The sequence below is a fragment of the Nicotiana tomentosiformis genome, chromosome 1, assembly GCF_000390325.3.
Source record: "Nicotiana tomentosiformis chromosome 1, ASM39032v3, whole genome shotgun sequence".
In the NCBI taxonomy this organism is placed as follows: Eukaryota; Viridiplantae; Streptophyta; class Magnoliopsida; order Solanales; family Solanaceae; genus Nicotiana; species Nicotiana tomentosiformis.
The window spans coordinates 146,900,169-146,972,257 of NC_090812.1; the positions used below are offsets into that span (position 1 = coordinate 146,900,169).

The following is a 72,089-nucleotide window of genomic DNA, read 5'->3' on the forward strand; positions in this document are numbered from 1 at the left end:
TACAAGCAGGTTTAGTAGAGTTTTGCGGATCGGTACGGAGACGTCTGTACTTATCTTCAGGAGGCTATGGAACTGTTAGGAAAAATATTTACTTCTTTGATTCCTTATCGTGCGTAATTGTTGACTTCAAAGTTCTAAACCATTAACTTTCTATTCTCTTACAGATGGTGAGGACACGCACAATTGGATCCGATGATCAGACACCCGTGCCCCCTGTTGGAGCCGCAAGAGGCTGGGGTCAGGGCAGAGGCCGAGCCAGAGGCCGAGGAAGACCACACGGTGCAGCCAGAGCTCCTGCACGAGCTGCTGCACCAGAGCCACCAGTAGCTCCAGTTGGAGAGCATGCACCTGAGACGCCTGTTACTATTCCTGCACTTCAGGAGACTCTTGCCCAGTTTTTGAGCATGTTTGGCACTCTAGCTCAGGCAGGGTTAATTCCACTTGCTCCTGCCACATCTCAGGCCGGGGGAGGAGCACAGACTCCCACCGCCCGTACTCCAAAGCTATGGGCCTAAGTTGACCATGCCCCAGAAGTTATACCTGTACAGCCAGTTGTCCCAGTTCGGCCTGAGATTAGGACAACAGTTTCAGAGGGGGAGCAGCTCAGGCTCAAGAGAAACAAGAAGTACCACCCTCCCACTTTCAATAGTTTAGCTTCAGAGGATGCTCAGGTTTTTTTGGAGGAATGTCACCGTATCCTTCGTACTATGGGTATTGTGGATTCCAGTAGGGTTTCTTTCACGGCATTCCAGTTTAGAGGAGCAGCCTACCAGTGGTGGCGGGCATATGAGTTGGATAGTCCCGCTGAGGCATCTTCACTCACTTGGACTCAATTTTCAGATATGTTCTTAAGGGAGTATATTCCTCAGAGTCTTAGAGATGCATGGCGCGCAGAGTTTGAGCAGCTACGCCAGGGTTCTATGACCTTATCAGAGTATGCGGTCCGATTTAGTGAGTTGGGTAGGCATGCACCAGCTTTAGTTGCTACTGTTCGAGAGTGGGTTCGCAGATTTATTAAGGGTCTCCACCCTAGTATCAGATTCAGTATGGCCGAGAGCTAGAGATGGACATCACATACCAACAGGTGGTGACAATTGCTAGGAGATTGGAAGGTATGCAGACTCAGGAAAGGGAAGAGAGGGAAGCTAAGAGACCCCGAGATTCTGGCACATATAAAAATTCTTGTGCCCTAGTTGTAGCCCGTCATGGTAGAGGTTATGTGAGCCATCCTATTCATTCAGCACTTCCAGCTTCCAGTGGTATTCCGGCTACTCCCAGACCTCAGGTTCCATATTATGCACCGCCAGTGTCTACTATACCTCCTGTACGGAGTGCTTTCAGCGGGCAGTCTAGTCGATCAGACCTGAACCAGTCCCAGAAGCCACGTCCTCCGAGGGCTTGTTTTAAGTGTGGTGACACTAGTCATATCATGAGAAATTGTCCCAGATTTAGGAGGGGTGCACCTACATAGATTTCTCAGGCCCTACCTATTCCACAGGGCCCTCAGGATTCTCAGGCCATGATTACTGCACCAGTTGCCACTCCACCTGCACAGCCAGCTAGAGGTGGAGGTCGGACAGGTAGAGGTCGCCCTAGAGGGGGAAGCCAGGCCAAATATTATGCCCTTCCTGCTAGGACAGAGGTTGTTGCATCCGATTCTGTTATCATATGTATTATTCTGGTATGTCATAGAGATGTATCAGCCTTATTTGATCCAGGCTCCACTTATTCTTATGTGTAATCTTATTTTGCCCCGTATTTGGGCGTAACCCGTGATTCCTTGAGTTCTTCTATTTATGTATCTATACCCGTGGGTGAATCTATTATTGTGGACTACGTGTATCGGTCGCGTTTAATTGTTATAAGTGATTTTGAGACCAGAGCTGATTTATTATTGCTTAGTATGGTGGATTTTGATATTATTTTGGGCATGGGATGGTTATCGCCCTATCACATTATTCTTGATTATTACGCCAAAATGGTGACGTTGGCTATGCCAGGTCTACCGCGGCTAGAGTGGAGAGGTACCTCAGATCATAATTCTAGTAGGGTTGTTTTATTTCTTAAAGCTCAACGAATGGTTGAGAAGGGGTGTGATGCGTATCTGGCCTATGTGAGAGATGTTAGTATTGATACTCCTACCGTGGAGTCAGTTCTTGTAGTAAGGGATTTTTCTGATGTATTTTCAGCGGATCTTCCGGGTATGCCACCCGACAGGGATATTGACTTTGGCATTGATTTGTTATCGGGCACTCAGCCCATTTCTATTCCACCATATCGTATGGCCCCAACGGAGTTGAAAGAATTAAAAGAACATTTACAGGAATTGCTTGATAAGGGCTTCATTCGGCCAGTGTATTGCCTTGGGGTGCTCCTGTCTTATTTGTAAAGAAGAAGGATGGTTCTATGTAGATGTGTATTGATTACCGCCAGCTAAACAAGGTTACAGTGAAGAACAAGTATCCATTGCCACGTATTGATGACCTATTTGATCAGCTTCAGGGTACTAGAGTGTTCTCTAAGATTGACTTACGTTCAGGCTATCATCATTTGAAGATTCGGAAGCAAGATATCCCGAAGACTGCTTTTAGGACTCGGTATGATATTATGAGTTCCTTGTGATGTCATTTGGGCTAACCAACGCCCCAACAACATTTATGCACTTAATGAACAGTGTATTTCAGCCCTATCTTGACTCCTTCATCATTGTATTTATTGACAACATTCTAGTGTATTCCCAGAGTCAGGAGGATCATGAGCATCACTTGAGAACTATGCTTCAGACTTTGAGAGAAAAAAAGTTATATGCAAAATTTTCAAAGTCTGAATTCTGGCTTAATTCAGTGGGATTTTTGGGTCATATAGTTTCGTGCGGGGGGATAAAGATAGATCCAAAGAGGATTGAGGCAGTGCAGAGTTGGTCCAGACCGTCCTCAGCTGCGGAGATTTGGAGTTTTCTTGGCTTGGCGGGGTATTATCGCCGATTTATAGAGGGTTTCTCTTCTATTGCTACACCTATGACCAAATTGACCCAAAAGGGTGCTCCGTTCAGGTGGACTGAGAAATGTGAGTAGAGCTTCCAAAAGCTCAAGACATCTTTGACTACAGCCCCAGTGTTTGTATTACCTATAGGTTCAGGGTCATACATTGTGTATTGCGAAGCATCGCGTATTGGTCTCGACGCAGTGTTGATGCAAGACGGTAGGGTGATTGCCTACGCGTCCAGACAATTAAAGGTACATGAGAAGAATTATTCGGTCCATGACCTTAAGTTAGCAGCTATTGTTCATGCCTTGAAGATTTGGCGGCATTATTTGTACGGTGTCCATTGTAAGGTCTACACCAATCACCAGAGTCTACAACATATATTTAAACAGAAGGATCTTAATTTGCAGCAACAGAGATGGTTGGATTTGCTTAAGGATTTTGATATCACCATTCTCTTTCATCCAGGAAGGCCAATATAGTGGCCAATGCCTTGAGTCGTAAGGCGGAGAGTTTGGGCAGCTTAGCATATTTATCGGTAGCAGAGAGGCCTTTAGCCTTGGATGTTCATGCCTTGGCCAATCAATTTGTTAGATTGGATATTTCTGAGCCGAGCCGAGTTTTGGCTTGTGTGATTTCCCAGTCTTCTCTGTATGATCGTATCAGGGAGCGTCAGTACGATGACCCACATCTACTTGTTCTTAAGGACACAATTCAGCACAGTGATGCCAAGGAAGTCACTATTGGTGATGACGATGTATTACGGATGCAGGGCAGGCTATGTGTGCCTAATGTAGATGGTTTGCGTGAGTTGATTCTCCAGGAGGCTCACAGTTCGCGGTACTCCATTCATCCGAGAGCTGCAAAGATGTATCAGGACTTGAGGTAGCACTATTGGTGGAGGCGGATGAAGAAATACATAGTGGAGTATGTAGCTCGGTGTCTAAATTGTCAACACGTGAAATATGAGCATCATCGACCAAGTGGATTGCTTCAGAAGTTAGAGATTCCAGAATGGAAATGGGAGCGGATCACTATAGATTTCGTTGTTGGACTTCCACGGACTCAACGGAAGTTTGATGCAGTTTGGGTGATTGTGGATAGACTGACCAAGTCAACTCATTTCATTCCTGTGATGACTACCTATTCTTCCGAGCAGTTGGCTCAAGTCTATATTCGCGAGATTATCAGACTTCACGGCGTACCGGTATCTATCATCTCTGACCGGAGTATGCAATTTACACCACAGTTCTGGAGGGCAGTACAACGTGAGTTAGGTACTCGGGTAGAGTTGAGTATAATATTTCACCCTCAGACGGACGGGCAGTCCGAACGCACTATTTAGATATTGGAGGATATGCTTCGTGCGTGTGTGATAGATTTTGGGGTTGCTTGGGATAAGTTCTTACCACTTGCAAAGTTTTCTTACAACAACAGTTATCAAGGCCTTGTATGGTAGGCGGTGTCGATTTCTAGTGGGCTGGTTCGAACCGGGCGAAGCTAGGCTATTGGGTACAGACTTGGTTCAGGATTCCTTGGAAAAGGTTAAATTGATTCAGGATCGACTTCGTACAACCCAATCTAGACAGAAGAGTTATACGGATAGAAAGGTTCGTGATGTTGCATTCATGGTTGGTGAGAGGGTCCTGCTCCGGGTTTCGCCTATGAAGAGTGTGATGAGATTCGCGAAGAAGGGCAAGTTGAGCCCTAGGTATATTGGGCCTTTTGAGATTCTTGAGAGAGTTGGAGAGGTGGCTTACAGACCTGGACTACCACCTAGTCTCTCTGCAGTTCATCCGATATTCCATGTTTTTATGTTTCGGAAATATCACGGCGATCCGTCTCATGTGTTAGACTTCAGTTCGGTTCAGTTGGACAAGGATCTATCTTATGCCGAGGAACAAGTGGCTATTTTAGATAGGCAGGTTTGAAAGTTGAGGTCAAAGAACATTGCTTCCGTGAAGGTTCAGTGGAGGGGTCAACCGGTCGAGGAGGCGACTTGGGAGACCGCACATAATATGCGCAACTGTTATCCTCATCTTTTCACCACTCCAAGTATAATTCTAAACCCGTTCAAGGACGAACGTTTGTTTAAGAGGTGGAAAATATAATGACCCAACCGGTCATTTTGACTTTTAAAATCCTGTTCCCCTAAATAAAACTCTCCGTATGTGCTTTTATAAATTATGACTTGCGAGGATAGTTGGTTCGGGATTTGGAAGTGTTCGGGTTGAAATCGGAACACTTGGTTCCTTAAGTTGGCATTAAAATGCTAAGTTTGACTTCGGTCAATATTTTGAGAAAACGATCCCGAAATAGAATTTTGATGATTTCAATTGCTTCGTATGGTGATTTTGGACTTAGGAGCATGTTCAGAATTTTATTTGGAAGTCCGTAGTTAAATTAGGCTTGAAATGGCTAAAATAGAAATTTAAGTTTGGAAGTTTGACCGGGGAGTTGACTTTTTGATACCGGAGTCGGAATCCAGTTTTGAAAATTTTTATAGCTCCGTTATGTCATTTATGACTTGCATGCAAAATTTGAGGTCAATCGGACTTGATTTGATAGGTTCTGGCGTCGTTTGTAGAAATTAAAAGTTTCAAAGTTTATTAGGCTTGAATCTATGTGTGATTCGTGTTTTAATTGTTGTTGGATATGATTTGAAGATTCGACTAAGTCCGTATAATATTTTAGGACTTGTTGGTATATTTGGTTGAGGTCCCAAAGGGCTTGGGTGAGTTTCAGATGCCTAACAGATCATTTTTGGACTTGGCTTGATAGCTGGAGTTCTGGTTTCCTTCTACGCGATCGCGTGAGAAGGTATGCAATCACGTAGGTTTAATTGAGGGCTGCTGAGTTTTGTGCTTCGCGATCGCATGAAGCAAGATGCGATCGCGTAGCTTTGATATTTTGTGACTCGCGAACGCGTGAAGCAGGTCGCGTTTGCGTAGAGTAACAGAGCAGAAGTGGAGGTCACGCGTTTGCTCTATGCGATCGCGTGTAGAGGGCTGCGATCACGTAGAGCTGGGAACTCTGTGCTTTGCGATCGCGTGAGGATATACGCGATCACGTAGAGTTATTTATGGGCAATAAAAACTTGTGCTTCGCGATCGCGTGCCTTTGGCCGTGATCGCATAGAAGGAAAAGCCTGGGCAGAAAGTTTAAGAATCGTCCCATTTTCTATTTTTAACGATATGGAGCTCGAATTGAGGCGAGTTTTGGGAGATTTTCAGAGAAAATATCGGGGTAAGTGTTCTTAACTCAATTTTGGTTAGATTACCAAATCCATCACTGTTTTTATCAGTTAATTGGTGATTTAAGTTGGAAAATTTTGAAAACCCTCTTGGATAGATTTGAGTATTTGAGGGTCGAATTGTTATTAGAATTTAGTCCTTTTGGTATGGTTAGACTCGTGGTTGAACGAGCGTTCATATTTCGTAACTTTCACCGGATTCCGAGACGTGGGCCCCACAAGCAATTTTTGAGTTAATTTCGGATTTTATTAAAAAATTTAGTATTTTCTTATGGAATTGATTCTATAATTTTTGTTGACTGTGTCGAATTAATTATGACTAGATACAAGTCGATCGGAGTCGAAAAATCAAGGAAAAAGCATACTACTTGGTTAAATTGGAGCAAGTCGAGGTAAGTGACTTGTCTAACCTTGTGTGGGGAAATTTTTTCCTAAGATTGGTATTGAAGTGATAAATTAAAATATGTTCAAAGTCGTGTACACAAGGTGACGAGTGTATACACGGGCTAAATATGAAAGATTATATTTTTAAATTGCGTAGATCACTGTTGCATAGTAATTAAATTATTAAATCTTGTTATATTCTCCATCGTTGATTTGATTTATATACTTTAAATTTTTTTGATCTTCTCCTGCTAATTGTTTTTACCTGTTAGCTGAAACTTGATTTCTTTTATTCGGTGTATTAATTAAATGTGAAATTTCTTTAATTTCAAATATTATTAAAAATGACGTATTTTACATTTAAAAATTTGATATTTAAAATAAGGTAGTAAATTTGTGAATTATTATATTTGCTGAATATTTTGTAAGATTTTCGTACTAATTGTGATGGAGTTGTGAGCTCTTTATTGTGAAAACATATTATCATGAATTATTTTGGCATGAGCCGTGAGCTCTTTATTATGGAAAAATATTGTTGTTGATTTATTTTGGCAAATTGAAATATTTGGGCACTTGAGGTACAAATTGTGATATATTGTGATATTGATACGCATGCGGTGGTATAAGGTTTGCATGTTGAAACGCATGCGGTGAGATAAGGGTGGCTTGATACGCGTGGCTAGTAGGGGAAACTACTAGAAGTCATGCGGTGTAATAAGGATGGCTAAAACGCGAGATGCTATTTCGAAAAAAATATTTTCTTTAAAATAAATTGTGAAGGCTCCCGCGGTGGTATAAGAAAATGAGATATTATGATTTTATTTATGATTTGGGACTACGAGGCGGTACCTCGGGAGTGCCCTTGTTGATATTGATTTATGGCCGCAGTTACCTTTGATTATTGTTGTGATTTTTCTTAAAGTTGAAAATAAATTCTGCTTTGTTTTCGCGAGGTATTAATTGCCATTATTTGGTGTAATTAAATGGCGACATACTATTTGACTCATTTCCATTGTCATTTTATCTTATTATATTGTTAAATATTTTACCATGCCATTATTTATTTTTCTAGTAGGGCCTGACGTGACCTCATCACTACTCTACCGAGGTTAGGCTTGGCACTTACTGGGTACCGCTGTGGTGTACTCATACTATGCTTCTGTGTATCTTTTTGTGCAGATCGAGGTACATCTTACAAGCTCAGACATAAGTGAGTTACTGGTATACGGAGACTTCGAGGTATATCTTCTAGCGTCCGCAGACTCCGGAGTCCCCTTCTATCATCATCATGTTGTTTCCTTATTTTCTTTAGACCTTGATATATTGAGACATTGAGGATAAATTATTAGAAGGTTGTGACTTATTTCTACCGAATTTGGAGAGTTGTAAATTATTTGATTTGTAGTTTATTTATTTCAGATATCTATTATTATTCCGCATTGATAGGCTTACCTAGTCTTAGAGACTAGGTGCCATCACGACCTCATACGAAGGAAATTTGGGGTCGTGACAATTTTGGATTCTAGAAAATACAATCCGAATCCGATCCGAATTAATATCGGATCGGATCGGATCGGATTTTAAAGTTTGGATCAGATCGAATTTTCGAATTTCGGATCGGATTATTATGCCTCAAAGTTGCAAACTCATATGTATATTTTCTTTGTAAAAGAAGCAATACAGTAAGAAAAATTTATGTTTCTGCAATTATGAGAGTAGTATGGTGCCAATATAGCTAAATCCATCAATTGTAAAGGTAATAACTTGGAGAAAAGCGTAAAGGAAGTACTAATTATTCGAAATTAAACTTTAGTATTTATACATGCCCTAATAATTTTGGATTTCGGATCGGATCAGATCGGATCATATTAAAATTATACCAATCCGAATCCGATCTGAAATCCGAAATTTTAATAAATACAATTCGAAATCCCATTCAATCCGAAATTCGAAATTGAACGGATTCGGATTTCGGATAACCGATCCAAATGAACATGAGCCAAAACATTAATAGGAAGGTCATATTTAGCTGAATAGGTGGATGAGGGCTAATTTTAGACCAAATGTGATAGTTCCTTTTCCGTTTACCTTGTTCAAACTTCTCAGACTCGTGTAAAAACCCACTGCACCAATCAACCAGGGTTCTGTCAGTAGACAGTAGTGTACAGACTCTGATTTTCCAGAGATCCTTGAACTGAGGGTTGGAACGCAGAAGTGTTGAGGTTAGGGCTCCGTTGAGCTATAGAAAAATTTCTTTCAGAGAGCGTTGATCGCTACCGGAGCTTGGTTTGCCTTCGCCTCTGAAAGCAAGTCGCGGCGTTGCCTTCTCAGTCCCGTCGCCGGCGACCGAAAGAGAACAGGTGAAGTAGTAAATTTTAGTTGAGTGCTTTCGGTTTTCTAAAATTACCTTGTTAATAACAATTTTCTGTGCTGTTTTATTGCTGGAAAAATTGGAATTTGGAAATTATCAAATCTGGTAGTGTATCGATTCGAAGTTAGTCAATGTAAAATATAGCTACTAATTTGATTGTTACTAACCATTTAGAGAGTTGGTAAGTTCTTTATATCTCTCTCGAGTATAAATTCAATGAATTTGAATTGTGATTATTGAACTTTACTGTGTTATTTCTATTTGTGAGTTGTTGAAATTAAGTTGGTTTACTCTGTAAGTTTTAAATTGAATGAGATTTATTTGTGAGTTGTGAATTCATTTTTGAGTTTTGAATTTTAAGAAATTTATTTATGGGCTGTAAATTTAAGGAAATTCATTTCTGAGTTGTGAACACATTTGTGGATTGAATAGAAAGAAAATCTATTTGAAAGCATAACTAATAATGCGACCATCGATGATTTTCAAAGCATGAAAACTCAAAGAAGTTTTATGTTTTAGAATGACTAATGACTGATCAAATAAAAAAATCAGGAGTTACATTTCAGATTTATAATAATTTCGATTCAATTTGCAAATACATATTTTTATTTGATACTAACTCAAAAATCACTGCTCAAGTCTCGTTACAAATCTAAACTCATCAGTGTAATTTGTAGTTTGATTTCTCGTGAGAGTAAGAAAAACTTATGAATTTGACTATTTTATTAAAATGCTGTAGCTTGATTACTTTGGTTACGAGCAGTGAGTATTACTTTGTTGTAATAACTACTTTATGGTCATATTATTAGAGGTCGTACCAGTTGAAATGGTGCAACTTCAGTTCTGTAAGAACTAAGAAGAATGGGGTGAAGGGAGTTAGAAAGGATTGTCAATTGTGGTGGCCTAAGTTGCTCGGACTCGGGTGCGGGTGTCCGATACAGGTGCGGATCTAGAGGCCAGATCCTTCATGATCTAAATTTTAAATTCGGGAGTACGGATCGAGGTACAGATAGGATTCGGCTAAAATTAATTCAAATAGTTAAAAATAGAGTTATAAAAATATGTCTAACTTATGAGACATTATGTGGAAAACTTACAAGGTATTTCGAGAAGGAGAAAATATTGAACAAGAGGAGAATCCGAAAGGAGATAAAAGGAAAAGGACTGACATAGAAATTCTATATACAAGGTATTCCATTTTCTGCAATATCACCCTAGCTTTTGTTTTGTTTTAAAAACATTGTATCTGTCCCGAATTTCTCCGTTGATTTTAGTCAAAGTACTAAAAATCGGTTGATCAGATCCGATACGGATCCCACCCCCACCTCTACACCCACGTCGTGTCGACACGGGTGCGGCACCGAAAGTGAAGAGTCTGAGCAACTTAGATGGTGGCTAAGCAATTTAGATATGTATGCTCGGCATTCCAAGAAAATGACATAATAGATGATGCCAACACAAAATTAAAAAATGATAATTGAAATGGAGAAGATCATTGGACTGAAATGAACTTAAATGGAGCGACATGGATAGTAAGAATTCATATAATTGGTCCCTACTTGCTTGAGTTTGAGGCGTAGTAGTAATATTTGTTGTAGTTGAAATGGAGAAGACATCTAACAATGTGAAAGGCAAGTTCTTTCAGAGAGCGTTGAGCGCTGCCGGAGCTTGGTTTGCCGTCGCCGTTGAAAGCAAGTCGCGGCATTGCCTTCCCAGTCCTGTCATCGGCGACCGAAAGAGAACAGGTGAAGTAGTAAATTTTATTTGAATGCTTTCGGTTTTCTAAAATTACCTTGTTAATAACAATTTTCTGTGCTATTTTATTGCTGGAAAAATTGGAATTTGGAAATTATCAAGTCTGGTAGTGTATCGATTCGAAGTTAGTCAATGTAAAATATAGCTAGTAATTTGATTGTTACAAAATATCTTGAGAGTTGGTCAGTTCTTTATATCTCTCTCGATAGTAAATTCAATGAATTTGAATTGTGATTTCTGAACTTTACTGTATTATTTCTATTTGTGAGTTGTTGAAATTAAGGTGGCTTAATTTGTAAGTTTTTAGTTGAGTGAGATTTATTTGTGAGCTGTGAATTATTTTTGAGTTGTAATTTAAGAAATCTATTTATGAGTTGTAAATTGAAGGAAATTCATTTCTGAGTTGTGAATACATTGAAAGCATAATTAATAATGCGACCATTGATGATTTTCAAAACATGAGAAGTCAAAGAATTTTTATGTTTTAGAATGATTAATGAGTGCATCATCAAATAAAAAATCAGGAGTTGCATTTCAGATTAATCATAATTCCGATTCAATTTGCAAATAAGATATTTTTATTTGATACTAATTCAAATATCACAGCCCAAGTCTCGTTACAAATCTAAGCTCATCAATTTAATTTATAGTTTGATTTCTCGTGAGAGTAAGAAAAACTTATGAATGTGACTATTTCATTAAAATGTTGTAGCTTGATTACGTTTGTTTCGAGCAGCGAGTATTACTTTGTTGTAATAACTACTTTATGGTCATATTATTAGAGGTCGTACCAGTTGAAATGGTGCAACTTTAGTTCCGTAAGAACTAAGAAGAATGGGGTGAAGTGAGTCAGAAAGGATTGTCAATTGTGGCGGCTAATCAATTTAGATATGTATGCTCGGCATTCCAAGAAAATGACATAATAGATGAAGCCAACACAGAAATAAAAAATGATAATTGAAATGGAGAAGATCATTGGACTGAGATGAGCTTAAATGGAGCGACATGGATAGTAAGAATTTATATAATTGACCCCTACTTGCCTGAGTTTGAGGTGTAGTAGTAGTAGTAGTAGTATTTGTTGTAGTTGAAATGGAGAAGATGTCTAACAATGTGAAAGGCAAGTTCTTTTCATTAAAAAAATGTGTAGGCAAGTCTATAGAAAGAAGGGGAGCCTTGGAGCAACAGTAAAACTGTCTCCATGTGACCTATAGATCACGACTTCGAGCCGTGGACGCAGCCACTAATGCTTGCATTAGGATATGCTGTCTACATCACACCCTCGGGGGTGCGGCCCTTCCATGGACCCTGTGTGAACGCGTGATGCTTTGTGCATTGGGCTGCCCTTTTTTTAGGCAAGTCTATAGAAAGGTTGTGAGACCATCAATATTTTGCAGGTGCGAATGCTGGGGCCTCTAAGTCCAACATACTTCAAGATGATTATCATAGATATGTGGATAGATATGTGGATGTCAAGATGGATGTACGATTATTCAAAGATAGATTGTAAATGAGCAAATTCAATAGAGGGTGTAGCCAGCAGACATTGAAGAAAAATCGGGAGAGATTGCTTGAGGTGTAGATGGACTATCTTTTTAAACCTCCAATTGCACTATTTCGGACACTATGATGATAGGAGGTGCTAAAAGGAATCATTTTGGAATTAGTTAAGAATAGAAGAACACAGAGGAAACAAACGATCTATATAGGTATACCAACTAGATAGAATAACGGATTAGTTGTTATTGTTACACTTACATTAGGTCCCGTGTTTGCTAGTAATATTTTTCTAATAACTGATAGATCCCACAGGGCTAGTGGCACATAGTTCAAAACTGGATGGATGATGGGCTAGCCCCTCTACCGTCCTCCACTTAAATGCATCCTGCTCATGTTGAATGCACCATGTATTTGAATTCTTCTAGGAATTTGTTGAATTATAATTAAGGCTTCAATTCGGTCGGAGAAAAGAAACTAGAAATATTTTCTTTCATGTAAGTAATTTGTTTTATCTATGTCATTTGGCAGTTGGAATGCTTCAAATCAAGTCCTCAAATCGCAGGTTAGAATGCTTTTGTACTTTGTAGTCTGGAGTCACACAAGTCAAAGCTCACTCCGTCAAGTCACAGTTGGACCCAAACAATGTTTGCTACTCTTGCTGCCAATCGGTTCTTCAAAAAGCTCCAGCCTTTTCTGTGCTTCTCTATCAGTAGCCGTTCTTGGTTTAGCAGAAGTATTAGTAACCATGTACATTCCTTCACGCAATCCAAACAGAGGAGATCTGTCGGACAAGGTAATCGACCTGTGAGCAAGTCTACCAGATCTATTCAGAAACAAGAAGTAGATCTCCCTAAAGTTTTCATGAGGGATACAATTACAAGAATATCACATATACTGAGATTTTCAACTTGGGATTCTGCTCAAGAGCAGTTGATGGAGCTTTCCATAAAATGGGATTCCTACACAGTTAATCAAGTTCTCAAGACTCATCCCCCTATGGAGAAAGCCTGGTTGTTTTTCAATTGGACCTCTAAGTTGAAAGGGTTTAAGCATGACCACTTTACCTACACGACTATGTTGGATATTTTTGGGGAAGCTGGGAGGATTTCATCCATGAACTATATTTTTAAGCAGATGCAAGACAAAGGAATCAAGATAGATGCAGTGACCTATACATCCCTTCTTCACTGGCTTTCCAACCATGGGGACATTGATGGGTCGATTAAATTGTGGCAGGAGATGAAAGATAAAGGATGTGTTCCTAATGTTATTTCCTACACTGCATACATGAAAGTTTTATTTGATCACAATCTTGTTAAGGAAGGAGCCAAGATATACAAGGAGATGCTTCAATCTGGTTGTTCTCCCAACTGTCACACATATACTGTCCTCATGGAGCATCTTGCTGGTTCTGGTGAGAGCGATTTGCTTGTTCTTTTTGTTATCTTTGGGGACTTTGAAGTAGCTCAAGTAGTGTACTTAAGGAAGAGCCAGCTCAAACCTTTTCTTACCTCCCAGACTGCTTAGACTCCCTCCATTTGAATTTATGCCTCTAATTTTCCTTTTTAGTATGTTTAAAAAAGAATATCACCTTTAAATTTTAGTAAGTATTTAATTCCAACATTCCCTTTTTACCCTTAATGACTTCCTTATAGGAATGACATGGTATGTTTAGGACCACAAGATTCAAAGGATATCTTTGATATGTTATATATACCTTGAGTTTAAGATCACAAGATCCAAAAGTCTTCTATGTATTCTCAAAATTCGTGCCCTGGCAAACTAAGACACAAAATGAAGATGAGGAAACATAGTTAACAAAGTTATGCAAGATCACTTTTTGGGAAGACGACATTTATGTTTGGTTTTATCAAGCTTGTGCAGAATTAAGTTTATCCAACCTTTCTATTAGTTGTGGAGTAGTTGGTTTCTCTAAAGCCTATATACATGGACTGCCCATGGGTATATCAGTCTGACCCGGGTACGTCAATGCATAGGAAGGATCCACATAACATAGTCTAAAACTACTCTGATATCCTCCTTGAGCTAGAGGGGATGGAGAACTAGTCCCAGTTTGGAACCATGGTGTGAACTGATATGTTGGGCAATGTGTTGCAAGATGTTGCTGTTTGAGTAGTGTTGGTATGCAATCAGTGACAAACTTTCTTTTCTCAGCTTCTCTAGGAAGAATTTTTTTGGTCTGTGTATTTCTTGAATTTCTTGTTTCTACTTGGTCGGAGGATGGGAGCTTCTGTTAGGAGAGTGGTGCTTAGGGTATCATTGTTTGAGAGTGCTAGACGTCTAAGAGAAGCGCTGATACCAGAATGTAGGTTGGCCGTGTAATCTTAGTTGCAGCTGAAGAGGCTAAAAGCCCTGTCAATACATAGTAGACTTGGAGATGTTATAGAAATCCAATAAACATTTACACATCAAAGGTATACATTCCAATTAGTTCAAAAATGTCTGATAATGGACAACCAGCTGATTGCATCATCAAAGCACTATCTGTTGAGAAAGTCACAAGGCAACAGAATATGTTTCACAGACTGCTGAGTTTGCTTTTTTGTTGTTCGAATGTGCAATTAAGCGAGCCCTCTAGACTTTTTCATATAAAAGTAGGGCTAAGATTTTCTTGTCAAGCATTTTTGGCTTTCTAAAATATGCCTATTGCTTCTAAAAGACCTTCGTCTGTGCCTAGGAAATAATGCAAACACTCCATGGTAAAAGAGTTGATTGGCTTCAAACTAGTAGGATATAACATATTGTCATATGACGAGGATGTTGGTCGACCAATATTTCTAATTCAAACTAGTAGGATATAACATATGACAATATGGCGGGGATGTTGGTCTGACTAATATTTCTAGTCTAAGTGTTTGATGATTTTAACTGATGGTGACAAATTTGTTTTCGCGTTTTCTTTTATACTTTTCCTCTTATATAAAGGAAGCTAATTATAATTCCAACTTACCAAAAAAAGAAAAGAAAAGAAAAAAGAGAAGCTGATAGTAATTCTAACAAGTTGCAAATTTTGATTTCAAATTCTGAACACATTCATCCGGTCATTGTGCAACTCAGCATTACCGACTATGCCAATCGTTGTGGTGGATGTAATTGTTTCACTTCAACAACAACAACAACAACATACCCAGTATTATCCCATACCGTGGGGCTGATTGTTTCACTTCAACAACAACTGATTGTTTCACTTCCTAGCATAAAATTTAGTTGTCTGCGCATAAGATTCCTTTATATCACACCATTTTATTTGGATAGGTAGTCTGGAAAACCATATCCTTTTATGAGACTATGCAGGAATTTAATTTTAAAGACCATATAATGCCAATATCTAAAACTGTAGTTTCCACAATTTTGACTCATTAGAAAATTTGCTAAAAAGACAGAAAGATAATAATTTCGACTCCAAGTTGTCTTAGCTCTCTATAAAATATGTGATTATGATCTTGAATTAGATTATTGTCACTTCGAATTCATGCGTTGATAGCTATATTATGACTGCTTAGCTATTAAGAATCTTATTTTTACATGTACCGCAACTGGTTTTCAGGAAAATTTGATAGAGTTCTCGAGATTTTCAGTAAAATGCAAGATGCAGGGGTTCAACCAGATAAAGCTGCATGCAACATTTTAGTGGAAAAATGCTGCAATGCTGGGGAAACGCAAGCAATGATGAAAATTCTTCACTACATGAAGGAGAAGTTTCTTGTTCTGCGTTATTCTATCTATAAAGAGGCTCTTCACACGTTGAAGATAGCTGGGGTGAGTGATCGGCTACTCAGGGATGTCAACCGTCATCTGTCCTCAGAAAAGTTCAACCATGATCAGATTGACAGATCAGATGGAACCACTGAAAGTACTTGTCTCACTTTGGATGATAAGATGATTTTGTACTTATTGAATAAGCAAAGTCTTCTTGCTGTTGATTACTTACTAGATAGCTTGATGAGTAAGCGTCTCAAATTGGATTCTGGAATAGTGTCAACTATAGTTGAGGTAAACTGTAACTGTGGTAGAGTAAATGGTGCTTTTTTGGCCTTCGAGTTCAGTGTGAAATTGGGCATAACCATTGAAAGAATTATGTATCTCGCCTTGGTTGGCGAACTTATTAGAACAAGTTCACTTTCAAGGGTTGTTGACATTGTTGAAGCAGTGGTCGGGGCAGGACTATCATTAGGGTCAGAACTAACTGCTCTTCTGATACATCGGCTTGGCTGCACTAGAGAGCCGACTTCTGCGGAAAAGTTATTTAGCATCTTACCTGATCAGCAGAAGAGTACTGCTGTATATACTGCTTTAATAAACAGCTACTTCACTTGTGGGAATGCGGAGAAAGGACTTGAAGTATTTGAGACCATGAGAAAGCAAGGGATAAATGTGGCATTAAGTACTTACTGTGTCCTACTGAATGGTCTTGAAAGAAATGGCTTATTTGATAAAGTACAATCTTATAGGAAAGAAAAGATGAGATTTAAATCTGAAATCTGCAGTCGAGAAATGTCTCTGGAAGAAAGAGTGTGTGATCTTCTTTTTGCTGGAAACTTAGTCGGTTGAGACAGCCTCTCTACGTTCACAAGATAGGGGTAAGGTCTGCATACGCACTACTCTCTCCAGACAACACTTGTGGGATTACACTGGGATTATTGTTGTTGTTAGTCGATTGTGACACAGGTCTCTAGACACTTTCCTTGAATGATTGGAGTATCTGGTTGACAAATTAGCCATTGTTTATAGCTTGAGTTGTTTTGGCTTTGCAGAAGTTAGCAAACACAAAGAAGTGTAAGCTTTTGCTTTCTATTGCATGGCCTAATTTGTCTACAGAAATGAGGTGTGCTCAAGAGAATATGCAGGAGAATTATCGCAGCTTATAGAAGACCACATGCTGAAATAAAACTTGGGAGTGGATAATCTCTTGTGAATCACACTTATACAGGGAGTTCTTTCCCTTTCATTTGGAAAACCATGTTTAGGAGTTAGGACCTTCTTATATCACCCAAGCTATTTGGCTAACTAAAGGAAAATATTTCTGGCCGTTTGTAATGAGGACATAACTAATCTGCAGGTACAACATTTTAAGCACTTTTCAGTTCTATTCTTTTGTTAGCTGACATTCTTGATAGAAGTTTCATAAAAAAGTTACTCATTTTTTTTTCATATTCTAAAATGTCTAGCAGGTCGTCGAAACAGTCGATGGAGAATTCCTGTTTTCCTGGATGGTGGAATCTGCCATGGGTCTACTTTCTTCAAAGCATTTGCTCATTACAGAAGCCAAAAGTAGAACCATTACATTTTGAGGTAGCAAAGGAAGAAAAATCCACCGCGAAAGTCATTTGGTACCTAGATTTTTTTTTAATCGGACATCCCTGTCTCATTGATCGGCCCTTACAACTGAATGCAAATGAAAGTTTCTTCTGTGGCCATTTTGCTCCACACAGATTGAGGCATGATTTGTGTCAGACCTAAGTAGGAATTCTTTGCAGCCTAGAATTCTTTCAGTGGAGATGCTCAGAGGTAACCCTTGTGCTTTATTTACAATTACACATTGGAACGCCAGTAGCGTTTCCATTAGCTGTTGAATGGAACACTGGTGTGGAGTAAGTAATTGTTACTTCATATGTTTCACGACGAGTTGAACTGTCTTTTCAGTGATTCTCATTCTAAGGAGATGGTGCTACCACATCTCCTTGGAATTCTCCTTGTATAGCACCTCGGTTAAAAGCTGATCTTGAATTTTTGTGCAATGAGAATCCACTCGTGCCAAGTTCGTTTAAGATTGCCAGTAAGCCATACTAATTATGGTCTTCAGTTTCTTGCTGAAGAACCGTCTATATTAAAGTTAAACGTTGCTTTTGTATCAGTTCTGGTTTGAGAATGAATGACATATAGGCACTTGAACTGGAAACAGAAGCAGATGGTCTTGTTCAATGAGCAACTCACGTCATATTTGAGTACTGGATTAAAAAGCGTGGGATAAAACAAAGGAGGGAAGGAAAATGAAGGTCATTTTAGATATTTCTTTAATCAATTCTTGAGGTTGGAAGAGGAGCTTTGGAGCAACGGTAAAGTTGTCTCCGTGTGACCTATAGGTCACGAATTCGAGTTGTGGAAGCAGCCACTAATGCCTATATCAGGGTAGGCTGTTTATATCATACTCCTTGGGGTGCGGTTCTTCCTAGGATCCTAATGCGGAATGCTTTGTGTACCGAGCTGTTCTTTTTTTGGGGTCGGAAGAGAGCTTTTTATGCTGAGCTATCCCACCACTATATTATCTTTTGGTGAATTCAATCCATATACACTGACACTGTAATTAATTTTGACTCTCTGAGTATATTTTTGACCAATGATATTAAGTTACTTGCCTTATTTACCCCAAATGATCGAAGGAATAGTTTTGGGACATGGAGGCCCAAATTTGTAATAACATTTTTCTGGACTCTAGAGATCTTCTCAGAATCATCTTGTCAAGCTCAAGACCATTTGGTATGGCAAAACTACTACTAAGAAAATTGTCCAACGATTTAAGAATATTTCGATCAAAACTCCATTGTTTTGACCTCTTCTGAATCAAACAGTACAGAGTAATTATTTATTTCGTGTTAGTTGGAAAACGTAATTAGGTGACTCAACTTCAAGATGGAATTTGTCGGAATAAAGCGTATTCCATCGTAAGAAACAACTTAAGGACTTGATTTCATCTTTTAACTTTTTTTTTTTTTGGCTATTATACCGGGGGATCAGAAGGAGAAGCGGTGCTGTGAAAATTAAAGTCACACCCAGTGGTGACAAAATAGATAAAAGAAAATAATTATCTACTTATATTATCCATTAAAAAATGGGTTGAATAATGAACTTTTAGAAACAGGTCAAATATGGATAAGAATCATACTATCAACTTAGAAAATGGATAACCAATGGATAACTAATGGGTTTAATTTTTACATTTGTAAAACCTCAAATTGGGAGTTCGTCAAGTTTGGGAGACTAGGAATTCTCCCAAAGCAATCATATTCAAGAAGCCATGGATAATATGGATATTCATATTTTGCCGATTAACCAATTTTTTATCTGTATTAAATACGGGTTGGGTCGGATAATTAGTTCATTTTTGCATTATTCGTTTTCGATTCGTCCCACATCCGATCCGACCCGTCCGTTTGCAACCCCTAGTCATACCTATCGTGTGGATATGGGCAGATGTAGAGTAGCGGCGCCGGGTTCATCTGAACCCATAACTTTAAGTGCTGAGCATAAATTAATGTGTAAAAATTTATTAAATGTGCAGCAAATAATAGATTGAACTCATAAATTTAAAAATATAATGAGTTCAATGCTAATATGCTTAAAAGTTTGAACCAATAAAATTTATATTTTGGATTCGCATTTGTGGCTGGAACACTCTGAGTAATACCATTGGTGGTAAAGGACTCGACTTAACTAAGGTTTCATTTCTAAACTTAATTTTAAGAGAGCGTAAACGGTTTATCGATGTTTTTCATTAATAAAAATTCACTTCTTGTTGCTTCCGCTGCACAATTTGACTAAGATTTTGAGACAGACCTTTATCTATAGGCATACAGCATAGTGGACGAATTCTAAATCTTTACTCCACTTAAATAGTTTGAGCAAACAATAAAAATAGGCAATGTAAAGCTAAACTTAGCATCCGTATTATGGAAAACCCCCCAATAATGCTTGAACAAAAGCAGATAGGTATAAAGTAAAGATTTATTACCAAGTTTCGGGTTGCTCTTAAAAAAAGTATATTGTGCTTAAACTTCACATTCTTTTATCAGGTTACTAAGAAGCTCCGCTAATCTATCTATACTATTAATTATACTCCCTCAGTTCTATGTTATTTTTACGCAACAGTAATGTGCTAAACATGAAACTGAGAATTTTAAATGGCATATGAGCTACATGTATTTATTAGTGGTAATGATAAATTAACGGGTTAATTTCACTGATGGTCATTGAACTATTTTTCAATTTCACTAAAGTCATATAACTATTTTTTATCACTTAAAAGTAACTAAACTTTATTATTGTCACTTAAAAGTCATTTTGCCTCAAACTCTACCATAAATATGACATGACATTAAATTTTATGATAAAAATCTAAAAATAAATGCCACATAAGCTAATATGAGTCATACTCATTTTAGATCCATTTATCCTTTAATGTGATTTGATCCATAATCCAAATGCGTTTCGATAAAAAAAATATTAATTCCACATTAGTTTAAAATGATTATCCTATGCTATAAAGTTTTGCCTTTTCTGTCACAGCACATTCATATTATTCTATACTAAAATAATCTATACTAGAAAATTCTTATTTTGTTTGTATGCCCCATCCGAGTCATTCATAATTATTCTATACTAAAATAATCTTTGCTAGAAAATTCTTATTTTGTTTGTATGCCTCATCTGAGTCATTTTAAAATACTATTGTATACAATAGTATTTTAGCTTCAGTAGAGTTATAAAATGACTCAGATGGGGCATACAAACAAGATAAAAATTTTCTAGCATAGATTATTTTAGTATAGAATAATTATGAATGTGCTGTGACAGAAAAGATAAAATTTTGTAGTATAGGATAATCATTTTAAATTAATGTGGATTTAATATTTTTTTTTATCGAAACTCATTTGGATTATGGATCAAATCACATTAAAGGATAAATGGATCTAAAATGGGTATGACCTATATTAGCTTATGTGGCATTTATTTTTGGATTTTTATCATAAAATTTAATGCCATGTCATATTTATGGTAGGGTTTTGAGGCAAAATGACTTTTAAGTGACAATGATAACGTTTAGTTATTTTTAAGTGACAAAAAATAGTTATATGACTTTAGTGAAATTGAAAGATAGTTCAATGACCATCAGTGAAATTAACCCATAAATTAACATAATGATTGAAAAGTGAGTTTGATAGAGAAATATCAAAAAGTCTAAGTTTTAAAAGGTTAATGAATTTAAATTCCTCAAAATTATATAAACAATATTATTAGTGGAGTTGTAGTGTCAAATATGTTATGAGTTCCAAAGAAAATTTCATATATATATGGCTAGTCACTTATTCTCCTAGTTTCCAAATGATCTTAACTCTTAAGAGGTCGTTTGGTCGGAAAATAAGTTATCTCGGAATTTTTATTCTACTTTTATAGGAATTAAAAAAATACTACAATCCCGGAATAACTCATTTCTAAATTAGTTATACTATAATTTTATCCCAACCAAACGTGGAATAAACTAATTTAAATTTTAATCAGAGATTAATTATACCTTATTTCTGGTACAAAACGAGTCCCAAGTTCTTTACTAAACATCCAACAAATCAATCATCTCATGGTCAGTGTGATTAATAGGAATGACTCTGTAAAAGGTGACGTGTATACTGCAACTAATAGAAAACACGTGTATTACACTTTTCATATATTCCAAAGCTTCCATTCTCGGATTTTCATTACTTTCGCTCTAAGTTTTTGACCGGTGAGTTCCTCAATCTTCTTCTACGCTTTTCTATGTTCGTTCACTCTTTCAAATAATTAGGTTATTTATGGCCTGAGGTATCCTTTTTTAATGGCATCACGTATTTGTCATCTCAAAGTAATATTCTCCCCTTCTTCCGTTGGTTCAATTTCATGTTTAGTGTTTAACTACAAGTTTTGTATACAAAAATGTAGCAGATTTTAAATTGAATTTAAGATCAAGTTTAGTTCCTCAATATGTCTCAATGAGCTTGGGACAAGTCTAATTTCTGAAACTTAAATTGATTTATGTGAATTTTCTCTTACTCCATATATAGTCCTTATGTAAATTCCTCTGCATGATGGCCTGTTGTGCTGGCTTTCCTTTTCTAGCTTCTGCAATGGTTTGTTTATTTGGTATAGAGCCTGAAAATGAGGTTGTGTTAGCATTATGCTTAGCAATGCACCCAAGCTGTTTGTTAATATGCTTAAAACAATTGAAATTTTCTACTGTGTTTTTTCTCAACAAAAAAAAGAACGAAGTATTAAGTTGTGTTTCTTTTACAAATATATAAAGTTAAATAATTTCAATGTATTAATGTGAAATAAAATAAAGTTCCTTTTATTCAATTCAATAGAAAGAGGGGCAACTCACAAGGGATGGCCAGTGTGCACGATTATAGTTCTTTTAATTCTAAGACCTTGATATTTCAGAGATTCATACAACATAGTAAAGATATCTAGCCAACCCATTTAGTTTTTTTTTCTTTTTTGGGGGAGGGGGGAGGGGGGACGAGAGGAAAAAATATATAAGAAAAGAAGTTCTATATAATAAAAAGAGATTGCAAACTGAACTTTGGTGAACAGGAGGAGGATACATCAATAGTTAAACTACCCTGCAACTTGCTTAAAGGTAAAACAAAAGCAAATAGGACAACAACAATGTACCCAGTAATATCCCACACTGTGGGGTTTGGGGAGGGTCGTGTGTACGCAGACCTTACCCCTACCTTGTGAGGATAGAGAGGTTGTTTCCAATAGACCCTCGACTCAGGAAAGCATAAGCACCACATTAATGAAAATATAGACAAGAAGGGGCAGTACCAAAAAGCCATATAAAAACAGAATAAAAAAACAAGAAGACAGTAAGGTGATCAACAATAAAAGAAAATAACGGTTAGTCATAAAAACCTACTACCAACAGAAAGCGAGACTGCGTGCTAATACTACTGTTAAAAACACTCTAGACTACCTACTCTACTACTCTAATCCTCGACCTCCATATCTTTCTATCAAGGGTCATGTCCTCGGTCAGCTGAATCTGCGCCATGTCTTGCCTAATCACCTCTCCCCACCTCTTCTTTGGCCTACCTCTACCTCTTCGTAGACCCTCAAATGTCAACCTCTCACACCTTCTCACTGATGCGTCTGTGCTCCTCCTCCTCCTCCTCCTCCTCCTCCTCACATGATCAAACCACCTAAGTCGCGCTTCCTGCATCTTGTCCTCAATAGGGGCCACACCCACCTTGTCGCGAATAACCTTATTTCTGATCCTATCTAACCTGGTGTGCCCGCAAATCCATCTCAACATCCTCATCTCTGCTACTTTCATCTTCTGTACATGAGCGATCTTGACTGGCCAACACTCATCCCCATACAATATCGTTGGTCTGACCACCACTCTGTAGAACTTACCCTTAAGTTTCGGTGGCACCTTCTTGTCACACAAAATACCAGAAGTGAGTTTCCATTTCTTCCATCCCGCCCCAATACGATGTGTGACGTCTTCTTCAATCTCCCCATCCCCCTGAATAATAGGCCCAAGGTACTTAAAACTCTCTCTCCTAGGTATGACCTGCGAGTCCAGCCTCACCTCCCCTTCCCCTCCTTGAGTATCGCCACTGAACTTACACTTCAAGTATTCTGTCTTAGTCCTGCTTAACTTGAAACTTTTAAATTCCACGGTCTTCCTCCATACCTCTAATTGCGCGTTCACACTGTCTCGCGTCTCGTCAATAAGTACAATATCATCTGCAAATAGCATGCACCACGACACCTTCCCTTGGATGTGGCGCGTTAGTACGTCCATCACCAAAGCAAGCAAAAAAGGGCTGAGTGCCGACCACTGATGCAACCCCATCATAACCGGAAAATAGTTTGAGTCCCTACCTACCATCCTCACTCGGGTCTTTACTCCATCATACATGTCCTTAATCAACCTAACGTAGGCAATAGGTACACCTCTAGCCTCCAAACATATCCACAAAACCTCCATCGGAACTTTATCGTACGCCTTTTCTAAGTCGATGAACACCATATGCAAGTCCTTTTTTCTCTCCCTATACTGCTCCATCAATCTCCTAACAAGGTGGATGGCTTCTGTAGTCGAACGCCCCGACATAAACCCAAACTGGTTCTCGTAAATAGACACACTCCTGCTCACCCTTAGCTCTACCACTCTCTCCCAGACTTTCATAGTATGGCTAAGCAGTTTGATACACCGATAGTTATTGCAATTTTGGATATCACCCTTGTTCTTGTATACAGGAACCATCGTGCTCCACCTCCACTCTCCGGGCATCTTCTTCATTATAAAAATGACATTAAATAACCTAGTGAGCCACTCCAAGCCTGCCTTGCCCGCACTCTTCCAAAACTCCACTGGGATTTCATCCGGCCCGGTCTCTTTGCCCCTGCTCATCTTATGCATAGCCCCCTCAACTTTATCAACTCTAATCCGCCTACAATACCCAAAGTCACAACGACTCCCCGAGAGTTCCAAATCACCCAATACAATGCTCATGTCCCCCTACTCATTCAAAAGACTATGGAAGTAGGTCCGCCATCTACAACGGATAAGCCCCTCATCAAACAAAACTCTACCTTCTTCGTCCTTGATGCACTTCACTTCGTCCAAGTCCCACGTTTTCCTTTCTCATGCCTTGGCTAACCTGAACAACCTCTTATCCCCACCTCGGCCCTCGAGTTCCTCATACAAACGACTAAAAGTTGCAGTCTTGGCCGCCGTAACTGCTAGCTTTGCCTCTTTCTTAGCCAACTTATAATGCTCCTTATTCGCCCTCTTCTCCTCCTCGTCTACACTTTCCACTAGCTTCAGATACACTGCTTTCTTGGTTTCCACTTTTCCTTGCACCTCTCCATTTCACCACCAGTCTCCCTTATAACCACCAGAGTAACCCTTTGAGACCCCTAATACCTCTTTCACGGCTTCCCTAATGCACTGCGCAGTCACCGGCTTGACCCCCAACTCCTACACTTTAGCTTCCGTCTAGGCTCCCCAATTGATCCTATGTTGGCTATACATCGTCCTCTTCCTCCTCTTCCTCATGATCTCATGGTCCATGACCAGGAGCCTATGAAGGGTTGAGAGGTTCTCACTCGAGATGACCTTGCAATCCGTGCAAAGACCTCTATCAGACTTCTTGCAGAGTAAATAATCAATCTGAGTCTCGCCCACCGAACTCCGGAAGGTGACCAAGTGCTCCCTCTTCTTCGGGAAACTCGAGTTTGCTATCACCAAATCAAATGCTCTAGCAAAGTCTAGTAGATACGTTCCTCCTCCGTTTCTATCTCCAAAACCAAAGCCACCATGCACATCATCATATCCTCTAGACGTCGTTCCAATGTAGCCGTTGAAATCGCCTCCTATGAAAAGCTTCTCGGTATGCGGGATACCACGCACCATCTCATCCAAATCCTCCCAGAAATGCCTCTTGACTTCCTCATCCAAGCCTGCTTGGGGTGCGTACGCACTGATTATGTTCAAAGTAAAACCTCCAACAACTGGCTTAATAACCATCAGCCTGTCATTCACCCTCCTAATCTCCACCACTAGTTCACAGAGGTCCTTATCAGCTAAGATACCTACCCCGTTCCTTCCCCCACCCTCCCAGAATAGCAAAGTTTGAAACTGCCCACATCCCGCGCCTTATCTCCTACCCACCTAGTCTCCTGTACACAAGCTATATTAATCTTTCTTTTCTCGAGAATCTTCGCTAACTCTACAGATTTTTCAGTAAAAGTTCCTATGTTCCAAGACCCCACTCTCAGCCTATTAGATCCCTTATCCCTTTTACCCTCCTTACCCCCTCCCTCGCGCTGACACCCCCGAGGACAAGACCTTACTCTACCATCGTTCACCAAATTCACTATAATCTAGGAGTCACTACGCAAGCAGTTTCCCCAAAACAAGCGACAAAAATAAAATGAACTACCGAAATATAATATACCACTAAATGTCGCAAAACAGGTGAAGAAGTAAAATAAAGGAACTAACGAGGACTATAATCTACAACTAAAAGTCAGAAAAACAGGTGAATAAATAAAACAAAGGAACTAAAGGAACTATAATCTACAACTAAAGGATAGAAAAAGCAAATAGGACAAACCTAAAAAATATATCATGTAGACTTCTAATGTGAGAATCCCTCTGTCACGACCCAAAATCCATCTAGTCGTGATGGCACCTAACCTAACCCATCAAATAAACCAATTAACAACTATCCAATTTAAATGAGATTTATTAGGAAAAAAATGATAATAAAACTGCTTTATACAAGAATTCCCAAGGGCTGGTAGTACAAAACTACAAATCATGAGCTTCTAAGATTTAGAGTTTACAAAACTAGTATGAATAAATACATCATCTGTCCGAATATACATACACAGATTTTTATAAGTGTAGGGCTACCATGAACAAGAGGCAGCTGTAACTGGAACGCTGGTACATCTTCAAATCCAGCTCTCGCCGTGCACAACAACATCAACATCCAACATCTGCACGCAAGGTGTAGAAGTGTAGTATGAAGACAACCGACCCCGTATACTCAATAAGTAACAATCATAACCTTAGGTTGAAAGTAGTGATGAGCTGGAATAAAGGTCGGAGTCCAACACCAATAGATAACAACATTTCATAACAACACAATAAAAGTGATAAAAGAGTAACTCAGAGATATAGTGCTCAGCTCGTTCACAGTTCCGGAAAATAGGCATGCTTTTCAAGTATGTCAGTGAAAACCCAAATCTTTTACCGAAATCACCAAAATATGAGTACGTTTGTAAAACTGTGATTTTTCCCAAAACTTTCAACAGGTAAATGTTTCATTTTCAAATAGCATGAGGAAAATACATCCTTATGCCTACATGTCAATGAGTATGTGAACTCATGGATGACGCAATATCATACAACATGAGTAAAATGCATCTCTATGTCTGTATGTCAAGTGTGCATGTCGAATGTAATGCAACTCAGTGATAAAACAATATGCATACTCTCAAAGTATCAATTCACCCAGTCCTCCCAGTAACTCAGTCCTCACAGTCCCTTAGTCTCCACAGTCACTCAGTCCTCCCAATCACTCGGCACTCGCACTCAGTAGGTACCTGCGCTCACTAGGGTGTGTACAGACTCCGGAGTGGCTCCTTCAGCCAAGCGCTATAAGAAGCCAATCATGGCATAAATCAATAAAATATGTTGCGGCGTGCATCCTAATCCCATCAATACCCTCACAATCAGGCCCTCGGGCCCACTCAGTCATCAATCTCTCCAGTCTCTCGGGCTCACAATGTCATAAAAATCAGCCCAACGTGATGATGTGATGTATCAATAAATGGTAACATAGACTGAGATATGATATGCAAATGAATGCATATGACTGATTATGTAATTGCAATGTAAGCAAATAACTCAACAGCAGAAATGACCTCAGTGGATCCTAACAGGATAAGCATATAGCCTAGACATGGTTTCTAATATAGATCACAACCCAATTGCTCTAATTTCATGGATACAAATAAGATTAGATAACTACACAGTACCACAGAAATAACCGAGTCACAATCCACACAGTGCATGCCCACATGCCTATCACCTAGCATGTGCGTCACCTCAACACCAAACACATATCACATATATTCAGGGCTTCATTCCCTCAGCATCAAGTGTTACTTACCTCGAACAAGCCAAATCCAATACCGAGCAAGCCAAGCGATGCTCCAAAAATGCCATCCCGCGCGTACCTACCTTTAAATGGCTCGAAACTAGCAAAAAGCAACTCAAATACATCAAATAATGCCAAAGGAAACAAACCCAATCGATAAAGGTCGAATCTTTAATCAAAATTCCAAAATAACCCAAAACTTTAACCTGGGCCCGCGCCTCGGAACTCGACGAAATTATAAAATCTGAAAACCCATTCAATTACGAGTCCAACCATACTAATTTCACAAAAATACGACTTCGAATCAAAGTTCAAAACTCAAAAACTCACTCCATGGAACTTTAGGCTAAAATCCCCAATTTTCTCTTTAAAACTCATAATCCAATAACCAAAAATGAAGATAAAATCACGAAATATAATCAAAATCGAGTGTAGAACACTTACCTCAATCCTTGTGATGAAATTTACTTCAAAAATTGTCTCAATCCGAGTCCCACATCTCAAAATATGATAAAAGACCCCAAAACCTCGATATATAGTTCTGCCCAGGCGTGTTCGCTTCTGCGAACAATTTAGCCGCTTCTACGACCTGAAGCCTGCTTCTGCGGAATCAACTGGAGAAATGGTTCTTCGCACCTACGGAAAGTCATCCGCTCCTGCGACATCGCAAGTGCGATATCAAACACGCATCTGCGCAGACGTCCGCTCCTGCGCCCCATCAATCGCTTCTGCGATAACGCAGATGCGGCCCAAAACTTTGCATATGCGATGCTTCCAAATATAGCCCTTTCCACTCCTGCAACCACTCTACCGCTTTTGCAGCTCCGCACCTGCGCCCATAGCTCCGCAGGTGTGGTCACACCAAAATCCCTGCCAAACCAGCCTTAACCAAATAGTTCCAAAATGATTTGAACCTCTTCCGAAACTCACCGAGCCCTTTGGGACCCCGTCTGAATATACCAATAAGTACCGTAACATAATACGGACTTACTTGAGGCTTCAAATTACACATAAAAACATCGAAACGATGTATCACACCTCGAATCGAACTTAATGAACCTTGAACTTTTCAACTTCCAAAACTCATTTCGAAACATATCAAATCAACCCGGAATGAACTCAAAATTTTCATACAAGTCCCAAATGACATAACGAAGCTATTTCAATTCTCGGAACCACAATCCGAATCCGATATCCTCAAAGTCAACTTCCGGTCAAACTTATGAACTTTCCAAACTTTCAAATTTTCAACTTTCGCCAATTAGTGCCGAATCCTTCTAGAAATATCCAATTGCAAATTCGGGCATATGTCCGAGTCCAAAATCATCATCCGGACCTAACGGAGCCCTCAAAACTTTGTTCCGGGGTCAAATTCACAAAAGTCAAACTTGGTCAACTCTTCCAACTTAAAGCTTAAACCATGAAATTCATTCTTCCAAATCGATTCTGAATAACCTGAAAACCAAAACGGACGATTCGCATAAGTCATAATACATCATACGGAGCTACTTATGCCCTCAAACTACCGAGCTAAGTGCAAATGCTCGAAACGATCAGTCGGATCGTTACACCCTCTTGACCGATGAAGGGTTTAACAACCTTTCACATATATACTCAAAAGTTCATAATTTAACTATTAGGGTATTTACCCAACCTAAATTGCAAGATTCCTAAAATTCACCCCCGGGCCCATGTGCCCGGATTCCGTTAATTTTCGAAGATAATAGTTACCCATAACCTCACGAACTCAAATATATAATTTTCACCCAATTCCATAATCATTTTCATTGTTAAATCCCATTTTTTATTTATCAAAAACCTAGGTTTTCAACTAAACCCATCATTTCTACACTTTATGAGCTAAGAATCTATCCAAAATACATGTATTAAACTCATCTTATATAGAAATTACTTACCTCAAAGTGCTAGGTGATAACCCCTAATCAAAGAGCTCCAAAATCTCCCAAGAGATGAAAGAAATGAGCCAAACTAGCCTAAGTCTCGATATAAATGCACTTCACTGCCTCCCAACATTTTTTGCACCTGCGGAAGCTTCGCCGCTTCTGCGGGAAAATCCCCGCTACTACGGAACACGTGCGAACCAACACTGATCGCACCTGCGGAAAAACTCCGCACCTGCGAGCCCGCTCTTGCGGCTCATCTCGCGCACGTGCGCCCTACGCCATGCTGCCTCCCTCCGCACCAGTGACTCCTGTATCGTAGAAGCGAGTCCGCTTCTGCGGACTCTAGCCAGCCCACTCCTCAGTCGCTTCTACACATGATGGCTCGCATCTGCGGCCAAAATCTCACAGGGGCGGATGCACCAGAACTGGTGCACCAACAGCCCTTCATGCAAATTTCGAGTCCAATTCTAATCTGTTTTCGCATCCGAGGCCCCCGGAACCCCATCCAATAGCACTCACACATCCAACCACATAATACGGACCCGCTCGTACGATCAAAACACCAAAATAACATCTATAAATACGAATCGGACACCAAAACACATGAATCAAATTATGATACTCAAAAACTTCTAGAAACACTTCTGCGCGTCCGATTCCTATCAAATCAACTCGGAATGGCGCCAAAGTTTTCGTGCAAGTCACAAATCACCATACCGAGCTATTCCCAGGCTCGGAATCCCAAACAAACTTCGATAACACCAAATCCTACTTCAAACCAAATTTAAAGAACTTGAAAACCTTCAATGCGCCAACTTTTAATATTAAGCGCCGAAGTGCTCACGGGTCATCCGAAACCCGATCCGGACATACGCCCAAGTCTAAAATCATCATATAAACCTATTGGGACCGTCAAATCCCTGTTCCGAGGTCGTTTACTCAAAACGTTGACTCAAAACGTTGACTCAAGTCAAACATAACCATTTTAAGCCAATATTAAGGAACTAAGTATTCCGATTTCAGCCTGAATCCTTCCAAACCCGAACTAATCATCCCCGCAAATCATAAAACAGTAAAAGATCATACATGGAGTCTTATTTAGGGGAACGAGGATCTAGAAAGCAAAACGACCGGTCGGATCATTACATTCTCCACCTCTTAAACAAATTTTCGTCCTCGAACGGGTCTAGAATCGTATCTGGAGTGCCGAATAAGTGTGGATATCTGCTCCGCATGTCCTTATCGGTCTCCCAAGTAGCCCCCTCGACTGGTTGACCCCTTTATAGAACTTTTATAGCAGAAATTGTTTTGGACCTCAACTGGCGAACCTGCTTGTCAACATTGGCAATTGGCTCATCCTCATAACTGTCATGGGCTGCTTTCCATCATCGACCCATGACCCCTTGGACGCGCCCCGTGGCGTCCCGGCAAGCCTCCCAACGCGTAGCGCCACGGTCGGCCCCGTGGTCTCGGCAGTGCCAAGTGACAAGCGAGCATGCGCCTCTGTCGCCCCACCAATAATCAGTGCCAGCGCCCAGCGGCTGGCAAATGCCATCAGTGCCGCACGCACCGACAATGCCGCGCGCACAAACCATCATGTTGCCAACTGCGCCGCACGCACAGACAGTTCCCCGCACGAAGACCCAATGCCAAGCACCAGCGCCCCGGCGCTGGCAGATCTAAATAGTGCCGCGCGCGCCCACAGCAATGCGCGCGCAGACCCTGATGCTCAAGACAAAGTTGCTGCCATCGGACTTGCTTCCATAGAAGACTAAGTCCTTTTCATTGTAATTATAGAGTAGTTTTACTTCATTCATTTTCAGTGTGCTTCTACAGCTTTCTTAGGTCAACTCATGTAACTTTGGTTTATTTTTTTTAAGCATTATTAAGGGGGACCAAAGCATTCAAACATTCAAGCATTCAAACAATTCTCTGTACTGGTGTCTCTCCCCCCCGACACCGCATTGCATCTTGTAATAGCTTTCATCATCATCAATACAATCATCAGCTTTCATCATCAATTGCTCATTTTCCGCTGCTCAATTGCTCATGACATTGGTTTTCCCATACGGCATTGACAATCTAGTCTAGCGTACGGCGAGGACCTCAGTTGGCGCATAGCAACCGCACTGACATCGGTTGCTTAGCCTTACGTCGCCCTTCCAAGGAACTTCAGGAAGGCGCCGCGTAACAGTTGGTATCAGAGCCTAGGCTCCACATCGGACGAGGGAATTCATTGCCATCATCATCTAGCTGAACCGTGCTGTAATCTAACACATGCGACCTGTCGGCATGATACTTTCGGAGCATAGACACATGGAAAACCGGATGAACTCCCGATAAACTGTTAGGCAAAGCAAGATCATAAGAAACCTCCCCAACTCGTCTCAACACCTCAAATGGACCTATAAACCTTGGGCTCAACTTGCCCTTCTTCCCGAACCTCATGATTCCCTTTATCGGTGAGACTTTCAAGAGAACCTTCTCGCCCACCATAAATGATAAATCACGCGCCTTTTGATCCGCGTAACTCTTCTATCTGGACTGTGCTGTGCGAAGTTGCTCCTGAATCAACTCCACCTTCTCCAAGGCATCCTTCACCAAATCAGTACCATATAGCCTAGCCTCGCCAGGCTCGAACCATCCGATGGGCGAACGACATCGCTGACCATACAAAGCCTCAAATGGAGCCATCTCAATGCTGGACTGATAACTGTTGTTATAAACAAACTCGGCCAAAGGCAAGAATCGATCCTACTGCCCTCCAAAGTCAATCACACATGCTCTGAGCATATCCTCCAAGATCTGAACCGTCTGCTTTGACTGCCCGTTAAAAGGCTGTGCTGAGCTCTACCCGAGTCCCCAACTCACTATGTACTGCCCTCCAGAAATGGGAAGTAAACTGAGGGCCTCTATCTGATATGATAGAAACAGGCACACCATGCAACCGAACAATCTCCTGAATGTAAATCTGGGCCAATCTCTCTGAAGAATACATAGTCACAACCGGAATGAAGTGTGCTGACTTGGTCAACCTGTCGACAATGACCCAAACTACATCAAACTTCCTCAAGGTCCGTGGCAACCCAACTACGAAGTCCATAGTGATGCACTCCCATTTCCACTCAGGTATAACCATCTGCTAGAGTAGGCCACCCGGCCTCTAATTCTCATACTTAACCTGCTGGAAATTTAGGCACCTTGCTACATACTCAACTATGTCCTCCTTCATCCGCCGCCACCAATAATGCTGCCTCATGTCGCGATGCATCTTCGTAGCACCTGGATGAATAGAATACCGAGAACTATGCCTCGTCTAGAATCTTTTCCCTCAATCCATCAACATTAGGAACACATAGACGACCTTAGAGTCGCAAAACACCATCCTCACCGATAGTAACCTCTTTGGCACCACCCAGTAGTACCGTCTCTCTTAGAATCAACAAGTGCGAATCATCGTACTGACGAGCCTTAATCTGCTCCAATAATGAAGACTTTGCGACGACGCATGCAAGAACTCGGTTGGGCTCTGAGATATCCAACCTCACAAGTCTGTTAGCCAAAAATTGAATGTCTAAAGCTATTGGCCTCTCCTCTGCCGAAATGAATGCCAAACTACCCATACTCTCCGCTTTTCTGCTCAAGACATCTGCAACCATATTCGCCTTGACCGGATGATAAAGGATGGTAATATCATAATCTTTTAGTAACTCAAGCCACCTGCACTGCCTCAAATTGAGATCCCTCTGCTTGAACAAATGTTGAAAGATGCGATGATCGGTGTAAACCTCACAGGATACCCCATAAAGATAATGCCTCCAGATTTTGAGAGCATGAACTATCACGGCCAACTCCAAATCGTGTACGGGGTAATTCTTCTCGTAGGTATTCATCTGGTGTGAAACATATGCAATAACTCGCTCCTCCTGCATCAATACACAACCCAAGCCAACGTGTTAAGCGTCGCAATACACAGTATACACCCCTGAACTGGAAGGCAACACTAATACCGGTGTTGTAGTCAATGCGGTCTTGAGCTTCTGAAAGCTCGCCTCGCAATCATCGGACCATCGGAGCGGAGCACCTTTCTGGGTCAATCTAGTCAAAGGTGCTGCAATAGATGAGAAGCCCTCCACAAACCGGCGATAATAACCTTCTAACCCTAAGAAGCTTCTGATCTTGGTCGCTGTGGTAGGATGAGGCCAACTCTGAACTGCCTCGATATTCCTGGGATCTACCTTAATACCCTCGCCTGATACAACATGCCCAAGAATGCCACAGAATCCAACCAGAACTCACACTTGGAGAACTTAGCATATAGCTTCTGTTCCCGCAAGGTCTGAAGCACCACTCTCAATGCTGCTCGTGCTCCTCCATGCTACGCGAGTAGATTAATATGTCATTAATGAAGACAATGACAAACGAGTCAATATATGGCCTGAAAACTCGGTTTATCAAATCCATAAACGTCGCTGGGGCATTAGTCAAGCCGAAAGACATCACTAGAAACTCATAATGGCCATGTGTAGTCCGGAAAGCCGTCTTCGGAACATCTGAATCACGAATCTTCAGCTGATGATACCCGATCTCAAGTAGATCTTAGAGAACACCCTGGCACCCTACAACTGGTCAAACAAATCATTAATACGTGGCAACAGATAACTTTGTTCAACTGGAAGTAATCGATGCACATCCGCATAGTCCCATCTTTCTTCTTCACGAACAACACCGGTGTACCCCAAGGAGACATACTCGGTCTGACGAACCCCTTTTTGTAGAAACTCCTCAAGCTGTTCTTTCAACTCCTTCAACTCTTTTGGAGCCATGCGGTACGGTGGAATAGAGATAGGCTGGTTACCTGGAGCCAAATCAATACAGAAATCAATATCACGATCTGGTGGCATGCTTGGAAGATCAGAAGGAAACATATCAAAGAACTTCCGGACCACAGGAACTAAATCAATTGCCAGAGTCTCTGTAGTAGGATCCCGAACATAAGCTAGATAAGCCAAACAACCCTTCTCGACCATGTGTCGAGCCTTCAGAAAAGAGATAACCCGACTAGATGCACTGACAGACGAACCCTTCCACTCCAATCTAGGCAACTTTAGCATTGCCAAGGTAACAGTCTTGGCATGGAAATCAAGGACGGAATAATATGGAGACAACCAGTTCAGGCCCACGATGACCTCAAAGTTGGTCATATCAAGAAATAGAAGATTTTCTCTAGTCTCATAACCACAGAAAGTCACGATATAGGACCGATAGATCCGATCCACAACAACAGAATTGCCCACTAGCGTGGACACATATACAGGAGCACCCAAGGACTCGTGAGGAACACCCAAAAAATGAGCAAAAAGAGATGAAATATATGAATATGTAGACCCTGGATGAAATAGTACCGAAGCATCCCTACCGCAGACATAAATAATACATGTGATCACGGCATCTGAGGCTACTACATCTGGTTTGGCTGGAAAGGCATAGAAACCTAGCTGGAGTGCCACCTGACTTGCCTCCACCTCTAGGACGGCCCCTACCCACCTGCCCTCCGCCTCTGGGTGACCGGACGGCTGGTGCGGCAGTTGGTGCTATAATCATAGGCTTATGTCCCTACTGTACTGCCTTGCCCCGAAGTCTGGGGCTGAATCTCTTCATGTGGCCAGGATCCCCGCACTTGAAACAACCCCTCAAAACGGTGGACTTCTGACATGAAGTCCGACACTAATGGCCTAAATACCCACTAGAAGAACCCTGAATAGTTGGCTGGCTGTAGGAGCTCTCTGGAATAGTGCTGAAATAGGACCACACTGGAGCACCCCGAGGAGACGGCGATGCTGGATATGTGGGCTTGCTAGACTGACCCCTCACAAACTGACCTCTGCCCCCAGCCAGAGCACTACTGAACCCTCCAAGAATATCGAAACCGCTTTCCCTTGGCACCTGCTCTCGGCTCCGCTGACGAACACCCTCGATTCTCCGAGCTATCTCCACAACCAGCTCATAAGAGGTCCCCATCTTAACCTCTCGGGCCATAGTGACCTGGATACCAGAGTGCAAACCCGCAACAAACCTCCGCACTCGCTCTGCATCGGTAGGAAGTATCATAAGTGCATGGCGAGACAACTTATAGAATTTCGCCTCATAGTCGGTCACCGACATCTGACTCTGCTGGAGCTGATCGAACTCAAATTGCAACTCTTCCCTCTAAGAGATGGAATATATCTATCCAAAAAAGAGGTGTGTGAACTGGTCCCAAGTCAAGGGAGGAGAAACGGCTAGCTTGCCGAGAAGATAGGACTGCCACCATCTACGGGCCCTCCCCTCCAACTGAACGGTGGTAAAGTACACCCCGTGGGACTCCAGTATTCTCATGTTTCAGCTGGTAAAGTACACCCCGTTGGGACTCTAGTATCCTCATGTTGTGCAGTCTGGCCCTACAACGATCAACAAAGTCTTGGGGGTCCTCATGTCGCTCACCTCCAAAGACAGGAAGATGTAGCCTAGTCTATCTATCCAATAGCTTCTGCGGCTCGCCAGCCGCAGCTGGTCTGGGCTCAGGTAAAGCTGCTGCAATTGGCTGAGCTCCGCCCACGGGTAGTGTGCCCGGGGTATGATATACGACAACTGCATGCCCGGGAGCCTGAGAGGTAGGGGTCTGTGCTCCCCCTCCCGCCTGAGATGTGGCTGGGTCTGCTGGAAATAAACCAGCCAGAGTCATAGAATCCATGAACCGCAACATACAACCCATGACCTCCAGGAATCCTGGTGCGGACATGAAATCCACTGGGCTCGCTCCGCTGCAGGCACCTCGCCCTGCTCCTCAATAGAAGGATTCTCCACTGGATCTACTGGTGGCATAACTGGAGCAACTCTAGGACATCCGCGTTCTCTACCACGAGCTGGAGCCCTCCCTCGGCCTCTGCCTCGGCCTCTAGAAGCAGGGAAAGAAGCTCCTCCATGGTTGGGTACATCTGTCACGCGCGTTCTCACCATCTCTGAGAGAATAAGAGAAAGTTACTTAGCACAACATCAACTGCACGATATGAGATGAAGAAATAGTAGTTTCCTAACACTCTATAGCCTCTCGAAGATAAGTACGGACATCTCCGCACCGATCCACAAGACTCTATTAGGCCTGCTCATAAATTGTGAGACATACATGAACCTAGTTCTCTGATACCATATTGTCATGACCGAATTTCTCCTATAGGCCTTGATGGCGCCCAACGTCGCCGCTAGGCAAGCAAACGGTGAATTAGTCATGCATCTATTAAAAAATTTCAAAGTAGTCGATTTTTATCGTATTAAGTAAATGAGAAGTGGAAAATTTAATAAAGTAAAGCGAAAATTGATGAAAAAGCAATTGCAGTGAAATAAATGCTCGAAAGCCAAAAAGTGTCTACTAGCATGTTTCCAAGACCTGGTGTCACAAGTGTATTAGCAACTAGTTGAATATACAAAATACTAAGCTACTGTATGAAATAGGGTAGACAGAATGTAAATACAAAAGAGAGACTGCGGGTGCTGCAGAACAGCCTCAGAGAGCGGCTCACCACTAAGCCTCGGGGTAATGGGGGTGCGCGCTGTGATGACTGCCAAATGCACCTGCCTCAGATCCTGCACGATTAGTGCAGAAGTGTAGCGTGAGTACATAAATAACATGTACCTAGTAAGTATCCAATCTAACCTCGAAGAAGTAGTGACGAGAGGTCGACATCGACACTTACTATGGGCCAATAATAAAATACATAAATTTTAAATAAGCATGGAATAGGTGAATAATAAAAATAATACAATAGCAAGCAGTGAATAAATGACTCTTTAACTGATAGTAAGTTCCAAAATCCCCATCTAACACATACTAGATCCAAATCAATTTCGGTCATTAAATAAATCATAACCCCTCTAGCCATAATATAATATCAGGTGTAATCGGGCTCCGAGTATTTTCACGCACGATTTATGCTGAGGTCGTACGGCCCGATCCAAATACTGTGTGCACTGCCGAGGGTCGAACGACATGAACCATAAATGCATCTATTATACTGCCGAGACGAACGACCCGCTCCCATGAGAGTAGAGAAGTTTACCTCGCTCGTGGAAAATACTTGCGACGCGAGTGGACATAGATTTCTCAGCGTTATTATGTATTTCTCAATTCTTCCCTAAAATAAGAAATCTAAGTTGGAAATTTGCAACTTTAAAATCCCTAGTCGTAGATCTATTTAAGGCAATTAATATGCATAACAAACATAACAATACAATTTAAGCATGATGTGGATCTAAGACTACCCGGACATCTCATGGAATATAGCTACGTACGGGCTCTTATCACCTAGTGCGTACGTAGCTCCCCACATAAGTAATACGCATCAAAATACACCTAAGAGGATGAGTTCCCTCTTACAAGGTTAGGCAAGAGACTTACCTCATTTTCAAGCTCACTTCCGGTTTACAAATCCGCTCTAAATCCTCAACTTGGTGCCAAACAATCCGAAACTAGCCAAATATTATATAAATTAATAAATATATACTCAAAAGTTCATAATTTAACTATTAGGAAAATTACCCAACCCAAATTGGAAGATTCCTAAAATTCACCCCGGGCCCACGTGCCCGGATTCCAGAAATTTTCGAAGATAATAGTTACCCATAACCTCACGAACTCAAATATATAATTTTCACTCAATTCCATAATCATTTTCATGGTTAAATCTTTTATTTTATTTATCAAAGCCTAGGTTTTTTAACTAAATCCGCAATTTGTACACTTTATGCGCTAAGAATCAACCCAAAATGCATAAATTAAACTCATCTTATATAGAAACTAGTTACATCAAAGTGCTAGGTGAAAACCCCTCTTCAAAAAGCTCCAAATTCGCCTAAGAGATGAAAGAAATGAGCCAAAATAGCCTAAATCTCGATATAAATGCACTTCACTGCCTCCCATCGGTTTTCGCACCTGGGGAAGTTTCGCCGCTTCTGCGGGAAAATCCCCGCTCTGCGGAACACGGGCGAACCAACACTGGTCGCACCTGCGGAAAAACTTCGCACCTGCGGCTCGCCTCGCGCACCTGCGACGTACGCTATGCTACCTCCCTCCGCACCTGCGACTCCTGCCTTGCAGAAGCAAATCCGCTTTTGTGGACTGTAGCCAACCCACTCCCCAACCGCTTTTGCGCACAATGGCTCGCACCTGCGGCAAAAATCTTGCAGGTGCGGACGTACCAGAACTGGTGCACCAGCAGCCCTTCATGCAAATTTCCGAGTCCGAGTCCGAGTCCGATTCCAATCCGTTTTAGCATCCGGGGCCCCCGAGACCCCATCCAATAACACTCACACATCCAACAAAATAATACGGACCCGCTCGCATGATCGAAACACCAAAATAACATCTAAAAATACGAATCAGATGCCAAAACACGTGAATCGAATTATGAAACTCAAAAACTTCTAGAAACACTTCTGCGCGTTCGATTCCTATCAAATCAACTCGGAATGGCGTCAAAATTTGCGTGCAAGTCACAAATCACCATACGAAACTATTCCCAGGCTCAAATTCCAAACGGACCTCGATAACACCAAATCCTACTTCAAACAAAATTTAAAGAACTTGAAATCCTTTAATGCGCCAACTTTCAATATTAAGCGTCGAAGCGCTCTCGGGTCATCCGAAATCCGATCCGGATATACGCCCAAGTCCAAAATCATCATACAAACCTATTGGGACTGTCAAATCTCCGTTTCAAGGTCGTTTACCCAAAACGTTGACTCAAGTCAAACTTAACCATTTTAAGCCAATATTAAAGAACTAAGTGTTCCGATTTCAACCCGAATCCTTCCAAACCCGAACTAACCATCCCCACAAGTCATAAAACAGTAAAAGCACATACGAGGAGTCTTATTTATGGGAACGGGGATCTAGAAAGCAAAACGACCGGTCGGGTCGTTGCATTTTGAGTTTTATTTTTTATGGCTGATGAATTTTTCAGATCTTTTATTAGTATCTTAGAGTACGAGCATATGGACTGCATTTGCTAAATTTTTAAGACACTTATTCTACTAGGTTATACTAAATTGTCATATAACTATTTGATGGAACTTCCATCATGGAAATACAAAAATGTAGGTTCTAAACTTCTTTTTCTTTTTCAAAGAGCAATAAATCGCTTGATCCTATTGTTATTGATGTAGTCTAAGTTTTGGTGTCTGTGTGATAATTAGTATCAACATGTATCCTTATAAAAAAAAGTATCAGCATGTATTACAAGGACATGAATCTATTGAAATGTAATAAAAGGATATTTTGAGAGTTCACGAGAAGTTATTCACCGACTAATTGTTAGTATTTGGAACCTGCGGTGAACCATATGATCGAGATTTAACAATTAACAGGTTTTTCATTGTTTCTATGATTTTTTGCAGCTCTTTTTCCGAAATATTCTTACCTATGTGCTTACAGTACATTCTCTACACATGTTGTAATGTTACGGATTGTTGAAGTGGTAGATTAGGAAGGTGAAGAGATTGAAGTGAAATAATGTTGAAGCAATTATAACTAGATATCTTACAAAAGGAAAAGGCTGTTAGGAATTACTTCTGGTGTCGAAACCATACGTGACCAAATTAGAAAGAAACTAAGAAATTTCAATCACTGCTCACTCACTATACCTGATAAGACAAAGACTCGGAAGGGTCGAAAGAAAACAAAAATCAATGTTGTGGAAGAAAAACCGGACGCTTAGAAGAAGAGTTCATGGTGTATTAGTTCTACTAGGTGTTTGAATTCTTCGTTATTTACATATTCATATTTGAACTTTCATAACAAATGTAATGCATCTTGATTTGTGAGGTTCAACTAGGGCACTTTCTGTAACGACCCAACTGGTCGTTTTGATTATTAGAACCCCATTTCCCTAAATAAAACTTTTTGTATGTGTTTTTAATAATTTATGACTTGCGGGGATAGTTGGTTCAGGATTTGGAAGTGTTCGGGTTAAAATCGGAACACTTGGTTCCTTAACTTAGCCTTAAAAGGTCAAGTTTGACTTCAGTCAATATTTTTAAAAAAACGACATCGGAATCGGGATTTGACGGTTCCAATAGGTTCGTATGATGATTTTGGACTTGGGCGTATGTCCGAATCGGGTTTTGGATAACTCGGGAGCGTTTTGACGCTTAATAGTAAAAATCAACTATTTGAAGGTTTAAAATTCTTTAAATTTGGTTTGGAGTAGGATTTTGAGTAATTGAAGCCCGTTTGGAATTTCGAATTTGGGAATAGTTCCGTATAGTAATTTAAGACTTGCACGTAAATTTTCGTGTCATTCCGAGTAGTTTACGTATATTTCGGTGCATTGGAAGTGAATTGAAGAACTTGAAATTCTTAAGTTTGAATCAATTTGGTTTAGAGTATGATTCTTAGATTTGATGTTGTTTTACGCGTTCTGAGAGTTCGAGCGAGTCCGTTTTATGATTTCAAACCTGTTGGTATGTTCGGGCGAGGCCCGAGGTCCCGAGTGTTAACCGGACGAGGCTCGGACCAATTTTGGGAAATTGAGCAAGGACTGAAGCTCTCAGCTACTGTCATAATCGCACCTGCGCTTGGACAGCCGCAGGTGCGAGCCATCAATCGCAGGTGCGAAAGAGAGGAGTCTGCCCAGCCATCGCATATGCAGAGTAATTTGGCGCACCTGCGAACGCGCAGGTGCGAAGGTCTTGTGCGCAGAAGCGGAGGGATGCGCAGGTCCGAAGGAATGGGCGCACCTGCGCTTGCGCAGAAGCAAGCTCTTCTTCCGCAGGTGCGGAACCACGAAAAGAGGGAAGATGCGCACCTGCGAGGAATTTCCGCATGTGCGGTACTCCTTCCGCAGGTGCGAAAAACCTGTCTGGGAAGAACCTTAAAACGGACGAAATCACAGTCCATTTCTTTCTATTTTTTATCCATTGTTGGGCGATTTCAGAGCTTTTGAGAAGGGGGTTTCAACTAGCAATTGAAAGGTAAATTAATTCTACACCCTTTGAGTTAAATACATAGATTATAGGTAGATTATAACTAGTAAATCTTAGAATCAAAGATTTAGATGAAAAACTTAGATTTTTATAAAAGTGAGATTTTAACCACGAAAATAGTCATGGAATTGGGTAGAAATTATATATTTAAGTTCTTGAGATTATGGGTAACGTTTTCATCCGAAAATTTCCAGAATCCGAGCACGTGGGCCCGGGGTAAATTTTAGGAATTTTTCATTTTGGATAAGGTAATTTATTTAATAGATAAATTTCGAGTCATTTAGCATATATTAATTATTTTGTATAATATTTGGATAGTTTTGAATTTTCGGCGTCAAATCGAGAATTCAACGCGACGTGGTAATCGGAAAGTGGACTTTGAGACGAGGTAAGTCTCTTGTCTAATCTTGTGAGAGAAATATTACTCCATAGGGATTAAATTAAATAATTGTTGCTAATTGCGGGGGCTACGTACGCACGAGGTGATGAGAGTCCGTGCGTAGCTACTATTAATGCTAAAGTCCGGGTAGTTTAGGACTCAAAGCATGAATTACTTGTGTAAATTGTATTCTTTATTAATTAAATTATTTGATGTGTATATTGTGAATTGTTATGAAAGGTAGTAAAAGATGAAATTTTCATATGCTCAATTTTTGTTTAGATTAAATAAATTGTTAAAAGAAATTGTTCATCCTCTCGAATTTATCTTATAATAAACATACTCTCATTCCCGGAGGTACATAAGAAAAATGTCCTCCTTTTTTGTGGAGCGGGTCGAACGCCTCGGCAGGATAGATGCATCTATGAATCGTGCCGCACGTCCCTCGGCAGTGTACACGACACTCTGGATCGGGCCGTACATCCTCGGCAGAAGTCGTGCTTAATAATAATAATAAGTATACGATACTTTAATTGTTATTTCAGCTTGCGAAGCTAATTGATAAATTGGAGAATCTTTGAAATTTAATGAATTATTATTCCTGCTTGTTAAGGAATTAATTGTTATTCCTGTAAATAAGATTAATTGATAAATTGGAAATTATTTGAATTGAAGAAATTTAATAAATATATTAAGAATTGTTGCATTTGAAGGAATTTGATTATTTCTGCTTGTTAAATAAATTATTGCAGATTCTGTGAATCATGCTGAGTTAGATATTCTAGTTTTATTTTAATTATTATTATTGACCCATAGTGAGTGTCAAAGTCGGCTATCTTGTCTCTACCACTTTGAAATTAGGCTTGATACTTACTGGGTACACGTTTTCGTACTCATACTGCACTTGCTGCATATTTTATTGTGCAGGTACATATATGTATAGCGGCCTTGTGGGTGCAGAGGTATGGTTAATAATTGTGGGGACATAGGTGAGCTGCATTCTATATTACGATCCGCATCTAACAGAGTCTCCTTCAGAGTTATTATATTTTTCTGTCTAATTTGTATTCTGGACAAATGCTGTATTTTTATTTCTAATTCCCTAGTAAATGCTTATGCACATGTGACACCGGGTTTTGGAAATTGTTGCGAATTGTTTAGAAATTTAGTTGCTAAAAATATTTATCATTTACTCTACAAGTTTTATCTTTACTATTTCATTGAAGAAAGTTTTATTTCAAAAATACTAAAATGGGTAATTAAGTTAATTAATTTTGATTGGCTTACCTGACAGTGGTGTCCGACGCCATCACGGCCTTTTTGGATTTTGGGTCGTGACAACATGGTATCAGAGTACTAGGTTCATATAGGTCTCACGAGTCATGAGCAAGTCTAGTAGAGTCTTGTGGATCGGTACGGAGATGTCTGTGCTTATCTTCGAGAGGCTACATGGCTGTTAGGAATACTTTACTTTTTTTGATTCCTTATCGTGCGATTCGATTCCTTTGAGGCTTATGCCTACATTTCCTTCTTATTCAATCTTATGCGACGTGAAGCGCTTGTTATAAATTGGGGATCAAGGAAATTTTTAATGGTACTACAGATTTAGTACAGGAGGCTTCTCCCTATGTAATTAATTGGGCTATTGTCGTCGCCTTGCGAAAGGCCGCTCTGTCATTTCAAATTAAGTATCAGTACTACCTAAGGTTTTGAGATTTGGCATTGATTGTTATGGTGATTCTTGCGTTGTTATCACACAGTGTTTATGAAATGGTAAAATGCCCGTCTATGTGTCAGGGCAGTAAACGACTTGAAAGAAGGTTTTCTCAGTACATGATTCAGAGGTTCCATGTTTTAATTCCAGCGGAGAAAAGACAATTGGACTATGAAGTTCAGGTTTGGTGTTGATGGAGTAACGAAGCTAGATATTTTCGAGTGTGGTAGAATTCTCAATTTTGATGTGGTGTCACCGCCTTGTAAAATGCATTAAGGTTCTTCGGTGTTATGGTTTTCTTCAACTCGCCTTCACGGTGGGGTGTTAGGAATTTGTATAGGGGAAGCAGTTGTTAGAGATCGCGGTGTGCAGTGATTCAGGATCGAAGTAGCATTCCTAGTATTGATGTCTCGAGAAGGATGAACGTCAGAAGGGTTTAAAGCTGGTAACAAGCTATTGGTTCAAGTGCTACAGAGACGGATTTTTAGTAAGGCAACAACTGGGCATCGAAGGATGAGAAAGGACATGTGGAAGGTGTCTTGTGGTGGTTAAGTTCCTAGAAGGCCAAGTGTAAGAAAACAGAAGTCGAGTAGTTGCTTAAAGGAGAGGGTTTGACCAAAGTGGGAGAGTGACAAAGTAGCATATGGGTTACGTGGTAGGATAACTACACGGCTTGAGGAAAGTTTGAAGTGATTTGGGATTCATGGTGGACAGTGACTAGGTCTACGGGCTTAATTTGGAATATTAGCTGCTATATTGAGGAAGATTTGGTGTGACGGGAGAGAGTTGCTTGATATGAAGAAGGATACAACATGACTTTGGATTGGAATGTATTGTCGCACATTAGATGATGTCCACGAGGAGTGAACGGACTGATGCAGCTGGTGAATGAGCTTGGACTCAGGATGATCTACTGATTTCGTAGTATTTGCACCTAGTGTAGCGGCGTTGGAATATGTCGGCATGTAATTTTCACGGGTGGGTTATCTCCTGCGAGCAGGTTAGCGGTTGCATGGTATTGACGAAGCTTCTGCGAAGAATTCTACTGGCTACCCGGTAAGAGATTTAATATGTAAATGTGGCTAGTGGTTCGGAGTATTTATTAAAGGTTAATAGAAGGATTTCGAGAAACATTTGGCGAGTTGCGTGTGCAGGATCATGTCAACAATGAAGAAAGAATCTCGGTGGATTCCAAAAATTTTGTAATTGTAGCTTCAAGCTAAGTGGGAGAGCCCCACCATCTATGATTGGATTGCGTAGTGTCAATTTGTGCGGTTTCTGGTTATCGGTGTATTGGTGGGTCATTGCAACTAAGGAAAGAAAACATCAGTGGTAATTTGAGCAAAGTATTTGGGGAATGTGTGCCATATTTAGCCTTATCAATTCATATTCAGGTTTTTGGAAGACTCAGAGTTTATGCTTCGTGTAGATGTAATGCACAGGAAAGTGAAATAGTCGGATGTTTTCTTGATAAAGTGTCCATGTGCTAGCAGGGCCTTGGAATTGATCATGTTTGGGAACAAGTCAGAGTAGGTGATTCTCAATAACGGTCCTAGTGGATTCAAAAATTTAAAGTGTGGTGTCTAAGGATCTCGAGTCTATAGTATGGTTGAGTATCGAGCTTTTGCAGCAGATTATGAAACGGGGCTTGGAGTACTCTGCGTTATCTTCAGGTTGTGGTGTAGCATTTGAGAAATGGAAGAAAATAATTTCGGATTCATAAAAGAAGTATCAGAATGGGTGTACCGGTTGAAGATGAAAAAGTGCGCACAAGGAGGGGTATGAGATGATTTGTGGATTTTGAAACAGCGTGGTCTCGTGAAATAACGTCACTTGGGATGAGTGCGGATTTGAGTTCGTGATGTAATGAATGGCGCTATTATTATTTCTAAGGCAAGTTGAGAGTAAATTGAGAAAAGATAGATCGGCTAAGAATGGTTGAATCGGCACGATGGTGGCAATGATTATTTTCTTCAGCGCATTGAATTATACATGTGATTTGTGGCGGTACGTGCGAGGCTTGACGGCCGCCGTAATTGATTTTATTTGGAGAAATTCAAGTATTATGTCATGTTATGTGTAGAAGGATCCCAGAAGAGTTATGGTGGTTTAGACCACTACTTGAGGCCGGTATTTTCTATGGGTATGAGAATTCAGTCACGGGTTGCAATGGTTCTCTTGAAATGAGTTGAGAAGAAGGTTTCTATATGATTAAGTGTTTACCTTATTAGTGGTTCAAGAGTTATGATGGAATTCTTGTACTCCTGCACATTGGCGTGGTTAAGTGCACTAAGTAGCATGGGATTCGAAAGTTGAGGATTTAAGATTTCGGTTCGGTGTTAACAAGGATGTCATGAGCTAGGATGAGCAAGGAAAGGATTTAGATGTTTAAAGTAAGATGGTATTATTTTTGGAATCATCTAAGGTCGATGTCAGATGTAAGAGACCTTGTGTATTGATTTGTGGATTCTTGATATGCTTTACAACATTAGTGTAACCGGTAGCATGGATGTGCAGACTTGTTGCCTGGTACGGAAGGTCGTGGTAGCGTGTCTCACGGAAAGATTGTGTAATAGTAACATATAGTCACTTGATTGAGTGAAGATTGAAACCAAGTATGAAGATTGTGGTAATATCGTTGATTCGAGAATTTATGCCTGGAGGGCGCTTAGTTCATTTGGTTGTCGACTGTGGAAGTATTGTTCCGGTTATGATGGCTATTCTCGTATGTTATGGGAAAAGGGTTATTATGGATACTTGAAAGGTTATTAGCCTAGTACGATGCGATCAGAATCGGCTTGAGGTCTGTGGATGAATTTGAATATGAATATGGGCTCTATATCAGGCCGGATGTGTTCATTTCAGCATAACCACTCCCTATGGAGGAGTATTCAGACGTTGGATGTCATTTCGTCGTCGGTTATTTCATGTAATACTATATTGCGCCATGTGAGTTGCGAAACGGCTCGATAAATTTCTTATGTGTTGAGGTTCCGCATAGTGATGGTATTATGTGAACAAGATGGCTCTCGAGATTCAGATCATATATTGCACCTTAGTTGTGCTTGAGTTTTGTAGCGTATAGCGCTGTCGGTCCTTCCAAAGATGGTATTATGCACTTAGCGTGCTTATGTACGATGTTCGGATATTTTGTAAGTAATGATCATTCTAGCTCGGTAAGTATTTTCTTTATAGATTCTTTTTGTGCGGATCGGGTTGCACGCCGCAATAGTGTGATGTTGAGTACAGTTCTCTATATTCTATCTTATGTGTTTTGTGTCCCATTTTCTGAGGAAGGTTCATGACACCTTTTCAGTTGTTTAATTAGTCACGTGGGTTGAGTAATCTTTTCCATAGTCTGTTTTCCTTATGTATCGCAATCGAGTCCGTAGCTTATTAGATCATTATGGCGTCATATGAGACTTTTTGTCATGTCTGAGGTGGTTTATTGCCTGAGCAGCTTATACTAAGTGAGACGAGGTTATTGGATCCGGGATCAGTACGACCGGATTATATGAAGTATAATAAAGAGCAAATACCATTATTTGGTCCATAATGAGGCAATGGTTCTTGTGAGAAGGAGAAACTCAATAATTTGTTGGCTCAGTAGTTAGTTATGAATTTCTACACATTTCTTCCATCATGGAAGCAGTTCAAGAGTTGGAACAGGAATTATATGTATCATGAGGTGTGTTGTGAGAATCAGATTCGTGGAATTTCGGCTATTGTTATTGGAGGATGATATTATGATCATGTGAATGGTGCGGTGCATGGTCTAAATTCAACCAAGGTATGCAACCCTATATTGGTGCATCGTGTAATGATTGATACGGTGTTCGTAGGTTGGAAACAGGCATGGTGGAGAATTCTGGATGTTAGAATTCGGCTCTAAGGCTTAATCGCCTAAATAAAGGGGAGAATCTTCAGAATGGCTCGAGCGAATGTGCTCAATTGGGTGGTAGCACGGGTAGGTACTCGAAGTGTTAAACTGTGATTTTGGACAACTCCAGAAAAATCCTTAGCACGTTCGAGGACGAACGTATATTTAAGTGGGAGAGAATGTAACGACCCAACCGGTCGTTTTGACTGTTAGAACCCCGTTCCCCTAAATAAAATTTTCCGTATTTGTTTTTAATGATTTATGACTTGCGTGGATGGTTGGTTCAGGATTTGGAAGTGTTCGGGTTGAAATCAGAACACTTGGTTCCTTAAGTTAGCCTTAAAAGGCCAAGTTTGACTTCAGTCAACATTTTTAAAAAATAACACCGCAATCGGGATTTGACGGTTCCAATAGGTCTGTATGATGATTTTGGACTTGGGCGTATGTCCGAATCGGGTTTTGGATAACCCGGGAGCGTTTTGACGCTTAATAGTAAAAATCAACTATTTGAAGGTTTAAAATTCTTTAAATTTGGTTTGGAGTAGGATTTTGAGTAATTGAAGTTCGTTTGGAATTTCGAGTTTGGGAATAATTCCGTATAGTGATTTAAGACTTTCACGTAAATTTTCGTGTCATTCCGAGTAGTTTAAGTATATTTTGGCGCATTGGAAGTGAATTGAAGAACTTGAAATTCTTAAGTTTGAATCAATTTGGTTTAAGGTATGATTCTTAGATTTGATGTTGTTTTATGCGTTCCGAGAGTTCGAGCAAGTCCGTTTTATTATTTCAAACCTGTTGGTATGTTCGGGCGGGGCCCCGGGGGTCCCGAGTATTAACCGGACGAGGCTCAGACCAGTTTTGGGAAATTGAGCAAGGACTGAAGCTCCCGGCTACTGTCATAATCGCACCTGCGCTTGGACAACCGCAAGTGCGAGCCACCAATCGCAGGTGCGAAAGAGAGGAGCCTGCCCAGCCATCGCAGATGCAGAGTAATTTGGCGCACCTGCGAATGCGCAGGTGCGAAGGTCTTGTGCGCAGAAACGAAGGGATGCGCAGGTGCGAAGGAATGGGTGCACCTGCGCTTGTGCAGAAGCGAGCTCTTCTTCCGCAGGTGCGGAACCAGGAAAAAAGGGAAGATGCGCACCTGCTAGGAATTTCCGCAGGTGCGAAAGTCGCATGTGCGATACTCCTTCCGCAGGTGCGAAAAACCTGTCTGGGCAGAACCTTAAAACGGACGAAAACATAATCCATTTCTTTCTATATTTCATCCATTGTTGGGCGATTTCAGAGCTTTTGAGAAGGGAGTTTCAACTAGAAATTGAAAGGTAAGTTAATTCTACACCCTTTGAGTTAAATACATAGATTATAGGTAGATTATAACTAGTAAATCTTAGAAATCAAAGATTTAGATGAAAAACCTAGATTTTTATAAAAGTGAGATTTTAACCACGAAAATAGCCATGGAAGTGGGTAAAAATTATATATTTAAGTTCTTGAGATTATGGGTAGCGTTTTCATCCGAAAATTTTCAGAATCCGAGCACGTGGGCCCGGGATGAATTTTAGGAATTTTTTATTTTGGATAAGGTAATTTATTTAATAGATAAATTTGGAGTCATTTAGCATATATTAATTATTTTGTATAATATTTAGATAGTTTTGGATTTTCGGCGTCAAATCGAGAATTCAACGCGATGTGGTAATCAGAAAGTGGACTTTGAGGCGAGTTAAGTCTCTTGTCTAATCTTGTGAGGAAAAAATTACCCCACATGGATTAAATTAAATAATTATTGTTAATTACGGGGCCTACGTACGCACGAGGTAACGAGAGTCCGTGCGTAGCTACTATTAATGCTAAAGTCCAGGTAGTTTAGGACTTAAAGCATGAATTACTTGTGTAAATTGTATTCTTTATTAATTAAATTATTTGATGTGTATATTGTAAATTGTTATGAAAGGTAGTAAAAGATGAAATTTTCATATGCTCAATTTTTGTTTAGATTAAATAAATTGTTAAAAGAAATTGTTCATCCTCTCGAATTTATCTTATAATAAACATACTCTCATTCCTGGAGGTACATAAGAAAAATGTCCTCCTTTCTTGTGGAGCGGGCCGAACGCCTCGGCAGGATAGATGCATCTATGGATCGTGCCGCACGTCCCTCGGCAGTGTACACGACACTCTGGATCAGGCCGTACGTCCTCGGCAGAAATCGTGCTTAATAATAATAATAATTATATGATACTTTAATTGCTATTTTAGCTTGCGAAGCTAATTGATAAATTGGAGAATCTTTAAAATTTAATGAATTATTATTCCTGCTTGTTAAGGAATTAATTGTTATTCCTATAAATGAGATTAATTGATAAATTGAAAATTATTTGAATTGAAGAAATTTAATTAATATATTAAGAATTATTGCATTTGAAGGAATTTGATTATTTCTGCTGGTTAAATAAATTATTGTAAATTCTGTGAATCATGCTGAGTTAGATATTCTAGTTTTATTTCAATTATTATTATTGACCCATAGTGAGTGTCAAAGTCGGCTATCTCGTCTCTATCACTTTGAGATTAGGCTTGATACTTACTAGGTACACGTTATTTTCGTACTCATACTGCACTTGCTGCACATTTTATTGTACAGGTACATATATGTATAGTGGCCTTGTGGGCGCAGAGGTATGGTTAATAATTATGGGGACATAGGTGAGCTGCATTCTATATTACGATCCGCAGCTAACAGAGTCTCCTTCAGAGTTATTATATTTTCCTGTCTAATTTGTATTCCGGACAAATGCTGTATTTTTATTTCTAATTCCCTAATAAATGCTCATGCACATGTGACACTGAATTTTGGGAATGGTTGCGAATTGTTTAGAAATTTAGTTGCTAAAAATATTTATCATTCACTCTATGACTTTTATCTTTACTATTTCATTGAAGAAATTTTTATTTCAAAAAACTAAAATGGGTAATTAAGTTAATTGATTTTGGTTGACTTGCCTGACAGTGGTATCCGGCACCATCACGGCCTTTTTTGATTTTGGGTGGTCACACTTTACCTCTCTGGTTGGGCCATGTGGAGGTTATAAGCTAAGAACTCAGCAAAATACAACAAGATTTGCACAAACAAAGAGACAAATGCAATAAGGAAATCCGAAAACTATAATATGTACGGTTGCATCCTTGAAAAAATACATATTACTGCCCTTTCAAGTGTTTAAAATATATTCTTAAGAAATGCTCTGTTTCTCTTAACTTTCATATTGTTGCTAAGTTCACACGTGGGCCCGTGAATATGCATGGCCAACTCACACCATATATATATATATATATATATGATAGTTGGTGGTGGTGATAACTAACAAAGGTGCTTGTGAGTGCCGACTAAAGGCGGTTGTTGTTGGTGATTTTGGTTGATGGTGGTGGTTCTGGGTAATAACTAGTGGTGATTGGTAGCGTTAGCGATTATGGTTGATGATGGTGGTGGTGGGTGGTGATAGTTAATAATGGTGAGTGATGGTGGTGGTGGTTGTGGTTGTGATTGAGGAAGGTGATGGTGGGTGGTGGTAGTTTATATTAGTTGGCGGTGCCGGCTATGATTATTGATGGCGATGTGGTAGTTGGTGATGGCAGGTAAGGTGGGTGAGTGTGTGATTATGGTTGAGGATGATGGTAGTGGGTGGTGATAGTAGTGGTGGCTATGGTTGAGGATGGTGGTGGTGATAGTTGATAGTGGGTGGTGGTAGTGATGAATGTGGATGATAGCATCTTAATGAAATTAAGTTTTTGTTATAGATCTTAATTATACAGACTTATTCAAACCCATTAAGTGATTGTAAAATAAAAAAAGCAAACACACTTAATGATTAAGATCTAAATGATTAAGATTCAGACTTTAAAAAAAAAATATATTTAATGTTTGAGATCTGAATGATTAAGATTCAGACCTCCATTAAGTGCAAACAAATGAGGCATTTGTGATGACCCAAAAGGTCATCTTATATTTTAGAACTCGAATTTGCGCTTTTAAGTCTTAAAAATCTCATTTTTGCCCTCTTCGATTTGCGTGCGCAGTCCGGGCAGGTTTTCAGAAATCGTTTTTGTTGAAAACTAATAAAAATAAGAATTTTTGCCTTAAAAGTTGATTTTAGTTGATTTCGGTGAATATTTTTGGTAAATAGACCCAGATCTGTGCTTTGACGATTCTGGTAGGTCCGTATCGAATTATGGGACCTGGGCTTATGCCCGAAATCGAATTCGGAGGTCCCTAACTTGAGTTATGAATTTTTGATGAAAATTAAAAGTTTGAAAATTATTTATTTTTAAGAATTGATTGATATTTGGCATTGTTAGTATCGGATCCGTATTTTGGTTCCGAAGCCCGATACAGATTCATTATGATATTTAAGACATATTTGTGAAATTTGGTGAGAAACGGAGTTGATTTGACGTGATTCGGACGTCCAGTTGAGAAAATAGAAATTTTAAAGTGTTCTTGAGAATTTTATTTGATTTGGTGCTAAATTTAGAGTTTAAGTGTTATTTTGGCGATTTGATCGCGGCAGATCCGTATGATATTTTTAGACTTGTGTTCATGTTTGGTTTGGAGCCCCGAGGGCTCGGGTGAGTTTCGGATAGGCCACGGGATGTTTTGGACTTTGAAAATCTGGTTTTTCTGTAGAGTCGGTGTTCTGGCATGTCCTTCTTCGCGTTCGCGAAGGTACTCTCGCGAACGCAAAGAGTAAACCGGGTAGCTGAAGTTTTCTTCTTCGCGAACGCGAAGTCCTGGTCGCGAACGCGAAGTGATGGGAGACTTACCCTTCGCGAACGCGACTGTCTCAACGCGAACGTGAAGCATGTGGGGACCTGGGGGGTGGTTGGTCGTTGCTTCATCGCGAACGCGAGCCATGTCTCGCGAACGCGAAGTTTTGGTAGCCAGTACCCTTCGCGAATGCGACAGTGCTCATTTTTCTCAAAAACCAAACAGTGAGAGGCGATTTTTCAAGAGTCATTTCTTCCCCAAATTGTTGGTAAGTGATTCTAAACTATTTTCTTTCAATTACCCATTATATTTCTTGAATTGTCAACCAAAAATCTAGAGTTTCATGGTAGAATTAGTGGTTAGGGTAGAAACTGGGGATTTCGGGAATTTGAGGATTTAGACCTCAATTTGGGGTCGGATTCCAAAACCAATTATATATTCGGGATCATGGATGAATAGGTAAAAGAATTTTGGTCCGAACCTCGGGTTTTGACTAAGCGGGCGGGGTCAATTATTTCGACTTTTTGGAGGAAAATTTGTGAAATTTATTTTATGAAATATAATTAATTTCTTTAGTAATATTTGATATTATTGAGTCATTTTTGAATAGATACGAGTGGTTTGGAGGTAAATTCCAAAGAAAAAGCAGTGATTGAGAATTAAGTGGGCTTCGAAGCGAGGTAAGTGTTGTGTCAAACTTTAGCTTGAGGGAATAGGTATTGTGTGATTATTTTCTACGTGTTTCGTTGTTGAATACCACATATAGTTGAGGTGACGAGCATCTATACGTTGTGGTCGAGTCATAGCATGCGAGTGAAATTCCATTTCTTGCAAATTGTAGTCTTAAATCTTGTTATCCATGCATATTGTTGTTGTTGTTGAAATGTTGGGAGACTTGTATCCGGTTCCACCAAGGTCGATAATATTGTGAATATTTATTCGAGGTCGAGATGTTAAATTGTGAAGGTAATCATTGATGAAATATTGATTTCTTGTGAAACTTCTCTCTATCCGTTGTTATTGATTCTGTAAATTGTGAGACAGAGTGTAAAGCACGAAGGGTGATGCCGTGCATAATTTAATTATATTGTGAGGAAGAGTGTAAAGCACGAAGGGTGATGCCGTGCATGAATTATTTATATTGTGAGGAAGAGAGTAAAAGCACGAAGGGTGATGCCGTGCCATTCTATTTATTTATTTGGTGAGATTGAGAGTAAAAGCACGAATGGTGATGCCGTATAGTTTTCCTTTGCTGTTTTAATTGCTCAATTCGTTTACGGATTTTCTGTTTAATTCAGTCTTTTCATTATTCTCACTCTTTATGTTATATTCCCTCAATATATGTCCCCTTCCCATTATTTGTGCGTTATTGCTTTACTTATTGTTGTTGCCACTAGCATGATTATACTGTTCATGTTATATGTGGGAGTCTTGTCCTAGCCTCGTCAGTACTTCACCGAGGTTAGGTTCGACACTTACCAGTATATGGGGTAGGTTGTACTGATGCTGCACTCTGCACTTTTTGTGCAGATTTTGATACCGGCTCAGGTTGATCGAGATTTTCTACTGGTCCGCTGTTCGGAGACTCAAGGTAGATCTGTCGGCGTTCACAGACCTTGAAGTCCCCGTCTATCTTTTATGTCGTACTGTTTCCTTTTATTTAGACAGTTGTATTTCTTTCAGACTATTACTTGTAGTAAATTCTAGAATGCTCGTGAATTGTGACTCCTGATCCGGGTGGTAGTAATTAATAAAGTTTTATAATATTCCGCACTTATTATATTTCATCTTAGTTAATTATCGTTATTTACTGAATGGAAATAAAGAATTGGTTTAACGATTTTCTAACGTTGGCTTGCCTAGCAAGTGAAATGTTAGGCGCCATCACGGTCCCGTCGATGGAAAATTTTAGGTCGTGACAGCATTTGTGATGACCCAAAATGTTATCTTTAAATTCAATAATTAATTTTGTGTTCTAAGATCTCGAAAAGTACTATTTATCATTACTCGACTTGCGTGCGCAATCCGTAAAGATTTTTGGAAAGTTGTTATGTGAAAAATGGATTAATATGTGAATTAGAGCTTTAAAACTCAATTGAGTTGACTTTGGTCAACATTTTGAGCAAACGGATTCGGATCAGTATTTTGACAGTTTCGGTAGGTCCGTATCGTGATTTGGGACTCGGGCGTATGCCCAGAATCAAATTCCGATGTCCCTAGCCCGAGATATGGAATTTTGATGAAAAATCAAAAGTTTAAGTTCAAATAGTGACTGGATGTCTAATTATGTGCAAACGACCTCGGAATAGCATTTTGATGATTCCAACAGTTCTGTATGTTGATTTTGGACTTAGGAGCATGATCGGAATTTTATTTGGAAGTCCGTAGTGAAATTAGGCTTGGAATGGCTAAAATAGGAATTTAAAGTTTGGAAGTTTGACCGGGGAGTTGACTTTTTGATATCGGGGTTAGAATCTAGTTCTGAAAATTTTCACAGCTCTGTTATGTCATTTATGACTTGTGTGCAAAATTTGAGGTCAATCGGACTTGATTTGATAGGTTCCGGCATCGAATGTAGAAGTTGAAAATTCTTAGTTTCATTAAGCTTGAATTGGGGTATAATTCGTGGTTTTAGCGTTGTTTGATGTGATTTAGAGGTTCGACTAAGTTCATATGATGTTTTAGGACTTGTTGGTATATTTGGTTAAGGTCCCGAGGGCCTCGGGTTAGTTTCGTATGGTTAACGGATCAAAAATTGGACTTAAACAGTTGCTGCAATTTTTTTTCTCTTCTGCTGGAAATTCTGGGCTGTGATCAAGCTCCCAAGATCAAGGTCCCAAAATTGAACTCCCGAGATCGAGCTCCCGAGATCGAGCTCCTAAGATCGAGCTCCCATGATCGAGTTCCTCTGATCGAGCTCCCCAGATCGAGCTCCCATGATCGAGCTCCTCTGATCGAGCTTCCCTGATCGAGCTCCCCTGATCGAGCTCCCTGATCGAGCTCCCCTGATCGAGCTCCCCTGATCGAGCTCCCTGATCGAGCTCCCTGATCGAGCTCCCTGATCGAGCTGGACAGATATGTAAGTTCTAAAAACAGAGGCATTCGACCCATTTGCCATTTTTGACAAACTTGAGCTTGAGCACAGGCGAATTTTGACAGATTTTCAAGGAAAGACATTTGGGGTAAGTGATTCCAACTCGGATTTGGTCTATATACACAATTATATCATTGTTTTCACCATTTAATTAGTGTTTTGAGATTGAAATTTGGAAAATTCTAGAAATCTCATAGAAACGAATTTTTGAGATTTCGGTATCGATTCGGAGTCGGATTTGAGTGAAACTGGTATGGTTGGACTCATAGTTGAATGGGTTGTCGGATTTCATAACTTTCTTCGGATTTCGAGATGTGGGCCCCACAGATGAATATTTAATTAATTTCGGGATTTTAATTATAAATGTAGTATTTTCTTATAGAATTGATTCCTATAATTTTTAGTGATTGTATATCAAATTATTTTGGCTAGATTCGAGCCGGACAGGGCTGGATAATCGTGGAAAAGGCTTTCTAGTGGGTTAAATTGGAGCAAGACGAGGCAAGTCTCTTGTCTAATCTTGTGAGGGGGTAATTACCTCATAGGTGATTAAAAGTAAATAATTGTTGCTAATTATGGGGGCTACGTACGCACGAGGTGATGAGAGTCCGTGCATAGCTACTATTAATACTAAAGTCCGGGTAGTTTAGGACTCAAAGCATGCATTACTTGTATAAATTGTATTCTTTGATTAATTTATATTAATTGATATATATATGAATATATTATGAATTGTTAGATAAAGAATTAAAGGATGGAAATCTCATAGGCTTGATTTTCTATTTAAATCAATTAATTATTAAAAGAAATTATTCTCCTCCTGAATTTAACTTATAATAAATACTCTCCTTTCGGAGGCACATAAGAACATGTCCTCCTTTCTTGTGGAGCGGGACGAACGCCTCGGCAGGATAGATGCATCTATGGATCGCGCCGCACGTCCCTCGGCAGTGTACACGACACTCTGGATCGGGCCGTACGTCCTCGGCAGAAATCGTGCTTAATAATAATAATTACACGATGCTTTAATAATTTATTTCAACTTGTGAAACTAATTGATAAATTGAAAAATCCTTGAAATTTAATGAATTATTATTCTTGCTTGTTAAGGAATTAATTGTTACTCCTGAAAATGAGATTTAATTGATAAATTGGAAATTATTTGAATTGAAGGAATTTAATTAATATATTGAGAATTGTTACATTTGAAGGAATTTGATTATTTTCGCTGATTAAATAAATTATTGTAAATTCCGTGAATCATGCTGATTTAAATATCCTAGTTTTATTTTAGTTATTATTATTGACCCATAGTGAGTGTCAAAATCGACCATCTTATCTCTACCACTTCGAGATTATGCTTGATATTTACTGGGTACACGTTGTTTACGTACTCATACTACACTTGCTGCACTTTTTGTGCAGGATCTAAGACAGGTACTAGTGGAGGACCTATCATCACATACCCATGTCATCCCGAGGCATAGTGGTGAGCTGCCTTTCTGAGCTGTTCTACCGCTACCGGTGTCTCTTTTTATATTTACATCCTGTCTATTTTATTTCAGATAGTATTTGGAGTTTTGTATAATCTACTAGATACTCATGAACTTGTGACACCAGGTCTTGGCACACACGTTGGTAGAGTTTGGGTTTTTCTTGGTTTTAAAATTTAATCAATGTATGCTTAATTTATTAGTTGGCTTGCCTAGCTGTATGTTGGAGGCCATCATGACCTACAGGTGAAATTGGGTCGTAACAACATAGTATCAAAGCACTAGGTTCACGTAGGTCTCACAAGTTATGAGCAGACCTAATAGAGTCTTGCGGATCGGTACGAAGACGTCTGTACTTATCTTCGAGAGGCTATAGGGTGTTAGGAAATTACCTTTCTTCATATTCTATCGTGCAATTAATGTAGCACTAAAAATCCTTCTCTTATTTTCTCACAGATGGTGAGAACGTGCTCGAATGAAGTTCCAGACCAGGGAAGAGCTACTCCCCTAGTTGCTAGAGGCCGAGGCAGAGGCCGAGGCCGAGGGAGGGCTCCAACCCATGGTAGAGGGCGAGGACGTCCCAGGACTGTTGCAGTTATGCCGCTATTGGGTCCAGCAGAGAATCCCATTATTGAGGAGCAGGGTGAGGTGCCTGTGGTAGAGCCAGCTCCGGTGAACTTCACATCTGCACCGGGATTTCAGGATGTCATGGGTCGTATGCTGCGATTCATGGACAATATGACTTAGGCCGGTTTATTTCCGGCAGACCCAGCCACATCTCAGGCGGGCGGGGGAGCACGGACCCCTACCGCACAGGCTCATGGACAGGCAGTTGCTATATATCAGACCCAGGGTGCACTACCCGTGGGTGGAGCCCAGCCAGTGGCAACAGCTACACCTGAGCCCAGGCCAGCTGTAGCCGCTGATCCTCAGAAACTATTGGACAGATGGACTAGACTACATCCTCCTGTCTTTGGGGGTGAGCGACATGAGGATCCCCAGGATTTCATTGATCGGTGCAAGGATAAACTGTACAATATGAGGATATTGGAGTCTCATGGGGTAGACTTTGCTACTCTTCAGCTAGAGGGAAGAGCCCGTAGATGGTGGCAGTCTTATGTTCTTGGAAGACCAACAGATTCTCCTCCCATGACTTGGGGCCAGGTTCACTCGTATCTTCCTGGACAGGTATATTCCACCCTCCCAGAGGGAAGAGTTGAGATTTTAGTTTGAGCAGCTCCAACAGGGTAAGATGTCAGTGACTGATTATGAGGCGAGGTTTTCTGAATTATCTCCCCATGCACTTATGATACTCCCTACTGAGACGGAGAGGGTGCAAAGGTTTGTAGCCGGTTTACATACTGGTATTCAGGCCACTATGGCTCGAGAGGTTGAGATGGGTACTTTTTATGAGCGAGTTGTGGAGATAGCCCGGAGGATTGAGGGTGTACGTCAGCGGAGCCAAGAGCAGATTATGAGAGATAAGCGGTTCAGGTATTTTGGAGAGTTCAGAGGTGCTCCGTCTGGGGGGCAGAGGTCAGTTCGTGAGGGGGCAGTCCAGCAGACCCCCATATCCAGCACCTCCATCTCCTCGAGGTGCTCCAGTGCGACCTTATCTCAGTGCTATCCCAGAGAGTTCTTACCGCCCACCAGTTATTCAGGGTCCTCCTAGTGGGTATGCACATCCCCAGGGCCAGACACTTAGTCAGCAGCCCATCGCAACGAAGAGTTATTACGAGTGCGGGGATCCCAGTCACATGCAGAGGTTTTGCCCCAGACTGTGGGGTAGACCAGTACATCAGGGTCAACAGCCTATGCTTACCGGACCAGTTGCTCCACCAGTAGTCCGACCACCCAGAGGTGGAGGACAGGTGGGTAGGGACCGTCCTAGAGGTGGAGGTCAGCCAGGCGGAGGCCAGCCAGTTGGCGCTCCAGCTCGGTTCTATGCTTTTCCGGCTAGACCAGATGAAGAGGCCTCAGATGCCATGATTACAGGTACTATTTATGTTTGTGGAAAAGATGCCTCAGTATTATTTGATCCAGGATCTACGTATTCATATGTGTCATCTCTATTTGCTCCATTCCTGGGTATTTGCTCCATTCCTGTGGGCGATTCTGTTGTTGTGAACCAGATCTACCGGTCCTGTATTATTACATTCTGTGGTTATGAAACTAGAGAAGATCTCCTATTGCTTGAGATGACCGATTTTAAAATTATTCTGGGCATGGACTGGTTATCTCCATATCATGCTATTCTAGATTGTCATGCCAAGACTGTTACCTTGGCTATTCCAGCATTGCCTAAACTGGAGTGGAAGGGTTAGCCAGTTAGTTCATTTAATCGAGTTATTTCTTTTATAAAGGCTCAACACATGGTTGAGAAGGGTTGTTTGGCTTATCTAGCCTATGTTCGGGATACTACTGCAGAGACTCCGGCTATTGATTCAGTGCTTGTAGTTCGGGAGTTCTCCGATATATTCTCGTCAGATCTTCCAGGTATGCCACCTGATTGTGATATTGATTTCTGTATTGACTTGGCTTCAGATACCCAACCTATATATATCCTACCATATCGCATGGCTCCGAAAGAATTGAAAGAATTAAAAGAACAACTTGAAGAGTTACTAGCCAAAGGGTTCGTCAGACCGAGTGTATCGCCTTAGGGTGCACCAGTATTATTTATGAAAAAGAAGGATGGAACAATGCGGATGTGTATTGATTATCGCCAATTGAACAAAGTCACTATTAAGAACAGGTACCCATTGCCATGTATTGATGATCTATTTGACCAGTTGCAGGGTGTTAGGGTATTCTCTAAGATCGACTTGAGGTCGGGTTACCATCAGTTGAAGATTCGGGATTCGGACGTTTCAAAGACTACTTTTTGGACTAGATATGGTCATTATGAGTTTCTGGTGATGTCCTTCGGTTTAACTAATGCCCCAGCAGCGTTTATGGATCTGATGAACAGGGTATTCAGGCCATATATTGATTTGTTTGTCATTGTCTTCATTGATGACATATTGATCTACTCACGCAGTAAGAAGGAACATGAGCAGCATATGAGAGTAATGCTTCAGACATTGCGGGAACAAAAGCTATATGCTAAGTTCTCTAAATGTGAGTTTTGGCTAGAGTCTGTAGCATTTTTGGGACATATTGTATCGGGCGAAGGTATTAAAGTTGATCCCAAAAAGATTGAGGCAGTTCAGAATTGGCATTATCCCATTTCGGCGATTGAGATCAGGAGTTTTCTGGGTTTAGCAGGTTATTATCGTCGGTTCGTGGAAGGTTTTTCATCTATTGCAGCACCTTTGACCAAATTAACCCATAAGGGTGTTCAGTTCCGATGGTCCGATGATTGTGAGGCAAGCTTTCAAAAGCTCAAGACATTGACTACAACACCAATGTTAGTGTTACCTTCCGGTTCGGGGATGTATACAGTGCATTGCGACGCTTCACGCGTTGGTTTGGGTTGTGTATTAATGTAGGAAGGGCGAGTTATTGCTTATGCTTCACGTCAGTTGAAGCCCGACGAGCAGAATTTTCCGGTACATGATTTGGAGTCAGCTACGATTGTTCACGCCCTTAAGATTTGGAGGCATTATCTTTATGGGGCACCTTGTGAAGTTTACACTGATCATCGCAGTTTGCAGTATTTGTTCAAGCAGAGGGATCTAAATTTGAGGCAGCGTAGATGGCTGGAGTTACTAAAAGATTATGATATTACTATCTTGTATCATCCGGGCAAAGCAAATGTGGTTGCAGATGCCTTGAGCAGGAAGGCGGAGAGTATGGGTAGTTTGGCTTTCATTTCAGTAGAGGAAAGGCCATTAGCCTCAGATATTCAGTCCTTGGCTAACAAACTTGTGAGGCTGGATATGAGCCCAGCCGAGTTCTTGCATGTGTGGTGGCCCAATCTTCACTATTTGAGCAGATCAAGGCTCGCCAGTATGATGACTCATACTTGATGGTTCTTCGTGAAACGGTACTATGAGGTAGTGCCAAGGAAGATACTATTAGAGCAGATGGTGTTCTGCGACTCCAAGATCGTTTATGTGTTCCTAATTTGGATGGACTAAGGAAAAATATCCTGGAGGAGGCACACAGTTCTCGGTATTCTATTTATCCTGGTGCTACTAAGATGTATCGTGACTTGAGACAACATTATTGGTGGCGACAAATGAAAAAGGACATAGTTGAGTATGTATCTAAGTGTCTAAATTGACAGCAAGTTAAATATGAGCATCAGAGGCCAGGTGGCCTACTTCAGCAGATGACTATACCAGAGTGGAAATGGGAACGAATTACTATGGACTTTGTAGTTGGGTTGCCGTGGACCTTGAGGAATTTTGATACAGTTTGGGTGATTGTTGACAGGTTGACCAAGTCGGCACATTTTATTTCTGTTGTGACTACGTATACTTCAGAGAGGTTGGCCCAGATTTATATTCAGGAGATAGTTCAGTTGCACGGTATGCCAATTTTCATCATATCAGATAGAGTCCCTCAGTTTACTTCACATTTCTGGAGAGCAGTACAGAGTGAGTTAGGGACCCGTATAGAGCTCAGCACAACCTTTCATCCGTAGACCGACGGGCAGTCAGAGCGGACAATTCAGATTTTGGAGGATATGCTCAGGGCATGTGTGATTGACTTTGGAGGTCAGTGGGATCGTTTCTTGCCTTTGGCCGAGTTTGCTTATAACAACAGTTACCAATCCAGCATTGAGATGGCTCCATTTGAGGCTATTATTGATAAACAGGTTCGCCCGTTGAGGTCCAAGAAAATTTCTGCAGTCAGTGGAGGGGCCAACCAGTGGAGGAAGCGACTTGGGAGGCCGAGGAAAACATACGGAGCAGATATCCACACTTATTCAGCACTTCAGGTATAATTCTAAACCCGTTTGAGGACGAATGTTTGTTTAAGAGGGGGAGAATGTGATGACTCAAAATGTCATCTTTAAATTTAATAATTAATTATATATTCTAAGACCTCAAAAAGTACTATTTATCATTCCTCGACTTGCCTGCGCAATCCGTAAAGATTTCTAAAAAGTTTTTATGTGAAAAATGGATTAATATGTGAATTAGAGCTTTAAAACTCAATTGAGTTGGACTTTGGTCAACATTTTGAGCAAACGGACTCGGATCAGTATTTTGATAGTTTCGATAGGTCCGTATCGTGATTTGGGACTCGGACGTATGCCCGGAATCAAATTCCGACATCCCTAGCCCGAGATATGGAATTGTGATGAAAAATTAAAAGTTTAAGTTCAAATAGTGACCAGATGTCTAATTATGTTCAAACGACCTCGGAATAGAATTTTGATGATTCCAACAGCTCTGTATGTCGATTTTGGACTTAGGAGCATGATCGGAATTTTATTTGGAAGTCCGTAGTGAAATTAGGCTTGAAATGGCTAAAATAGGAATTTAAAGTTTGGAAGTTTGACCGGGGAGTTGACTTTTTGATATCGGGGTCGGAATCCAGTTCTGAAAATTTTCACAACTCCGTTATGTCATTTATCACTTGTGTGCAAAATTTGAGGTCAATCGGACTTGATTTGATAGTTTCCGGCATCGAATGTAGAAGTTGAAAATTCTTAGTTTCATTAAGATTGAATTGGGTATAATTCGTGGTTTTAGCGTTGTTTAATGTGATTTATAGATTCGACTAAGTTCATATGACGTTTTAGGACTTGTTGGTATATTTAGTTGAGGTCCCGAGGACCTCGGGTGAGTTTCGGATGGTTAACGGATCAAAAATTGGACTTAAACAGCTGCTGCAAATGTTTTTCTCTTCTACTGGAAATTCTGGGCTGTGATCGAGCTCTCAAAATCGAGCTCCCAAGATCAAGCTCCCAAGATCGAGCTCCCAAGATCGAGCTCCCGAGATCGAGCTCCCATGATCGAGCTCCTCTGATCGAGCTCCCGAGATCGAGCTCCCAAGATGGAGCTCCCAAGATTGAGCTCCCATGATCGAGCTCCCCTGATCGAGCTCCCCTGATCGAGCTCCCGTGATCGAGCTCCCTGATCGAGCTCCCCTAATCGAGCTTCCCTAATCGAGCTCCCCTGATCGAGCTCCCTGATCGAGCTCCCTGATCGGACTGGACAGATCTGTAAGTTATAAAAACTGAGGCATTCGACCCATTTGCCATTTTTGACAAACTTGAGCTTGAGCTAGGGGTGGCATGTGGGCCGGTTAGGACCGGGACCGTCCTAGGACCGCAAGCCGACATGGGCGGTGGGCCTAAACGGTCCTAACCGGATAGGACCGGGATCGTGGGGTGGTAGGCTGGGTAGTGGGCCGGTCTCATACGGGAGGCCCGCGAGACCGGGATCGTTTAGGACCGGGACCGGCTCAGAAGTGGGCCGGTTCAAGCGGTCCTAAACGGGCCCAACGGATAATTTTTTTTAAAAAAAGATTTGACCGTTTGACCATTTAAAAACTAGCCGTTTGGTCTGCCAAAATAGTCGTTGGCTATTTGCAAAATAGCCACTTAACCCTCCAAATTTTGTTTTAACCCCAAACTTTTTATAATTACACTTTTTCCCTATTTTCAATTATAAATACCCCCCATTCTTTCATTTTTCTCACAAAATCATCAATCTCTCTCAATCTCTCTCTAATATTCTTGTATAATTGCTTACTTAATTGTTACAATTTGTGCAAAATTGTGAAGTTGGTGAATTGAAGTCTTCAAGTCTTCAACGATAATTATTTTTTAACAAGTTGTTCGTCAATTCGGTAAGCTCGTTCCAACTCTTAAATTTTAATATTATAGTTTCGTTTATTTTATTTACTTTGCTTGATTAATTAAGATGGCTTATTCCCTAAAAAAAATATTTAGTAAAAATAAGGGAAAATCCAAGAGTGGTGAATCTAGTGGCCAATCTGTTCCTCCTCCACTTCCCCCGGCTCCCCGATCGAAACCTGTTACCCGTCCTATACCTGCTATTCTTGATAGCGATAATAGTTTATTACAATTTACCGAGAGTCAATTTTACCATAATATTGCCCCCGGTGAACAATTAAACCATGAATATATGAATGATCTTTATGGTAATCCAACTATTGATAAAAATGATGATGAAGAAATAGATTTTGATGAAACGCAATCGGATGACGATAGACCCACTAGTCCTGCTCCTGAAGTTAACCCAACTAATAATAATCCAAATGATCCCCCGTCTGACCCTCCTGTTACTGCCCCTACTTTTTCTAGACAACCTTCTAAACGGGCAGAAACATCTCTTGTTTGGCCATTTTTTACTCAACTAAGAGAAAAAAATAGAGCTAAGTGTAAAACTTGTGGCAAAGAGTTAGTTTTTAAATATGTTGGAAGTCGGGAGGGGGGGAGAAGTTTGACTAGACACATATTGCTACACCCTCAAGATAAAGCTAGATATTTTCGTATGAAAGCTTTGGCCGAGGGGACAAGTGTACCTAGTCAGGCTGACCTTAGTACCGGGTCAAATCAATTTCAACTGGGAATTAACATTGTTACCGGTGGTATTTTATATTATGATCCAAAAAAACATCGGGAAGAATTGGCAAAAATAGTTACTGTTATGTGCTTACCCTATAATTTTTCTTCTAACCCTCACTTTGTGCATTATATTAGAAAAGTTTATAATCCTACTTATAAAGGTTTTCCTCGCACCACCGTAAAGAGTGATATTTATAAATATAAACATGAATATGAACAATATTTGCGCTATTTATTTACTCATATAAATTGTCGTGTTGCTATTACAACTGATATTGGTAGAAGTGGTAATGACTGTGATTACCTTACTGTTACCAGTCACTGGATTGATGAGGATTGGATAATGCAAAAGCGCATTATTGCTTATAGAATAATTAATTCACGTCACACAGTGCAGTTTATTTCCAGCACGATTACAGATATTTGTAGATATTTTTGTATTAGTGATAAAATAATGTCAGTTTCAATGGATAATGCTACTAGTAACACAAATGTTGTAGCCTTGCTTACCACTACACTAAGTCCTGCATTTAGTAATATTTTTCATGTTAGATATATTTGTCATATTAACCATTTAATTGTGGGTGATGGTATGCGAATTTTAAATATTGAAATTAAAAAGGTTAAAATGGCTCTTAATTGGCTTTTTTATTCAAACCGTAGAAGTAGACTTAGAGAATATTTTAAAAGATGCGATGAATTTGGCCTAAGAGAAAGAAAGGTTCCTAAACCTTATCCAAGTAGATGGAATTACATGTATGAAATTTTAGTTGTTGCATATGAATATAGAAACCCCATAAACTCAAAGTTTAATGCTCATGTAAGTGATGATGATGAGCACCTTACAAATGCGGATTGGGCTAATATTAAAATGCTTGTAGATTTTTTAGAAAATTTTTATATTGCTACAAATGAATTTTCTGGGCAATATTATCCTACTATTTCTAACTGTTTAGTTTATATTGCAGAACTTGCAAATTTGTTTGATCATTTTTCAGAGGGTGGGAAAATTTATCAACTTGCTATTGATTCCATGAGAAAAAAATTTAAAAAATATTTTTTCCCTATTCCCCCCATTTATGGTGTTGCTGCATTGTTAAATCCTACTATGAAATTAGGAGGTCCTCAATTTTGGTATGAAACTGTTTATAATGGTTTAGCACTTGAAGATGAGGAGTTGTCTACACTTGCGGACGCAATAGCCTCAATTAAAATAAATGTTCAAACTATTTATAATGCTTATCAAGTTGCATTAGATCATGCTAGACCAAATGTTCCAACTCTTTCTTCTTCTAGTTCTCAATCATCTAAAAGAACTGCGGGAGTAAGAGCAGTTAGTGCTTGGACAGGGTTCAGGGGTTCTCAAGGTTCTAGTACTAGTGATTTTTCACAACTAAATGAGCTTGAAGTTTATTTGTCACATGGAATTGAGGAAGTGAATCCTGACGGCTCCTTTAATATTTTGGAATGGTGGAAGGACAAAGAAAAATACTTTCCGATTCTTTCAAGAATGGCCCGAGATATTTTAACTATTCAAGCTTCAATAGTGGCATCAGAGAGCGCTTTCAGTCAAGCAAGACTTCAACTCAGTGATTATAGAGCGTCTATGAGGGAGAGTTTCAAAAAATCAGTACTTTTCAGAGATTGGATCCGTTCGGAAAGAAGAAATTTTGGACTTGCTGAATCACAACCAGAGGTAGACGAAGCTTACGAAGAAATTCTAGCTGAACTTGCGGAGGATGATGCTTCGCCAGGAAGCGGTGATGACCAAGCTTCATTTCCGCCACCACCAACGGAAATTCCTCCGAACCTTGAAGGATTTATGAAATTTGTAAGAGATACCATATAAATTAATATGTAACTTGTATTTTGGCACATCTTGATTAGTTTCTTTTTCTTCTCAATGGTGGTATTAGCATCTTGTTGTGCTCATTCCATAGGGGGGAGGAAGACTAAGAAAGATATTGCCATAATTTTTTAATGCTATAATAAAAATATAAAGCATTGCTTTGAATATCTCTTTACAATATTTTTGTCTTTTTATATACCTTAAGCTATACATATAGTATAATATAGTATATACTATATATATATATATATAGATATATATCTTAAGCCACATATTCGATAGTATATATATACATCTTACTATATACATAGTATATAAGCCATATTCGATAGTATACATCTTACGATATACTATATATACATCTTAATATAGTAAGATGTATATATAGTATATATATATATATTATATATATATATATATATATATATATATATATATATATATATATATATATATATATAGAGAGAGAGAGAGAGAGAGAGAGAGAGAGAGAGAGAGAGAGAGAGAGAGAGATATCTTAAGCCATATTCGATATAAATATATATATAGTATATATATATATATATATCTTAAGATGTATATATAGTATATAAATCGAATATTAATATATAAATCTTAAGATGTATATATAGTAAATCAAATATAGCTTATATATCTTAAGATGTATATATAGTATAGTATAGTATATATATTATAACGCATTGCTTTGAATATCTCTTTACAATATTTTTGTCTTTAAATTTGAATTAAAAAATTTAGGTGACAATTCTATAATATAATTTACTAGGAATTGCCTTAGATATTTTTATTACTATTTTTTTCTCTAACTTGTATAAAAATAATTTAAAAAATAGAAAGTTTCCGTTTGGACCCACTTGGGCCCGCTTAGGACCGTTTGGGCCCGGAATCGGCCCACTTAACACGGGACCGCTAGTTCGTGGTCCCGGTCCTGAACCGGTTCCAATGAGAAGCCCGCGAAGTCCGGGACCGCTTAGGACCGGCCTGCCTAGGACCGGCTCACTTAGGACCGGACCACTTAGGACCGGGCCCGCGAAGCCCACTTAGGACCGGGCCTGGCCCACATGCCACCCCTAGCTTGAGCAGAGGCGGATTTTGACAGATTTTTAAGGAAAGACATTTGGGGTAAGTGATTCCAACTCGGATTTGGTCCATATACACAATTATATCATTGTTTTCACCATTTAATTAGTGTTTTGAGATTGAAATTTGGAAAATTCTAGAAATCTCATAGAAACGAATTTTTGAGATTTCGGTATCGATTCGGAGTCGGATTTGAGTGAAACTGTTATGGTTGGACTCGTAGTTGAATGAGTTATCGGATTTCATAACTTTCGCCGGATTCCGAGAAGTGGGCCCCATAGACGAATATTTAATTAATTTCGAAATTTTTATTAAAAATATAGTATTTTCTTATAGAATTGATTTCTATAATTTTAGTGATTGTATCGAATTATTTTGGCTAGATTCGAGCCGGACATGGTTGGATAAACGTGAAAAAGGCTTTCTAGTGGGTTAAATTGGAGCAAGACGAGGTGAGTCTCTTGTCTAATCTTGTGAGGGGGAAATTACCTCATAGGTGATTAAAAGTAAATAATTGTTGCTAATTGTGGGGGCTACGTACGCATGAGGTGACGAGAGTCCGTGCGTAGCTACTATTAATGCTAAAGTCCGGGTAGTTTAGGACTCAAAGCATGCATTACTTGTGTAAATTATATTCTTTGATTAATTAATATTAATTGATATATATATGAATATATTGTGAATTGTTAGACAAAGATATTAAAGGATGGAAATCTCATAGGCTTGATTTTCTGTTTAAATCAATTAATTGTTAAAAGAAATTGTTCTCCTCCCGAATTTATCTTATAATAAATACTCTCCTTCCGGAGGCACATAAGAACATGTCCTTCTTTCTTGTGGAGCGGGACGAATGCCTCGGCAGGATAGATGCATCTATGGATCGCGCCGCACGTCCCTCGGCAGTGTACACGACACTCTAGATCGGGCCGTACGTCCTCGGCAGAAATCGTGCTTAATAATAATAATTACACGATGCTTTAATAATTTATTTCAGCTTGTGAAGATAATTGATAAATTAAAAAATACTTGAAATTTAATGAATTATTATTCTTGCTTGTTAAGGAATTAATTGTTACTCCTGTAAATGAGATTTAATTGATAAATTAAAAATTATTAGAATTGAAGGAATTTAATTAATATATTGAGAATTGTTACATTTGAAGGAATTTGATTATTTCCGCTGATTAAATAAATTATTATAAATTTTGTTTATCATGCTGATTTAAATATCCTAGTTTTATTTCAGTTATTATTATTGACCCATAGTGAGTGTCAAAGTCGGTCATCTAGTCTCTACCACTTCGAGATTAGGCTTCATACTTACTGGGTACACGTTGTTTACATACTCATACTACACTTGCTGCACTTTTTTTGCAGGATCTGAGACACGTACTAGTGAAGGACCTATCATCACATACCCATATCATCCCGAGACATAGTGGTGAGCTGCCTTTCTGAGCCGTTCTGCAGCTACCAGTGTCTCTTCTTATATTTACATTCTGTCTATTTCATTTCAGACAGTATTTGAAGTTTTGTATAATCTACTAGATGCTCATGAACTTGTGATACCAGGTCTTGGCACACACGTTGGTAGAGTTTGGGATTTTCTTGGTTTTAAAATTTTGTCAATGTATGCTTAATTTATTAGTTGGCTTGCCTAGCTGTAGTGTTGGGCGCCATCACGACCTACAGGTAAAATTGGACTGTGACAGCGTTAGTCAAATAACCCCAAATAAAAAAGAATCGCTTTGTTTTCTTCAATACTTTCTAAGGTCCAACGATAGAGTTTTGAGTTTTATATAGTAAATCACTAAATTGGTGTTTAAACTAAAAATTTAAGAATAAATTATCAACATTCCAATGATTATCATTAACCTTCTATTTTTCACTACCAAACAAGAATTTTAAGCTTTAAATATTAAAACATTATGGTGCTCAAGTAAAACACGGAAACATTTTGCTAAAATTGTCAAAAACGGGAGCATTCAGCGAAGACCAATCCTATTGGAGGACATGCCGTGTAATTCTTTCCACATAGTTTGGCCCGTGGGTGAAGAGGTCGTCTAACTAAAATGGCTTTAAAGCCCAAAGATAGGCGATGCTATCGTCTTATGCAGGAAGGCTCACCAAATCTATATCTATATTCATCTATATTCTATATATCTATATAAAGCAAGGACATAGACAAGTGAGGTGGCACTTCTCTTTGAATAGAATGACTATTTTGTTATAAAAAAATCAAATTATGGTGGATGTCTACTCTTCCTCCATGATCTTCTCAAATGCTTAATGACATATTAAATGACATATTTCTATGCTTAATAACATATTCAATGACATATTTTTCTTTACTTTTCATGCCTATATAAAGGCCTTGTAATAGATAAGAAAATACACACAGTTGAAGAAGAAAATCTCTTCCTTCTCTCTATCTCTATTTCTTGTTCATGTTTTACTAAATTGCTTTTATTTCATAACAACATATCTTGTTCATGTTTTACTAAATTGCTTTTATTTTATAACACGTTATCAACATGAATTGCTCATTTCATGATCTTCTACGTCAAGACTATGTAAATTATAAGCAGACAATGAGATCAAGTACAATGAAAAATGTCTTGGATGATAATACAAAGATAAGTTTTACATCCATCTAAACCCATTCATATTTTCATATCTTTGCATTAACTTTATGTGCAGTATTTAGTTAAAATATTTTTTTCAATTGTATCCACTAAAATAAAGAACTGGAAAGGTATGTCTTTATTTGCTACATCTCTTATAGGACAAATATAATATTCCAACGTATATATATGTTCTGACCTTTTACATACTATGATAGATAATTATTAAGGTAATTTAGTAATAATATTTTTACCATCACATGATGTATTTCATTGAAAATAAAATTATCAAATATGTAGGTGATTTTACAGTACCTTAAAAATTTGGCATTCGAATATACAATCAATATAAACTCATTATAGTTATAATTTATAATAGTCACAGTTATGCATTAAGCCTTAAATATTTTTGTTGGAAACATAAGGCTCATTCCTCCGTATTGGATTTTTTTGGTGAAGTTCTTATAGTCTTTGAAATATAAGTGGTTATAGGTTATCTGCACCTTTCCCCTAATTAATTTATTAAAATATAAAAGTGATTGTATCATTTTAAAAAAAATGGCATATATCCTAACTAGCATTTTTGTTGCAGAGGAACTGTTTAAAGATTGAGATAGTTATATATGTCTTCTTGAAAGTTAATTTACTTATGCCTATAATTATGAAGTAATAATATTTTAAAGGCTCGAGTGCGAGCCCTAGTGAATTTTGGCCTATTATGCCAAATATCGAGGGTAAGACGATGGGTTCAAGTCCCAACGCACTATGTTGATAAAAAGACGTTGGATTCAAGTTCCAACGCATTATGGCCTAGCATGCCTTTATATGGGTAAGGCATTGGGTTTGAGTCCTAATGCACCATATTGATAATAATAATAACTAAAGAAAAAATAATATATTTCTTATGAAAAAACATGAAGCTTGTCCCACTTGATTTGCTCCATTCTTGAAGTGAATGTGATAGCAGTGCATGATAAGTCTAAATAAAGACTAGTGATTGAAAAATGAATGTCGGTGTGCGAAATGCCAAAATAATAATAGTTATCACTATGGTAATTATAAAAAGGGAGAACAAGACAATGTTTACCATCAAATTGATATGAAAAAAATAAAATAAAGCACACTGTATGATTATACTACATTCTTTGAAGAGAATGTGACCTGTGATAAACATTGAGAATGCATACTCATTCCTGGAAGTGAATGTGAAAATATATATGTGATAAAGATTTTGCATAATAATGTACTAGTGCATGGTTGAATAAATACTACAACTCACCTCTAAGGGGGGTTTGAGACAAAGAAAGATAATGAATATTATTGTGTACTTACATGAATATATCATTGGTCGCATACATGTAATACGCCAAATATTTTGTCAAGCCTTATGAAAGTTATTAAAAGCAAAATTAAAGCAAAAAATTATTTTGCTTATGATGATTTTGAACATGACAATTATTATGATATGATTCTCTTTGTAAAGGAGACATTCATTATATGGATGGTGTGACAAAAGATCTTGTAGTACAAAAGCAGTTAAGAGATCTGAAAGAACTAATTTGTTACTACCCGAATGAATGAAATTGCTCATGACATTAATCTTGTAGTAAGTCTCAAAAGAAACATTTTGATTTACAAATATATTAGCCAAAGTGGTTGGCATATTGAGACTATAAATGAAAAGAAGATTGAATATCTTTATATTACTATAATCATACCGGGTAAATATGAAATGTTACCTGACTTTTCTTCTATTTGTACTACACAAGTATAAGCATGATGATGCAATCACAAGCCACAAGCAAACTAGAGGTTTACTGAAATAAATATTAATTGTCATGACCGGTTGACCATCTCGGTTCAATTATGATGCGAAAATTTAATTGAGAATTATATTGGCATATATTGAAGAAATATAAGATTCTTCAAGAATTATCTTCTGCTGCTTATTCTCATGATATACCAGTTAAGGTTGGGATTGAATCACTTGATTTATGGAACGAATAAAAGGTGATAAATATGGGCCCAGTCACCTTCCATGTGGACCGTTTACTATTATATGATTTT

At 39.6% G+C, this 72,089-nt stretch overlaps 2 protein-coding genes across 5 annotated transcripts; one reads left to right on the forward strand and one right to left on the reverse strand.

The window, feature by feature from the left end:
* Positions 1 to 8,509: 8,509 nt before the first annotated feature.
* Positions 8,510 to 18,704, forward strand: LOC104090851 (pentatricopeptide repeat-containing protein At2g01390). 4 transcript variants are annotated; one of them, XM_009596045.4, is made up of 7 exons: positions 8,511 to 8,982; positions 9,803 to 9,996; positions 10,094 to 10,182; positions 10,639 to 10,738; positions 12,777 to 13,662; positions 15,817 to 17,328; positions 17,441 to 18,704. In XM_009596045.4, exons 5-6 carry the CDS (start codon positions 12,891 to 12,893, stop codon positions 16,818 to 16,820), a joined length of 1,776 nt encoding a protein of 591 aa, XP_009594340.2. In that variant the 5' UTR covers positions 8,511 to 8,982; positions 9,803 to 9,996; positions 10,094 to 10,182; positions 10,639 to 10,738; positions 12,777 to 12,890; the 3' UTR covers positions 16,821 to 17,328; positions 17,441 to 18,704. The 4 variants fall into 4 exon arrangements, with proteins under 4 accessions (XP_009594342.2, XP_009594340.2, XP_009594341.2 ...); XM_009596046.4 differs by lacking the exons at positions 9,803 to 9,996; positions 10,094 to 10,182 and having other exon boundaries at positions 17,438 to 18,704; XM_009596044.4 differs by lacking the exons at positions 9,803 to 9,996; positions 10,094 to 10,182.
* Positions 18,705 to 25,032: 6,328 nt separating this feature from the next.
* Positions 25,033 to 34,640, reverse strand: LOC138891486 (uncharacterized). The gene is made up of 2 exons (XM_070174812.1): positions 34,469 to 34,640; positions 25,033 to 25,595 (listed from the first exon to the last, which is right to left on the reverse strand). Exons 1-2 carry the CDS (start codon positions 34,638 to 34,640, stop codon positions 25,033 to 25,035), a joined length of 735 nt encoding a protein of 244 aa, XP_070030913.1.
* Between the last annotated feature and the right edge of the window lie 37,449 nt (positions 34,641 to 72,089).

Coding starts and splice junctions, on each gene's coding strand:
- LOC104090851 (XM_009596047.4), top strand. CDS start 12,891: ATGTTTGCTACTCTTGCTGCCAATCGGTTCTTCAAAAAGCTCCAGCCT. Junction 13,663..15,816: donor GGAGCATCTTGCTGGTTCTG/GTGAGAGCGATT, acceptor ACTGGTTTTCAG/GAAAATTTGATAGAGTTCTC.
- LOC138891486 (XM_070174812.1), bottom strand. CDS start 34,640: ATGGTCGAGAAGGGTTGTTTGGCTTATCTAGCTTATGTTCGGGATCCT. Junction 25,596..34,468: donor CTGTATTGATTTGGCTCCAG/GTAACCAGCCTA, acceptor TCTGTGAACTAG/TGGTGGAGATTAGGAGGGTG.